Raw genomic sequence first — 72,089 nt, forward strand, 5'->3', positions numbered from 1 at the left:
GTATAGCATAGCTATTCAATTTACCATAGCTATTTAACTTTAGCAATAACTTTGTTCTAAGGAAAACTGTAAAAAGTGAAATCAGATTTTCTGTGTGCTAATTATAAGTTAACATGTTTTGTGTGTAATAGAGGTTGTACATTTTCCAGCACCTATCTGTGGAATTCTTAGGTGGTACCTAACTATAAACAGCAGAAATGTTCCTACTGCCAGGATTTAATAGGTAAGATTTTTGGTACTCGTATTGCTTTTAATAAAGTGGTCAACCTCAAAACATAAAAAGCTGAAGATCTGATCCTTGGAATAGGAGTTTCACATTCTAATGAAGCAAGTGAGCACTTGCTGTGAAATTTAAACAGATCCAAAATAAATAATCCAGCATTATTGCACTCAACTGCTTTGAGTTATTCCTACCAAGTCTCAAGGCAAGACTTCAGTGAGGGAGAGGAGCAGGAAATCTGAAAAGTAACATTCTTCTTGGAACACTAGTTAATTTTTAACTGATGAAAAACAAGATTGTTTCTACAGCAAGCGTGCATTAGATCCCACCTATCAGTGGCAAAACAGAACATTTAAGTCCTTTGGCATATTATTGTCTTTTAATTGTTCTTTTCTTCTCTGCTGTTTTTCTGTGTGCAAGAAGTTAATAGATTAGTATCATTCAAAATAAAATGATACGGTTTGTTTTTTATAGTACTTCCTCAAGAATTTGTAACATGCAGATACATTTTCCCCTAATAAGCATAAAAATGTACAGAAAACAAGCCATGTGAATAACAAAACCAATACTTTTTGTAGAGTTCCATGAGTCTTAAAAATATATACATATAAATTTTATAGTAACTTGAAATTCAAAAATCATTATTACACAAGTTGCATTTTCATTCCTTCACCTTTCTATACAGAATCTGCTCCAACAGAAGCTGCTGTGGTCCTACTGTTCCTCATCCTCATTCTTCATCTACCCCTCTTTCATATCAACACATCAAACAGAAGTCCTATGATAGTGGATGCAATGTGTCAAAATGATAGCCCTTTCCATATTATTTACACTTCTTACATAGTTTCCTAACAAACAAGCAAAAACTTGATTCTTAGTGCAAAAACTGAGATTAGCTTTCCATTTCTTAACAGGCCTCCCTCTAAAATCAGGAGATGAAGTTTACAGTTACAAGTGACATCAGTGCCCTGAAGAGATTTTCCAAGAGGTTGGGCAGACCCAGCCTTTTCCAGGTTTTGAAGGACATGACCCACAGACTTCTTTCAGTTAAGCTGGCTGTGTAAAAACATAGCCCTGATAATCTGCATGTGGTGTTATAACAGAGTATGCTGCAGGAAGAATTAGTTTGTAATTCACTGCCCAATGCAAATATTACACGATTGGAATGAAACATTATTGAAAAGAATTCCTCAGTATTTATTGAAAACAAAACACCTGATGCCTGATGACTAGATAATTGCAATAGTTGTTTCTGAGTATTTCAAACATACATCCAGATCCAACAACCTGGTGAAAAGGACAACTCACAGGTCTGAGAAGTAATGGACTTAAAGTGACACAAATAGCAGACAGCAATTTTCTCAATCTAAATATATATATATATATATATTAATTACCATGTAGAAAACTGGTGTTTATCATCCAGTTTCCATATATGTCACTCCAAGTGCCTTTCTCACATACATTTTATTTTGCTGTGTACCTTGTCAGTATTGCCACAAAGCTTAAACTCCTTTATTGAGTATAACAGAGCCAGCAATACCAAAATCTGTACAGTCCTATTCTTCCTTACATTTCTTAAGCAATGCCAAGTTTGAGTTGACAGCATCCTTCATGACATGTGAATTAGATCATGAGTGGCATCCTTAGATACTTCTGGTAAAATAAATTGCAATACTCTGCCTAAACTCATTTGGATAATTACATGGTTTTTCATTTGAATTTAGCCTGTCAGTTTTTGCTGGAAGCATTTTTGTTGACTTAATCCTGCAAGAATTTTCACCTTTTTTCCCTTGCAGCAGTTACTGAAATTCAATGGTAGTTGAAATGTATCTCTTTGGGAAATCAGGCATTCAGAGAATTGCAACAAAGCAATCTATTGTTTTAAAGTTGCATCAAGCACAATGTCCGTATTTCATTCAGATATGCATCAAAAATTTGTTGTTCTAGTTAGTTCAAGCACATTACATATTTGCTGTTTACAATACAACTTTAACAGGATGGCTGCTTTATGTATTTTCCAGGAGTTCAACATGAATCAAGTATTTATTCTCCCCTCCAAATTACTGAGAAAGATGATTATATTAGCTCATAAATAGCCTGTTGTAAGTTAAAGAATTGCGTGTGTGTGTGTTTTTCCCCTTTGTCTCTCCATACAAGTATTTCACATATTGGTAATGATATCTATATACACTGTACACCCAGTAGGGGCTTATGAAATTTTTTCTTTTAGCTGCTATTTTCCTGCCTCACCACAAGATGTCAGTGTAACACATTTACATGTATGCTAGTACTCTTTTTCTTCTACATAGCTGTTGTCAATGATCTATTTTTTTTTCTTTAAAAACAAAAAAAAGCAAAAAAAAAAAATACTGAAACCATATCAGCAAAAGAAAGCAAGGGTTGGCAATCACAAGGCAACTATAACTAGTTGCGTCACTTCAAACCAATTTTGCACAGAGCAACTCTGCAATACTTCCAAATTATTTGGTGGTTTCCTGTGTGTGCTGTAAATCAGCCATGATGCAGCCTCTGTGTTCAGCACGGTGTGTGACACGGGGCAGATTGTTCGGATGCAATTCTGTGCTGCCTGCCACAACTGGAAAAGAAAACCAGAAAGATTCGGGTTACTGAGATGGCAATTAACTGCTCAATCCATACAACAGCTTGGTGATTTCAGTTTTGTTTGTTTGCTTGCTTTTGTTTTTGTTTGTTTTTCCCCTCACTTTTGTGCACCTACTGTTTCCAAGAGAAGTGTGCTGTAGCCTCCCTGCAGCCCCATTTCATGGCCATCTCCCCAGCCCCAGTGACACTTTAACCCCCCACAGCACGTCCTTGCCCTGCCATGAGCCCTGCAGGCACAGACCCACCTACGGGCCCATGTTGTGGCCTGTCCCTGTCCCCAGCGTGGTGTCTGCTGCCTGGGGGAGCACCGCCAGCCTGGGGAGGCCTCTCGGTGCCCTGTCAGGGAAACGGGATGGGATCCCTCACTGGGGAGCTGAAGGCATTGACAGGTTGAGTGTGCAGTACCCAGCCTCACACACCAGAGGGTAGGAACGTCCTTTTTAGGCTGAAGATTTAAAATCATAAAATCCTAGAATCACAGAAAGGTTTGGGTTGGAATGGGCCTTAAAGACCACCCAGTTCACCCCCCTGCCATGGGCAGGGACACCTCCCACCAGCCCAGGTTGCCCAAAGCCCCATCCAGCCTGGCCTTGAGCACCTCTAGGGATGGGGCATCCAAAGCTTCTCTGGGCAGCCTGTGCCAGGGCCTCACCACTCTCACAGTAAAAAATTTCTTCCTTATATTTAACCTAAATCTACCCTCTTTTAGTTTAAAGCCATTTCCCATTGTCCTGTAAAAAGTCCTTCTCCAAAATCACCTCGGGAGTCACCTGTTACAAAAACGCAGTGCTGGTGTGTGATGTGCATTTGAAGACTGTGGCGTAAACATCAAAAGTCCCTCAGTGTTGCAGCACTGTGTGGATATTTAGATTTGAAATCCTGGAAGTACATTCCAAATTGATGGGATGTTCGTGTTTGGAGAGGATTTTTTTGTTTTGTGGTTGATGTATTCTCCTTGTTAGCAACTAAGAAATGGAGCTAATGCCTGAGTCTTTGGGTGGAAAAGAGAGAGAAAAGGGGACTGGGACCTAGGAGAGACCAGGATGAGAGAGCAGAAAGAGGTGAGACTACGTGGCTGCATTACCAGAATCTTCCCCAGTCTTGTGGTGTAGAAAGGGATCCTATAAACATTTGAAGAGCTCTGCATAATATATGAATTTAAAGGGCTTTCAGAGCATCTTTCATGCTAATTAGACCACACTTAATTCCAAGTGTGTTTAACACAGATATTTGAAATACTAACACAACTCTTCCTGGAACAGTGAGCTATACTGGGGTTGTTTCTGTTTGCATGTAAAGGGTAAGTATACACAAGTTTACCTTTTCTCTCTCTCTCTCTCTTTTTTTTTTTTTTTTTTTTTTTTTTTTTCATTTTTTCCTCCCCCTGGAGAAGATGGGAATAATTAGAGAAGAGAGAAAATGTGGTATTCCTGCATAGTGCATTTATTAATGAAGTGTGAAACTGAAGTAAAATGAATTGAGTCTATCATCAAAGAATTCAGTAGGGAGAGCAATAACTTTCAGCAGTTTCTAAAAACATATCACAACCAGCCATGCACACTGCTGCACTTCAGGGTTAAGTTTTCCTCATCAAGTGAATCACTGGCTTGTGAAACAGAAAACAGCTGCTGAGCAGATAACGGGCATCGTCCCAGGTTATTTTTATCCCTATTCTAGCAAACCATACATTTGGAATTGCATTCTAAAATGATTTCTGGAGGACAGTTTGACAAGAGAAGAGCCAATAGTTAAATAAAGGTTAGCATAATTCTCCTGCCCCACAATACTCAATTAAACAAGAGGCCATTAATCTAAGTTATCTTGAACCTTTGATCTATCTTTGAAAATCTCCTTACCTTGCAACGTAGCCTTCATGAGTCTAAAATAAAATTGCAACCTTAGAACCTTAATTATAGATATGTCCAGCAATCCTGCTCTGTTATCAATTCAATACAGAAGTTCATTTCTGATTACTGTTGAAATTCAGCTACCTCATTCTGTCTGAGTCTACAGTCCATTAACAACCAAAAATGCCATATGAACCGACTTGCCATTTTCAGGATAATGAAAAATGTAAGGGCAAGAGAGAGAGATCAGAAGAACAAAAGCCAAACAAAAAGGAATTAAGGTATCTTGTCTGATTATTTCAAGCATCAGTGTAAAAAAGGAAAACAATTTTCTAGCAAACAGGAAATGCTTTTCCCTTTTCACTGCACTTTCATCTTTGGTCTTGTTAATCAAACTGTTAACACTTCTCAGCATTATTTGCCCTTAGATCACACAGTAGTGAGATTACACCATAGAAAGTCTTTGAGGTCTTCATTCCTGCTCCACAAACGTGGTAGATGGGATCATAGGTTCAAGCTGTTAAACCCCAGAAGATGAAGGCTGCTGGGACAGCAGGATACCATTAAGGATTTGGAGTTTTCTTTACTATTCTAGGGAAAAATAACTCTGTGCTCTGCTGGAAGCTGTGAAACGTGAACTTTCCCTTTAATTTCCCCTGTGCTCTTGAGTCCAACTCCCTGATACACTGCAGAAGACTGCTGTGTTTGTAGACTGCAGGGTCAGCCATTAGCCACCCCCTTTCTAGGCAGGGATGATTATGTTTCCCTCCTGCCTCTGGTAAGGTAGTTCACAAAGCCTGTACTTCACCTATGAACAACCTGAGCAACAACATATAATGCATTTGCTTTTATAATTCACCTAACCTAAAATTTAATCTGTTCCTACTGTCAAGCTACTTAAACTTCTTTCCTTTGTACAGTACAATAACTCTGTATTTCAATTAGAAGAAATACAGTTTGTGTCTGTTGCAATGTATCCCTTGGAAAATTTGAATCATTAAACATCCATTTAAAAAAAAAAAAAAAAAAGTCTTTCATATCATATGTCTGGTCATTATTCACAAGAACAAACAGCACAATATTGCAACAAATAGCGGTGCATTACATTCTTGCTTTTACTACTTAGGTACAGAAGCTGCACATGTGAAAACTGTTACAGCCACTGAAGACCCTAGCACTATAAATAGGGCTCTATTGTTAGCAGATAGGAGATGAAACGAGCCTCACCAAGCATGGTATGTCCGATTAAGCGTTAAGCTCTCCCTGCTAAAAGTGAGGCTACATCAAGTGATCAACGAGCCTGAGGGTAAGGCACACGCCTGGCAAGAGCTCGGTCTGACTCCGTAGCTTCCCCCAGGCAACACGAACACAGCAACTTATCTTTCTGCCTCAGCAATGGCAGAAGCTGTTATAAGACACTGGGTGGAAACTCCTGTACGCTATCAAGAGCAGTTTGCTGCCCAGGACCTGGAAGCACACAAGCTGGATCACTCTCTGTATGCTTTGCCAGGCCCTTCTACAGCAGCAGTGAGCAACAGGAGGCGAAATGTGGAAGGTACAGCCAGGGCCGAGGCCAGTGGCCAGGAGCAGGGAAACACAGGCTTTCAGGTCTTGCTGGATGTTGTGCAGTTCCGCCCTGAAGATATCATCATTCAGACTTTTGAAGGCTGGCTCCTGATCAAAGCTCAGCATGGACCCAGGATGGATGAACATGGTTTCATATCGCGAAGCTTTACCAGACAGTACAAATTGCCTGACGGAGTGGAGAACAAGGATTTGTCTGCGCTCTTCTGCCATGATGGCATTTTGGTTGTTGAAATGAAGAACTCGGTGGGAATGAATTAGAACCTTGTCCATAGTTTATTGGTGAGATAAATTATTCTTAATATAACAAGATGATATCATTCACGTAATGCTGTAGAGTGTAGAAAGCATGTGGCTGTATTTATATTACAGGAAAGGAAAATCTCTGTATATATTTTTCAGTATGCTGAATTTATTGCTTGATGTGAAATGTTAGACTACTTGTCTCAGGCTACATGTATGCTGGAAAGTTAGGCATTTTGAACAGTAGAAAATTTAGACTAATCACAGCAAGAGAAAAAAAATCTATTTGATATTATTGAAAATAAAACACATTTAAGAGTTCGGTGAAGGAGTTGTATTTCTTGCAATAAGCATTTGTAATATATATTCATAATCATTAAAGAAGCAATAGACAGGTTAAGAGTGTTTTTTTGTTTGTTTGTTTGTTTTTTTAATTTAATTTACATACTGAAAATGTTCTTTTCTAGTTTTTTAGATTAAGTTCTCCTTCCTAGGCTCTGGAGAAGCACACAAACTGAAGGATACTATCAAGAAAAAAAAATCACAATTCAAATTTATATACAAAATATCCTTGAAAAAGCACTTCTTAGAGGTGTGTTACATGTTTGAACCTATACAAAACTAGAATATTCACTGGCTATATTTGTTTGAAAACACAGTAAGTAGAAATGAAACTTTCTGTCAAAGACAGATATGAAACACTGTAAGAGATTTAGAAATTTGTTGTTGTTTAACACATTCTGCTATCTATTTGCAACCAAAGAAGAAATATATTGCATACAAATACTCAAAAGGATCAAGTTCTTTGTGAAGCCCTGCTAATAAAAAGGCATTACTCTAGCATGGATGCCTTTATTATTATTCACTGTCTTGTAGATCAATAAGCTGAATATTTAATTCTTCATGTTGCTTGACAGTTTAGGCTGACATCCTCCAACTGCGTCTTAAAGACCAAACTTTTTTATGCTTTTTTTTTTTCTACCACTCTTTCTGTACCAATATGGATCCAATTTTAGTGTGGGGGTTCCTTACTATAGACACAGGTCTAATTTCTCTCTCAGTTTCTCTGATTTAAAAAAGAGTAGTAGAGATGAAAATAACATCTGCCCACTATACCTTGTAATTGATCTTCTCAACATTTTAACAAAAACATGCTCTACATGAGTTTTCAAGTGCTCAAAAATTTGAGATCTGCAGCTGCAAATGAAAGTGCCTCCTTCCATGCACACTGGAGATAAGTTTGACTGCTGTGCTATGAATAGTAGAGGAATGTGGAACGGAAAGTGCCAAGTTAAATACAGACTCTTTACAATAGCCATCTGCCGGTTGGCCAAATTAAAAACATATTCAAATGAAATTGAATACAATTTTAAGACTATTAAAAAAATCTGATGAACAAAACCTGGCACTCACCAGCTGAAGCCAGAGAGTTCTTTTACTCTGAAATGAAAGCCTGAAACTTGCACTTCTGCACATGTCCATTCATCAGAGAGACTTTTGTTGTGATTGTTTAGACTTGAAGGCATTTGAAAGCAATTCACCTTAGAAAACTGGAGAGTCGAATTCTTGCATTCTATTTATTATTTTTACTAACAAGAAATTCGTACAAGAAGTGCAGAATAAGACCTGGATTGAAAATTTCCATAATGTACTAATTATTATTATTATTACTATTTTATTTTTTTATTTTTTGAATAGAGCATAAGTCAAGAAACTGCTATTTTTTAACAAACCAAGCTAAATAAAAAACATATGTCCCTACATTTCCATTTAACTCACACTTCCACCTCATATTGCCTGTGTCTAATTTGTATATTGGTTTAAGGTAATGAGAGATCAAATCACACTAGAAAATTAGGTCTAGATTTTATACGCTTCTAGGTCAAGGAGCTTTCTTAGCCAGGAATCTGATGGAACATGTAGCATGGATTCAAAAATTGTGAAGTCTAGATACAGGTCTAGATTTAAACTTTGCATTCCAACTTTATAAAAACTCACATGTTTAGACCCGTGGTTTCCATATCATTTTATGGCACAACTGCTGGGATATAGCTCAGAGTCACCAGTGAGTAACCTGCTTTGCTGACCTCTGCTGTCTTTCTGTTTACAGAGAATTTTGTACATCTGACCATTTAAAATTACAAGTTCTTATAAAAATGATTTTACTTATGTATGTGGTGATGGTGTTTATAGCCCTAGAGATGAAAAAGCAGATTAATAAATAAATAAATAAATAAAAATCTGACTTAATTATTCTAAATTAGAAGATGATTAAACTACTGGAAACTTGGCAAGGAATTAGATCAGACAGCCAAAATCACATCGTCTGTTCTATATATGTAAATACCACGGTTAGACAGAGCCCTTCCCACGTGTACAGGCCAGCCTCACAAAACTGGATAAGGGATTTGGCATCGCTGTGCCTGATTCTGTACTTGCTGATGACACTGTCTGTCATAAACCAGCAGAATGTACTGACCCAAACATGCCAGGGATGCACCCAGACAGGTTTCTTCTTCCCTAGCACCCAGAGGAACCCAGTACAGAGGCCTGAGCCCATGCCCCTTCATCAATGGCCACGTGCCCCGGCCCCACACCAGTGTGGTGGGTAAGTGAGACCGTGCTGGAATATGGACATGCCACTTGCTCCCCCTCTTCTAGCTCCAGGTACAGCACAGGGAAGTGTTTCTGTCACCTGTTTAGTTGTGGTTTATTGAAAATTTTGGGATAAATGTTTTTTATATGTTTACCAGAGCAGCCTCAAAGTATGTGGCAGAGCACTTCTAAATTTTCTGTAAGGAGCCGTTTTCATTTGTACTTGATGTTTTGCTTATGTAATTCAGTTAGATCTGAATTTGAACATCAAGGAGAGAGCTGTTAATATTGCTCACAAAGAGCAGAATGAGGCATCTGTAAACAGCAAAGAATTTTTGATCAGTTACAGCTTAAGGCAGGTTTAATACACACTGATTTGATTAAATCAAGAACCCTGATATCGGCTGACCACAAAATCCTGGCTCAGAATAAACAATATATGCTGCTGCAAGCACTGCAGAACAAGTTATTGAACCTTCTCAGTATCTGTCAGTGAAGGATTACCTTTGTAATTGATCAGGCTGCTCCTCCAAATTGGGTAAAGATGATTTCATGCATGGCTCTAAGCACTGTAAAAATGCTTTCATAGAAGAAAACGTCTTCAGTATCAGAACAGGTTGACAAAAGCAAGGTCACGAACACATTTCTGTGTGACCCCTGTGGGCAGAAAGCCCACAAATGCCTCAGACTTTGAGACATTGCCTTGTCTTTTTATAGTATCTGCTGTATCCAGGGCATTTGAGATGTCTCAACACAATCCGATACTTGCAGTAAAGGGAACTGAGGCTGACACAGCACTCATCATTCACTGTGTAACCACTCAGCTACAGCTATAGATATTGAAAGAGAGGAAAAGAAACCCCTGTGGTAAACATGACAGCAAAACTCCTGTTAAGAAGGGCAGGTTGTTTATTCCTTATACAGTTCATAGCTAGAAATCAAAATATGCATTTTTATCTGACTAACACTGTGAGAGTTGGCTTCTAATGGGAGTAGGGATATTTTCGAAAATACTGGGTGTGCCTTCTCATTTGAAAGAGATGCAGGCCTTAGACTTGCTGACTGCCAGAGATGACAGCTGGCCCCGATCATCCAGAGGACAGCATCTCCATGGCTGAAGGCAGGAGTTAGGTCAAAGGGATTCGATCTACCTGCACATTGCATCAGAGATACCTGAGGTGGACCCACTCATCCTAGAACCAGAAGTACCATTCCTCTTTGCCACTTCAGGTACAAAAAGCCTGGAGCATCCATTGCTGTGTGCAAGATAAAAAAATCGTCCCTTATTAAAAATACTTTTACGGATAGAGAGACAGGAGAAACAAGGTACTGCAGCTCAGAACCCCCCCATTCCAGTTGGTGCTACCTTGGGGACCTCGGCTCTCTGTTCCACTGTGGGCTATAGCCTCACAAATCCCATCAATCTTTGGAATGTCTTTCTCAGCCCTTAAAAATGCACTTTTTATAAAGAAGTCAAGTACTTCTCACACACTCTTTAACCATGTGGCAATAACTCTGACGACCATATTTTCAGGGGGAAGTAGCTGCTTGCACAAGCAGGACTGATGCAAAGAGAGAATCATTTTCATTTTCCCCCATGTTCTTCTGCTTGTTTCAGTGCTTTCAGCTGGCCCTGACACTGGTGAGTAGCCCTTTTCTGCTGATGAACCATGTCATTCCCCATCCCTGCAAGCTAATACAGAAGCAGCAGCATGCAGAGCTCTGTTCACAAAGAGGAGACAGAAAATTGTAGCACCACAGTGGGCCTGGGCACACAAGGATGTCCACCAGAGGAGGACTCCAGCAAGGATGGGGAGCAGGAAAAACTCTCCAACTGATTTGGAATATATACTTATATATTTTAGTGTTTTGAGGTATAGTACTTAACCTCTTCTGAGAAAGAATTTACTTTTGCATAAGATGGGCATCTTTAAAGGGCTAAGAAAGGCATTTCAAGATTACTTTAACTGACAAATTTAGGTTATTAAAAGGAATGAGAGAATAATTCACATACAATCTTCAGCTACATTTCCTTCCAATTGCACATCCCGTTAATTTTCCCACTCAGTTCTACACTCCCATCAAGTAAGGATGGATACCACCAGACCACCAGAGAATCTCCAAAGTTCACAAACTCCTAGCATAGCTGGGTGGCATAAGGGTTAGAGTGTGAGTGCCCTATCTGAAATAGCCACTCCACAGTTCAAATCCTCATTGCCTCATGCTGGTGTCCTGACTCACAGTAAACTAATCAACACGTGAAGCCATCCCTCAGCTCTGCTTTGATCCTGCAAGACTTACTGATGCAGGTGACACTCTGCAGCCTCCAGGGCCAGCTGGCATCTAGCTGTCTCATACCACAGTATCGATGCAGCATGGAGCTCAGCTGGCTGTTTGTGCAGATAATTGAGATGTCCAAACAGGGCTCCTGCAGACAGAGGAGCTTGGGAAACACAGCATGGAAGCAGCCAGCTGGTGCCACGTGAGACTGGGTGGCACGGTGCGAGGGTTCAGTGTAAGGGGTTCCCTGCTCTTATGTGATGCTTCCTGAACAGCAAGATGGGATCAGAAGATGTTCACAGTGTCCACTGGCAATAATTCCTTTAAAATGTGTTCCAGTCCTCATTTTCTGGGAGATCTTGCTCTCCTCTTAGCCTGAAAGCTAGAACTCAGTGCTCCAAAAATGCTGCAGCAGTGCAGTGGTGCAAGCACTAAAAGCAGGTGAAGCATTTTTGTGTGGAGGAACTGATTTTGAATTTGGATGCTGGGTTTAAATACATGTAAGTCCAAGTCTTAAATAAAAGTGATAGCATTACATCAGAGCTACGATGAAGAATTAATGAAGTGAAATGATTTGCGGTGCATGGTTTGACAATGCTCTGTATTACAAGATTGCTAGAAACCCGTGATCTACCTGCAGTGGTGAAAGCCATATGTATTTTAATAGTGCTTTAAATATATATATTTTTTGTAACTCTGTCATAATTATCCAAGTCCTGATGTCATGATCAAAATACACCCTAAAAATGCACCATAAAGATGGTCCTTGCCTTGATACATATATGAAGACTGAAGGCTTGATACCAGAATGAAACTGTTAAGGACTCAATGCAGATTAGGAGACTTTTGAAGCAAACATAAGCAGAAATGTGAATTTTGAGCCTCATTTTATTATGCTATATATATATCAATATATATCTTGGACATTTCTGCAAGGCAGTCAGCCCAAACATAAAAGGTGTATTTATTTTTCTTATTTTTCAGTGTAATGTGGAACTGAAATACCAAAATCAACAAAGAAGTTTAGCAAATTAACAATATTTTGCAGGAAGTTGGCTAGATGGCTCCCATATAAATAGAGTGCATTCCCATTTTATACTTTATCCACAAATCCATGGTGGTTTTGGTGAATCTCTTAAGATCTTAAGGGTCTCTCAATAAAATATATTAGCAGTAAATAACTTAGCACAGGGGGACAAAGTCAGGCTTTCAAAAAAGTAGTACAGAAAGTGGGAAGAAGTGATCAAGAGGGCTGTAACTATATGCCCCATTCCACCACCATTCTGTGCCTGAAATGCTCACTTTCGGGGTTTCCAACCTCAAAAACAGTGGAGGAGCCAAACTCAAAGGTTAAGGCAAGCTTATTTTGCTGTGATTTAATCCTGCCCCTGCAAAATCACTTTTCTGTGATGTAAGGTGGGGGAAAACAAACAGTGAGAAATGAGAAATGAGCCCAAAGAGAGCCTCCTTCTTCTTTTTACTAGTTTCTGCACTTTGTGACTGTTGCCATGGCAGTGATTATGATTTATGTTAATTAAAATAAAAGGAAAATCAGATTACATTGACAAACGCTGTGATTTCAAGAGACTTTACAGCTGTGTTCAGACTACTCAGTCGCACACCATTCTTCCTTCAACAGGCCACCTCTGATTCCCGGGCATCTCAATTCACACCATTTCATTACCACTTCATTACCATACAGGAACCCCTTTGTGCTTTTCCAGAAGGGTGAAGGGGCTGGGACTGGGACATAGTGCCATGACCCCAGATTTGTGTCCCTGTGGGCACAAAAATATCTGCCACAAGCAATGTTCAGGCTGGATGGGATAAGGAAAAGAAGCAGATTAGAGTATGTAAATGATATTTTACTTCGCTAAATTATATATAGGTGGAATAGGTCCAGTAACCAGCAGTATGCAATACCAACAGTTTCACATGCACCTTTACAGTCTGTTCTTTGTTTGGTTGGTTGGTTTTGGTTTTGGTTTTGTTTTGTTTTGTTTTGTTATAGAACATTTTTAACTACTGGGGAAGCAGAATAATCGTGACAATTGTGGCTAAATGAAGATTTTTGTTACTAGCAGAGAAAGTAGAGACTCAAGTCTGAAATTCTAGAGCAAAAGTACCTACATGAAGATTGTTAATCCAGCCCATGTTTGCAAACCACAGCCTCTGTAAGAATTTGTTGGGGAACTACTGCCTAAATATTTACATTTTCATGTAATTTTAATGTAATGTAATTTTACAAATTACAAGGCCAAGAAAAATACATTTTGGTAAACTAAATCCAATACAGGGTCCAAGGAACACAGCACATAAACTGTTCAACTCCTTACTCGTTCAAGTGAGTTCATTGATCACTGAGGTTATCTTTGTAAATCAAAATGTCACATCTTGCAGTAATGATTTTACTTAAAAGGAAGTATTTTAGGTGGTCACTTTTTTTCTTCTCTGTAATTTTCTTACCATGAGGGAATTCTTCTGAATTCTAATCCCTAAATTACATTTTAGAAGAATGATTTAATCTGGATCAAAAGAGTCTGATCAAGAAATATTTTTACATGATCATGGAGTCATCAAGTCAAAGGGACTGGAGAGATCTGCATTTCAGAAATAAGTTACTCAGTACAGTTCATATGTGCTGGAAAATAACTTTAACAAGAAACTATATTTTCAAATTTTGGAGATTAAAGCTAATGAAAAAAGGGAGTTATGCTTCAATGGAAGACGCTGTCAAAAGAAATGAAACTTCCACCAACACCTCTCAGATAATCAGGTGGAAAAATTGCTCTTGGCATCCTCAACACAGGCACCAGTCATGAAACAATTTATAATTCAAATGTTCAGGAAAGGAGATGCACAAGCTGTATAGCCTAATAAAAGGGGGAAAAGGGAAACAAGCAGGAAAGAAAGAGAAAAACTGTAAGAGGAGAATCAAAAACTTGTATTTGTATGTGTGCCATTTCACTGTACACTGAACTTGCAGAAGCTCACAGCTTATCAAACACCCTGCTGTTGATAGGGCCACTTCTGGTTAGAGTAATGTTGAAATCTCTGACTGAGGTTTCTATAAATACAGCTGCATTTATTTACTTATTTATTTATCTTTCATTAACTGTATCTGACCATCATGAAACACCTCCTAAGCATTAAGCATGTCCAGAAGAGCTAAGATTATTTAACTTTTAGCTGTTAGCTGAATGCATCTAAAGACATCCTTGGCTGCCCATGCTGGTCAAAAGTCAGACAGAGCTCAGCTTAAAGCAAAAATCCCAGTCACTTCCTTTGACACATGGGAAACAATAAAAAATGAACTTTTTCAAAATGACATGTACAGCATGCAGTTCAAGATCTGTGTATAGAGACAGCATAGGGTTTGTAATTTCTAGATGCATGAAGGGAACTGAGGCAAATTTGTTACACGCTTGTAATTTATCAGTGCTTGATGTAACCTGGTAAATGGGAAAGGTAGGAGGGGAACAATTTCTCCCAACCCACAGAAACCTGAGATATCTCTTCTGAATAAGTAAAACATGTAGCCAAAAATCCAAAGATGGAGGAAATCTGTTTTGTTTGATAAGACACGTGATTTCAGTAATTTTAAATATTCAGGATCAGAGATGAATAGTTGTTTTAAACTTTTATTAACTATCTCAAAAACACCTACTTTCTGTAAAACTGAAATTTTCATTTAAAAACATCAAAGTGAAACCGTCTCAGCAACTTAAGTTTTAACCTAAGAAGTGTCTTGATTTCAGTCTAATAGTACTTTCTGACACTGATCACTGGTCCTTCTACCATTTACACCAGTTTCCTTCTGTGTATGTGAATACAGAGTTTTTATATACACACACATGAATCTGTGGAGAGAAAAAAGAAAGAAAAAGAAAAAAAAAAAAAAAAAAAGATTTTTTACCTAATCTTGTTTTCAAAAGGCATTAGCTGAGACATTCTGGAAACTTCAGCCTGAAACGGTTACAGCATGGAGACACTCAAGGTTTCCAGATTCACAGGTCTAAAGGTTAGAAGATCAGTGATGATCTCCACTGTGATCCCCTGGACAAAAGACACCATGTCATCCCACCTGCTAATTTCCTTCTGAAGCCTGTAATATGTTTGAGAAAGAACATGTACTTAAAGACTTCAGTTCATGGAAAACCCATCACAACCCTCCATAAATTGTTCGAGTGCTTTCAATCCATTTTCCACCCAGCCTGTGTTTATGCTTGGGATTGCCATGACTGGTATTAGATTGCGATCCATTAGGTCTGATATTACTCCTCAAAGACTCGTGCAGCTTGGGCTAAAGCACATCTGGCTCATATGTTTGCTTTTGCTAATGTATCTCAGTCTTTAAATTCTGGAGGTAAATTCAGACTGTGTGTATGACAAGGACTGGCAGTTGACCTGTGCCTGCTTCTCTGTGACCATGAAAGACTCTCGGCACCACCTGAATATCTGTCTAGTGCATGCCCCCATTACACAGCATGGAAGGACGGCATACACAGCAGATTTGTCTTAATGGCCATCCTTGCATAGCTGTGAAATGATATCACTTCAGACAGGGAACAGAGACAGACATGCATTCCCAGCAATATTAAATGCAGGGTTGAGAATTTCTAGTAACAGCCACCTATTAAGCAGACGGGCTGAGGTAACTAACATGTATTGCAAAGGTCAAACAAGAACCTCTGTCTTTCTGCTCAGTTATCTCTCATGTTACACAACCCAGTTTCAAAAACGTTACGCAACTTCTGATGAATTTATGTTCCTGATTGGGGAAAAAAAATATATAGATAGATAGATAGATAGATAGATAGATAGATTTCTCCTAAAATCCACTGAATCTTTCCCTAAAAATTCCATAGCACAATATAAAGTATCTCCATTCCTGATGCCTGAAAATAGGTATATATTTTCAAGTATTTCACAGAACACTTAAAAGCTAATATTATTTGATCTTTTTAAAGCTGAAAATGAAAAGGAAACTAGAATTATTTGTCACATTCATTGTATTTACTTCACTGCTTTGCTAGTTTAAAATCTTTAATCTTTCAGGCTGATAACTTGTTTTTAAAATCATTTCGTGCCCTCTAGTGGCAGATTTGTTAGACATGGTAACTGCTGCTCTGGCAAGTCCTCATACCGTTCAGAACTAGACATTACAGTTACAGACAACATAGAAATGGAATAAAGCCACTTCATTTACCTTTAAAGTGAAATTTCTATCTATCTCTACAGTTTAAGAAAATAAATTACATTAGTTTCAACTTATGATGAGATGTCACTGACAACAAAGCAAAACAATCTTGGGTAAAAACATAAATAGCAACAATAAAAAGCATGGATTCAGTCAGTGTTTGGCTGAGTTTGCTCTCAGAAATGGTATTGATGAACACTTCCTTGCACAAAGCACTGTTCTGGTTGTTTCCTACTAAGACACTGTCCAACATCCTGGCTTACAGTTTTTCCAAGTTGGTATCTTCATAATGGTGCCGGTGGAAAGGCTAAATCCCACCAGAGCTTCATCTTCCCTTCTGGAAAAATCACTTTATTTTCTTTACTAAAGAAACAAAGTTATAGCACAGAGGAAAATCCGCAAAAGAAAGAAGGAAATATTTGATGGCTTCAAGGAAAATTAAGTCCGGGTTGATTCACAATTTTATTATTTTTGTTTGCTGGGCCTCTACTAACTCACTTTCTTAGGAAATATCACTCAAAATCCTTACTTTCTCCACCATGTTTCCAAATTTTTTACTATAAGCTTCTGCACCTGAGCAGAAAAATAAATCACAATGCTTTCAAACAACTCTTTCAGCATAGATTCTCAGGAGTCTTGAGATAGCAAACTCCAAATGAAAACAATGAAGCATCCTGTACTTAGGCATCTGCACACTTTTTGCTTTAGTTTGGCTTTCTTTTCCACCCCTGAATTATAGATCTCCAGGAACATATTAAACATTAATCTTTTTCACTGAGTTACAGGTTCTGAGCTTGACAGACTCAGAAGAACATTCACTTTGACTCTGAAAATTTGATTCCCAATGAAGATGGTAGAGATTTGCTACCAAAGGCACTCAGATACATGTTTCATGCAGATAAAATGACAGAAATCAATACGTGCTATTCTGATTTTGAAACCCTTGCCTCTGGTAGTCTGAACAAAAAAGCAAGGCTTAATCAATCCAGCCTTTCCACTTAGCACTATAGATGGTTACAGAGGGCCTGAGAAGTTGGTGTTTTCAAAATCTTCAATTTATTTATTTATTTATTTATTTTGTTTAGGGTGATTTCTAATTTTGCAGGTAAGTTTTCTTGGTTACAATAAATAAATAAATAAATAAATAAATAAATAAATAAATAAATAAATAAATAAATAAATAAGTGTTCATTTTAAAACCCACAACAGAGTCTCTGCACACAATAGTCATCAGAGCTGGCTCACTGATGGGAGACAAATGGAAAACGTAATTTCAAGATAGTTATTGTTCCAAGTTCTCTTTGCAGTTTTGTCCACTAGGGAAATAATATAACATACTTCCTCCCTTCATATGTTTGCCTGATACAGTGCCTGAAAAGCCGTGACTTAATTTCATGTTATTTAATTTTTGTTAAGGTCTCAAAGATGGAACATTTTAGAGAATAAGCACTTAACTAGTTTGCACTTATGTAAATAAACAAACAAATAAATAAATAATGTTTTTATTACTTTTACAGATTTTATGCTTTAAAATCCTAATTGTAACAGTTTTTGCACCTTTTGAAGTCGACACCTTTGCTTGTGTCTTTTTTTAGATACAAATAATGAGCCAGAAATTATTAAGAAAACACTAAGAGGGGGGTAAAGGCAGAAAGTTGGACAGCTGTCCTCTCCAGCACTGGACGCTGTGAAGTAAAGCAGGCCCTCAGCTCAGCTCTGTCCCTCCTTCCTTCCCTTCCCGGGACAGGGGCAGCCTGCCAGGCACTGAAAGCACAACTTCTCACCACTTGGGGCAGCAAAATCCAGTTCTTGAGCTGCTTTCGTAGTTGAGAATGGCATCTCTTGGTCGCTCCTTGGTTTTCAATGAAGAAAAAATGTAAATCATCTGTCTATACAACTCAAGCAGGTCAGCATTATTTACAGTACTGATTACCTCATGAGAAAACAAAACCAAAAACTGTTTCAGAGAAAACAGCAGTTATGATTAAAGGAATTGAAAATTGAGATGAATAGGGACCGAAAAGTTTGGGAAACGAGCAGAATAAGATGCAATAAAACACATATAAAATAATAAATAGTACAGAAAAGGCAGAATGGGAAGTAATTTTCCTATAGTTTAACCTGTGAGGATTCATATGAATGCAAAGCCTGCTCAGATCAAACTATGATCAGTATTAGGAGTAACTTTGAAGGAACAAAAAAACCTTGATCACTTATTTTTGTTTCTTGCAGTAGTGAGAATTAGGGATAAAATCTATGACAGAGGTTAAACTGATCCGTAAGTACCTCTCATTGGGGTTTTAGTCCTCACTCTAAGCTGGCCACATGGTCTGAGGGCAGCATGCTGGAGCCTGGACCATGTACCACAAAGTTCCTGTGTTCAGCAAAATAAAATCCGGTCTGCATGAATGGCAGACACTGATTGCAGTGGCCAAAAGATAACGACCACTAGCCCTAGTGGAAAAAGAGCTGTGGTGGCTCCAAGGGTGCTGACAAATGCTGACGAGGGCCTGAGGAATGCCTCTGGTCCTGCTGGGTGGGTGAGTGATGACGAGGCCAGGTCAGCGTGCTGACCTGGAAAATCCTGAAGCCTTGACAGGGAGCTGCCTGAAGCCAAGGTCTTCAGCTGCACAGTCCTGAGCAGCTGCCAGATGTCCCCTGGAAGGAGAATGATGCTTCTCCCTGTATCACCGATGCAGATACTCAGTACTGCTCTGAGTAAATGGCTGCTCCACATTCTGTGCTCAGCTTCAGAAATGGAGGCACAAGCAATATAATGTGAACATGAGCCCATGGGCTGGCCACACAGGAGCTGCTTGTGCAGTGAACTCTGAGGCTCTTGCACTGTTGGAATTGGCTGATTAAAACAGACCTCCAGAGCTAGGCAGATGCAGAGTGCTGGGGGTGTTAGTCTGGGGTGAACTGATGCATTCAAAAAATGTTAAGCAATGGTACACGAAAGTGCTGGGATAATATGCCAAATGGGAAAATGGAGGTCAGAATTAAAAAGTGGGCAAAAGCAAAACTCAGGTATCAAACAACGTTAATAACAGTGATCATAGAGTCGCAGAATCATTCGGGTTGCAAAAGGCCTCTAAGATCATCTTGTCCAACCTTTAACCTAGCACTGACAAGTCCAGCACTAAACCATGCTGCTCAGTTCTACATCTACACCTAGTGAAAGCAAGGAGAGGGTCTTGTAGCATTCCAACGAACTGCTCCCAAATGCACACAAATTGTTTGACACAAAGACCTTTGAGAAGTGACAGACTTTGAGCTAAGTCAGAGAAATAAGCTAGAGCTTAGCACCCGGCAGGGTGTTGGAGGGAAAACACAAGGAACTGGAAACCAAATGGGCACACACTGCTTTCCCAGCAGGGTTGAGATGGTCAGCGAGGCACGGCGAAGGGAGGAAGATGGCAGGCAGAAAGGAGCATGCAGGCAGCGTGTGCCACCCTGCCTTTCTTCCACCGGGTAGAAGTTGTGAGGGAAATCTGTGTCCTGGGATCCAGGAGAGGTAAAGGGCCATGGGTGGGGTGTGTGTGAGTGGACAACACCAGACCGGGTGCCACGGGAGTTATGAGGGGAAATGGCCAGGGTGGGAGAAGAAGCGTAGGGATGGGATTGAGGCAGAAGGCAAACAAGGACAGGATGGTCTGATTTTTGAAGAGGGATGTAATACACTTTATTCACGACTAAAACACTGGCTGTAGGTGAGGGCAGCCAGCGGATGGAGCGGTGTGGCGGGGTGCACAGCCCCCTCACCCACACCTCGCCCAGCACCTCAGCACCACACACCTCCCCCTGGCCCCCAAAAGGAGCCTCCGGGCGGCCAGGCGGGCCCGCCAAGCCTGCGGCAGCACCCGCACACCGCCACCTCCACCGGGGGCAGCCCCAGCCCCGCGGCCGGCCCGTGGCGGAGGCCGCCAGGGGGCGGGCGGCGAGGGTGGGTGCGGGCCGGGCCCATCGATGGGGGCGGCCGCTCTGCGCTCGGCTCCTCCGCCCTGCCTCTCGGCTCTGGATTAGCGAAACTGGCGACGTGGGACCGGGCCGGCCCCGCCGCGCCCCGCGGGGTGAAGCCGGGACTCGCCGCCCGCCGGCAGCGCCGGGGCTCCGCGGCTCCGCTCCCGCAGCCCCGCTCCGCGCCGCCCCGCACCGCCCCGCACCGCAGCCATGGCGCTGCGGGCCCGGGCGCTGTACGACTTCAGGTCGGAGAACCCCGGCGAGATCTCGCTGCGGGAGCACGAGGTGCTGAGCCTGTGCAGCGAGCAGGACATCGAGGGCTGGCTGGAGGGCGTCAACAGCCGCGGCGACCGCGGCCTCTTCCCGGCCTCCTACGTGCAGGTGATCCGCGCCCCCGCCGCCGAGCCGCCGCCGCCCGCCCGCTACGCCAATGTCCCCGCCGCCGGCTTCGAGCCGCTGCCGCCGCCCGCCGCCTTCAAGCCGGCACAGCAGCAGCAGCACCAGCAGCAGCACCAGCAGCACCAGCAGCAGCAGCCCCCGGCGGCGCAGCAGCCCCCCGAGCCCTTCCCGGTGCCGCCCGCCGCCGGGTACCCCTTCCCTATGGCACCCTACGGCGGCCCCTACCAGCCCAGCCAGGGCAGCGACGACGACTGGGACGATGACTGGGACGACAGCTCGACGGTGGCGGACGAGCCCGGGGCGCTGGGAAGCTCCTACCCCGACTACGAGGCTGCGGGGGGCGGCGGGGCAGCGGGGCGCTACCGCCTGTCCACGCGGTCCGAGCTGTCCCTGGGGTCCCGCGGTGGTGGTGGAGGTGGCGGTGGAGGTGGTGGACACGCAGCCGGACACCCGCACCCGGCTGGTGGAGGAGCCAAGAGCTCGGCCACGGTGAGCCGCAACCTCAACCGGTTCTCCACCTTCGTCAAGTCCGGCGGGGAGGCCTTCGTGCTGGGCGAGGCGTCGGGTTTTGTGAAGGATGGGGATAAGCTGTGCGTGGTGCTGGGGCCGCGCGGCCCCGAGTGGCAGGAGAACCCGTACCCCTTCCAGTGCTCCATCGAGGACCCCACCAAGCAGACCAAGTTCAAGGGGATGAAGAGCTACATCGCCTACAAGCTGGTGCCCAGCCACACCGGGCAGCAGGTGCACCGCCGCTACAAGCACTTCGACTGGCTCTACGGGCGCCTGGCCGAGAAGTTCCCCGTCATCTCCGTGCCCCACTTGCCCGAGAAGCAGGCCACCGGCCGCTTCGAGGAGGACTTCATCTCCAAGCGTCGCAAAGGCTTGGCCTGGTGGATGGACCACATGTGCAGCCACCCCGTGCTGGCACAGTGCGATGCCTTCCAGCACTTCCTCACCTGTCCCAGCACGGACGAGAAGGCCTGGAAGCAGGGCAAGCGCAAGGCTGAGAAAGACGAGATGGTGGGTGCCAACTTCTTCCTGACCATCAGTGTCCCCGCTGGCCCTGGGGCTGGCCTGGACTTGCAGGAGGTGGAGAGCCAGGTGGACGGCTTCAAAGCCTTCACGAAGAAGATGGACGAGAGCGCCCTGCAGCTCAATCACACCGTCAACGAGTTCGCCCGCAAACAAGTCACTGGCTTCAAGAAGGAATACCAGAAGGTGGGGCACTCCTTCAAGTGCCTCAGCCAGGCGTTTGAGCTGGACCAGCAGGCCTTTTCGGCCGGCCTCAACCAAGCCATAGCCTTCACTGCGGAAGCCTACGATGCCATCGGGGACCTCTTTGCAGATCAGCCCCGACAGGACCTAGATCCTGTGATGGATTTGTTAGCGCTGTATCAGGGGCATTTGGCCAACTTTCCGGACATCATCCACGTCCAGAAAGGTAACACCCTTACTTATTTTCTGAAATTATAGTTTAATGTATCAGTGCCATGCAGGCAGAGGTAGGAACCAGGAGCTAAACTTTCTCCACGTATGGCTTGTTGGCCTTGGGTTAAACTTTTCAGTGTTTACTCAGGTAGTCTGTTGCTAAAAATACACAAAACACATCAGTGACAGCTTTCATTCTGTGCCAAAGGTCTAGACTTTGTTGGGATTTCTGTTCGTCAGAGGTTACTGAGCATGACTGTGTGCCTCTGAAAGAAACCACATCTACCTGTGAGGCTGATACATTAAAGATTAATGAGCTTGTTTACAACCATCGGAGATCAACTGGTATGAAAACATCTATTACTCTTTTACGTATGTCAGGTATCTTAAATCTTTGATCTAGCAGGTAATAGATAAGTAATCTGAAGATGCAGATACTCCAGCTGACCTTATTGTTGGAAGTGTTACATGCATTTTGCATGTATGATGGACATTCAGATGAGAAGCTTAAAGCTGTTGGTGTTTGTCAGTTTGGCTGTACATTAAACTCCCTTTGCACCTTTGTGAGGACAGTGGTCTGCTGCAGTGTTCCTAGTTGAGGTTTTTCATCCTTTGCCCTTATTATCCTGAAGAGATGTTGCTCATGTGGTACCCTTTCGGCATCTTTCTACCTGAAACATGCTTCTGAGGTTTGCATTGCTGTTTGTTTGTCACTTTCTGATCCATTAGGGGAAAGAAACTCAGAAAATGAAAGAATCATCTGCTGTATAACTAGGGACACTCATTCAGATAAATACAGGTTTGTAGCATTGAATAAGTGTAGATGATTTCCCTGCTGTGAGGTTAATGCTATTCATGCGTTCATCACTGTTGTGAGAAGAATAGCCCATCATTCATCCTTTTTCCTGTTATATCGCTGACCTATGGCTTTCAACTCAAAGATCAGAAGTAAAGAGACCTAGGAAAACTCCACCTACGCTGTACAGAAATTCGTGTATGTAACAGTTGTACAACAAAATGCAAGAGCTTCTTCACTGGAAATTATTTTCGAGATTTATAAGTGGTGGTCTGTATCCAGAGAGGCAGAGCCTTGTCTGTGACCCACGGTGATTCAGTCTTTCATGCCTTTATCTGCCTTTTTCAAGGCCTTGAACTCTTGAGATTTTTGATGAAATGGTTGGAAGAGTTTTTACAACAGATCAAAAAAGGTAGGCTTTCTGTAGGTGCACACTATTGCTAGGAAAATCTGAGGAGGCAGAGTTGATAAAGTGATAAAGTACACAGCTTGTTTAAGAAAGCAAGAGTTTCATTTCAAGTAGAAGCACCAAGTTCAGATGTTCATTCTCCTCTCGAATCTTGAAAATTGTGGGTGGAAACTTAAATAATTGCAATACTATTTTGAAGAGAAAGCTGAAAAGTGCAGTCTGACCTTTGAGAATTTGCTCTGCTAGCTGGTGTGGCATTGTGTTCTGATAACAACTCTCAAGTACTTTAAATTTGGAGAGAGGCGAGACCCTGGCAACATTTCACACTTGGGAAGGAGAAAGATTTTTTTATCGGGTGCAATAAAACAGCAGATGATATACACTATTTAAATGTAGTCTTAAAACTTTAAGATAGATTATAAAGTTTACTTTGAGGAGAGGATTGGGAATAGTAAGATATGCGCTTGATTCAACCCGTATTGCCTTTAGCTTGCACATCTCTATTTCACTTTCAGTTGTGTTTGAATTTGCACTTTCAAGAAGGCTTACCTTCTTGAACCGGGGAAAATTCATCTAAGCGAGCTTCCACCATAGCAGTGCAGAAGTATAATGACATACATAGAGCTGATGCGATGCCAGAAGACTGTGCTGGAGCTGGTTGGAGAAATGTACAGCCAGCCTGCCTTCACATGCTAATGCTCCAGCACCTCTGAGCTAATAGAATATTTTTCCTGGTGCATATTTGCAATCAGAAAATGGCTTGGGTTTGAGAGTTTGGTCTCCTGAGTGTCTGTATTCATGACAGGAACAGGGTTAGGGCTGGGTTATGCATTTGCTGCTTTTGTTCCCTGTAAAGAAGAGACAAACTAGAAGAGAAAACTGACTATTTCTTTTTTCTTCTCCATTTTATGGCTGTTTTATTGCTCTTAGCAGTTATTTCTAACATGGTATAACTCTTCAATTCCAAATTGTAAACTTCAGATAAAAACATGAACTGTGTGGTGTTCTTACAACATAAGACCTTTCTTTTAAATTTATAGTCCGGGACAGCTGCCAGTATGTGAGGATTATTATTGTCTGTGCAGACCAAACAAAGATCTGTTGGTGATAATAGATCATCTGAAAACAGAGTGGATGTGTCTTTCTTTCAGTGTTTTATTTTCTAGTGTACAACTTTGTGCAGTAAAATAACCCAAAAGTGCCTTTCGAGGTGGCAGAAACAGCAGCCTTTTGATACATTGCCAACATGGGCTTGGCTTTAAGAAGAACTCTAAAGTTATGCTTCCTCCATTTTTCTCTACTTAGTGCAAATGGATTGTCCACTTGGGGTAAAAAGTGAAGCCGTTTCTAGACTCCATCTCTGTATCCCTCTAGACCTGAGAAGGACCAAAAAAATAAAGGCAGCTATGCCCCAAACATGTGTCTGTTGGTAGAACCTTAGACTGCCTTGTCTTGTTAAGGGTTTGATCTACTGCAGATAGTTGAACAGCTGCTTAATGTGACTGGAATCGTGTTTTGTGCAGGAGACTGAGAAGTCAGCGTGTCTGAGGTTTTTCAATAATTTCTGCAAAATTTTTTCTGCAAAAAGAAAGCCAAAGAATCTGAACTAGAGGCAAGAATTTTCTTCCATTTGGCTGTTACCTGTTTGTCTAAAGTTATGAACCAAAGACAGGTAAGCCTGCTGTTGCATTGTCTGTATCAGCAGGGAAATGGGTTAAACATGGTGCTTATTCCTGCTCAGGGGTCCCGGTCTTTCTGCCTCCCATGCTGAGGGCATCATACGTGATCTGGGGGGTGCAGGGAGTGATTGTCATTTTGGTCACTTAGATAAAGACGGAAAGCCACGGGAATATGTTCAACGTGTTTAATAGTACAAGTATGTGATGGAATGGTAATAACTTCGATAAGAGATTTAGAGATTCCTCTCTCTCTGCCTTCTTGATGTTGAGCACTGTTCCAAAAGAGACAGAGGAGGGGTTCGAAGTGCTTTTCTCCCACAGTCTAGTTGAGGACCAACGCTTGGCAGTAGCGTTGTGAGAAACCTTTCTTGGTTTTGTGTGTGCACCCGTCCAGGTCTGAAGCTTCACTGAAACAAACCCTACAGTGAAGAGCACACCGAGCTGGAAATCCCACGTTTCCATTGGGAAGTGCTTGGCATGAGAGTCCCACTGAGACTGGCAACAGAGCATTTCAGTCCCAAGACATGGTTTCCTTACAAATGGTTGCTCTTCTAGACGTTTTCAAAATAAAACTGAGCACTTAGGGGAAAACTGACATTTGTAGGGGTAGGTGATGGCAGAGTAGTGTATCCGAGCCTCTCAGCACCCAGATGCTTTTACAAGTCTAGCCCTCATCCACAGGGAAGTGCACATAACACGCTTACATTAAAGCTTTCCTGTGCATACCTGTGTGTTTTGGAATAGAGGATCCAAGTGTGTTAGACAGCTATACTTGTACTTAGTTTTCTTTAGCCTCTGGCAAAACATTTGTAGAAGAGGAGTGTTTAGTTCATGAGGCTTAAAACCAAAACTGCACCTTTACTTGTCTTCTTCTTTTTGCAGAACTGATGTGCCTTTCAAGAAATGCTAGATTCAGTTGCTTTAAGGTTGAGAGAGAAGAAAAGCACCCTTCCATCTTTGTTTCTGTGCATTTTAAGGTCTAGTTGTGGAAATTCCCTAGGCATTCTTGGCAAAATAATTCCTACGTATTAATTGCTAGAGCTTCACTCAAGTGATGAAATCTTCTGACTTCCATAATCTTCAACCTAAATGTTTGCTGCAGGCCCATGCAAGTTCAGGTTTGGGAAGTTTGTGCACATGTGAGAATTTGAAATAGTGTGTGAGTGTATGCTGGTGCTGCAGTTCATGCTTGTCTGGCTATCTTATCTTGATACTTGCTTAGTGAGAGTACAGAAGTTAAGTGTTTTTTTTTTTTAATTTGTTTCTGTTTTTGAAGTCTTTCTTGAGGAATTACTATAATTAGCATCTTGTTTTCTGAAAGAGGAAGAAACACTGGCTAACTTGTTTCATCTCTGCTTTCCAAAATTATTTCTTTATCTTACCATGATGTTGTTAACTTCTGGTACAATTTTTGCAAAACTGACTCAAGAAAGTGTTTTCTAAATGTTTTCTGAGATGTAGGCAGCAATTAATTTCCTTAGCACACCAAGATCTAAAAGAATTATTTTAAAAAATCTGAGTGACCTTACCCATTTTCTTCTTAATAAGTTTGTTAAAAATCAAATGGGGCAAATGTCCTTACCTGGAGCAAAGGTCATCCTAGACGTTGGCTATAAAAATGCACTGGGTGTGCTTTTAGAATAACAAAATTTTAGGTGAAAAAACATTCCAGATAGTAATGCATTGGAATTTCAAGCATGGAAAAAAAAAACAAATGGAAAATTGGAGGTCTCCATAACATTTTCAGCAGTTCTTGCAGGGAGGGGAGAAGGAAGAAGTCTCTGTGTGTCCTTGAATGAATGAAACTGGTTGGAATTCACACCTAAGATTGTATAACTCAGTGTAAAAGCAGTGCCTTTCTTCCTCGCTTACTTTCTAACCTCTTAAGTTCAGTGCACAGACTTGTATTCTCTTGTAATCCTTGCCAGATGCCTTCTGTAATGATAAAAAGAGATGGGTACCCACCTTCCATCTATTTAAGATGAAAAAGAACAGATTTCCCTAGGAGGATGACTGTTGTCACCCCTCTCAGCTTTTGCACTGCTGTTACAGGAGTGATGTAGTATTTGTCTACTTGCTCCTGAATCACCCAGTCTGAACCTGGTGGTGTTTGAAAGAAGCCCGAGGGAAACAGACTTTTACATGGCTAAACCGTGAAGGAATCCTCACTTTCAGCAACAGTATAAAATCACAGCTTCCTTGGTCTGTGTAAATCACACAGAGGACAACAATAAGCAAGACTACAATGGAGCAATGCCCTTACTTGAAGGGGATTAAACAGAAAGAAAGAAAGAAAAAAGCTTGTGTGTCTTATCTGCCAAAAAGATGCATGGATCTTGCATGCATTGTTCTTTTCTTTTTCCTCCCACTCCCCAATCTCTTCTTATCTTCTCTTTCTAAGTGAGCAAGATTCATGCAGGTTTGATGTTTCTCTTCCCTGGTACCTTTTGGAACCTCTCTTAGCTTGATATCACACAAACTTTATGATGGCAAGACATTTCATAGGTGGTAAAATCCCAGTGACAGTTTTTCAGCAAACAGCTGGTAGCAGAGGAAGAAGATCGCTGTTCCACCTGTGGGAAGGACTGCATGCAGTGCTGCACACCAGCACGCCTGTATCCACCAGGCATTCACTACCAGCAGGCTGGAGAAGTTTTGACCAGAGCTCACACCTGCATTTTTAACCACAGGCGGTAGACTCCAAGCTCTTGTGTTCTTGCTTGCCACAAGAATTAAGGCTCTGCCTACTGGGAAGACCTCCTGAATGGCAGAGAGAAGAGGGTAGCAGGATTTATATGTATATGTATATGTATATGTATATGTATATGTATATTTATATATAAAAAATGCCTGTCACCATCTTGATACACGCTCTTGGGAACCACTCTGATGGCAGGGGTAAGAACAGGAGCTGGCCTTTTAGTATCTCAGCACTTCTGTTTTCAACTAATTTTAAAAAGGGAAGAAAAGCCACAAGACTACAAGATAAGAGTGCAGATATTAAAGAAGTAGAAATTATTTTGTAGAAGGAGGAAGCAGTTTTATTTCAAAGACTATGCAATAGCTTTTCAGGTTGAAGTTTCTGAAGAATCTGTATGCTAAGAAAGGGTTCGTTGTCCTCCTACGGCTGGGGAAGTGTAGGTCATGCTAGAAGGACTTCTATCAAAACAGGGATGACCAGAATTGGTAGACTGAAAACAGAAAGCAACTCCTAGAGCTTTTCCACGTATTTGTAAGCACATTATCAAAACCAAACAAGCTGGCTGAATTTTCTATTTTTGCAAGTCACCTTTGAAACAAGGACACGTTTCAGCCTTTCCAACATCTTTTCCATGACTTCATTGTTAGACTTTGTTTGAACAGTTAAAATGCCAATTTAATGTGTGCAGACTGTATAAACTCATCCAGCTGGTACCTTACTTATTTTGATTTGCCTGATTCAAATAGCACAGAAACTGAAATTTTAATTAAAGAAATGAAATCACATTTGGCTGAGCCCCCAAGATATTAGCTTTATCAACAGATTTGAGCAAATAGCAAATGCTTTCTACAGTCTTGTTTATATCTTTCATGAAGGCCACAAGGATTTAAATAAAACAAAACAAAAAAAAAGTTAAAAATGCATTTAAAACTTTTGAGTTGGTATTTCATGAAATCAGTAACTATATATATATATATATATATATATATGTACATTAAAGGTCTGCTCAGGTCTTGACTATGCTTAGGCCTTGTCTTGGGCTGTTCAGCTTATGCTTTAGATAGGCATGCAGCACATATAAATAACTTCTGTAACAGTGATGAACTGAACCAGCCTTTTTATGCCTGCATGTGATTCTTTCCAAGCAATTTTGAAAGCAGATTAATGCGGTTATTGGGAGTTTACACCGCATTTTCTCCCTGTGATGAAAAACGACTTACTAATCTATTTTTTTCAGAGTTACCATTTTGAATCCTAGGCATGGATAGCTGTTCCAGCCAAGTGACAATATAATGGAGAAAAATCCATTTTACCAAATTTCATGATAATGATGCCATGTTTTCAGTTTGCTTTGAGTTTAGGTAAGTCAAGGTGCTCAGAGGAGTAGATCCCATCCTCCAAAAAGGCAGTCAATTCTCTTCTGCCTCAGTAATTCTATAATTCTTTCTATACATTAGAATATATAAACATATTTATTTACAGTTTTAATTAACAAATAATACAATAGTATCTGTTACAGAATTTTTATATATGATGTGTATATAGCATTATACTATGCTATTGTAAAGCTCTGTTTTTATATTAGATTGCAATCGGTTATATTAGTGTTGGTTTACTTTGGCTGTTTATACTGCAACAAGGAATCTCCTTCCTGTCCTCACAGAGATGCTGCAGCATTCAGGTTTCTAAGGGAGAGCATTTAAGGTGCACTAGGGAAAAAGTGGAGCTGGATCTGCGCTTAATTTGGGTCTCATCTCTTTTCATATGAAGTTATGTGAGGTGGCTCTGCATGTTTTATTGTTTGCTGATCCTAGGACAGTCGTGGAACTATGCAGATGATGGTGAACAATCAAATACCATAAACTGTGCTCACCTTTTGCATCCCTTCAGCCTTTATGGAGAGCAGCATCCAAAAGCAGGACTTGCGTAGGACCGCAATAAAGCAGGGTTATGAGAGGAGGTGAAAACTACGTTTATACTGGCTTTTCTTGACAATGTCATATGGATACTGCTATGCTGTGTAGCCTCTATTCTCCTGTACACCCACATCCCATAAATCTCAAGAAATTTTTGAGGTCACCATTTAGTATTATGACGCCTACATCCATTTTGATAATTACTTGTATTCATCTTCTACAGATCTAGAGGAGACATTTCTGCTCATATGCTGCTAACCAATTGTACTGAAAATTAATTTCTTATGTGTGTACAACATCGTTTCTGATTGAGGTTGTTTTTTTTTTTAATTAGGCATTTTGAACAGGGCATTTATAAAAGCTGTTAAGATTTAGTGGCATTGTTCTGGCAGGAAAGTACCTGTTCTGAACATGCTGAAGGGGAGAATCCCATGTTCAGAAACTACGATGATTAAATTGTAAAAGGCATCTTAAATTTTTGGAAAAACAAACATCTATTTGGAAAGCCTTCTTGGTGCCACTCTTAAATGCAGGCTTGTAAGACATACTTGAAATCACTGTGAGTTTCCATCTCTGCACTCCTGCCAGTTGCAATCACTCACATTTTCAAGTGTCCACCCTGAAATAGTTCAGCATGAACTGCTTTTCGAAGGGCAGATGTACTGCCTTTCTAACAACCAGCCTGATCTGTGGGGTCACTCCTTTCTATAGCCTGCTCTGTAGCATCAGCTGAAGTGCTGTCAAACCTCCTTAACTTGTAGGTAGGAGTGCTGAAAATTACAGGCTGCCTTTGAATTGGGCAAAACCTGTGTCACTGAATGTTTGCCTCTCAGGCTGTGATGCACAATGCTATGTTTGTAATAATGGAAAGCCGTGTACACAGTTCAGCTGGATTTTAAAATTAACTCATTGATTTTATGGGCTTTCTTTCAGACATTGCTACAGGTACTTACACAGTCAGTAGAAATACTTGTAAACATATGCTGCAGTGGCTACAGTAAGGTTGTTCATTTGCAGAAAACATTGTCTGCATACATTACATCTAAAATATATTCCTTTTAAAATGGCTATATTCAGCGTTTAGGAGAAGAAAAAAAAAACACCTTTCAACTGATTTTGCATAATTTTTGCCTTCGGTAGTGTAGCAGTATGGGTTTCCTTTTTTTAATGGTAGGCGTGGCAGGCCTGTTGTTCCGTAGTGTTTCTTCCATTTATTTCACCACCTTGCTCACACCCCCTGTTGTCAACTGTTTTAAGGGCAAAGTGTGGCTTGCAGCTTGTATAGCAGTGCACTGTAGCTTGGCTCAGTGAAACGTTCTTGCTGGAGATGCTGGATTTATCTGGAGGACTCTAGAGCTGAAGTATGCATTGCCAATGTGATAACGGAAGTATTTTTTCAGTAGCATAAACATTTTGGAGATTCTGAACATGCCTAGGAATGATTACAGCCCTTGTTTCTCTGGATAAAAAAATGGGCTGTGTATACTCTTCTTATGTGTGTGAACACCAACTTGCTGTTGTACACAGAGTGATCTACAGCAATTTAATCAGACCATAAATAGGGCATTACTTAAAAAAAAAAAAAAAAAGATAGCAGTTAGACATGTATAGTATCCATTAACAGTACTAATTCTTTAAAATAGAGTGGCATTTGACACTGTGCATTCTATCACCATCATTAATCACTTATATAGGAATTAAATCAATGTCTATGTTTAAAACCACCAGATAAGATCAGCATTTGTCATGTTTCTGAAATCTCTGGCAAAGACTTTTATTTCTGCATTGTGTAGATTAGAAGGTGACTTTATTTTCAAGTCTATTTTATCTCTTGAGTGACAGCTTTTGATGAGCTTTGTAACAGGATAGCTGGAAGAACAAATAATTCTGTCTAATAATGCCACAGTCAGTAAGCGTTAACCTGGATGTTAGCAGAGACCTACAATTTGTGAGCCTAGATTTATAGGATAGTACTATTTTATTCTGACTTTTTTTGAGCAATGGGCAAAGAAATAATGAAAAATCCCTGTTTTTTGTTTTTATTGTTAGGCTGCATATCCTAAAAGCATTATAGCCATGTTCTCATATCTATACAAAAACCTGTAATACTAAAATAGTTGTAATTTTATTTTTGCATTTTTAACTCACTTTCATTATGAAAAGTAGAACTTTCTTAAAATAGTTTAATAGTTTTACATCATCAATAAAAATATCACCATTGAATTAGCTTGGTTTTGAAAATTGTTGATACTTTTAGAAAATACAAGTGACTTCATCCTTTTGCCTTTGATGTTGAAGATTGTTTGCTTTGTTATGTTTGAAACACTAAAATCAGATTTCAAAGTAGGGAGCCATTCCTTCATTAGTTTCAGTAATGCTACATTTTTTCCTGTGACATTCTTTTACACAGTTAAGTCTGCTGGAGAAGCCTTCTGTTTTTAATTTCAGGCAAATTCCCATTATGCTGCACTCCCTTCTAAAACTCAGCCAGAAAATGTAAAGAATTTGCAGAATCTTAACTTAATGTAGGCTTCTTTTGTTAATCTGTGCTCACAGCATTCTTAAGCAAATAATCCATCAGTGTAGTACAACCTCTATTCTGCTACACACATTTCTGTCGTTTCTCTTCGAATGGAGAGAGGGGAAGCTTAGGGGTTTGCTTCAGAGCAGGGTTTCACGTTAGGTGTAATCTTGCGCGGTGCTTCTGATCCTTCCCTTGTGTTGGAGCGAGCAATTGCGTAGCCGTGGGCTGAGCTGGATCGAATTGCTAAGCCATCGGTAAAGCCAAGCCCTCCAGGCCCAGAGCAGTGTTAATTGGGTTAGTCATCTGAGTCATCCTGTAACAACATCTCTGCTAGCTGCGGTGCAAGCGGGACGGCCACGTCGATGGCTTCGCTTGGCAGCAGTCAGCTGGGTTACGGAGACGGCTCTGTCTTCCACCGGGTAAATCAAAACTGTGGCTACGTGCACGTGGGCTGCCCGGGGTTTGCCTTTTCAAATCCTTAGGCAAAGAGCTGTAATTAAACAACAAATAAATGCAATGAATAAACATCATCTGGTCTGTGGTAAGAAAAGTGTAAAATCATTTCTAGTTATTTTTTATGCTTTTATGCATCCTTTATGAAAGCTGCTACAAGCCGTGTGATGTGTATTGTTTTCTCACTTCTTTTTAGAGGTGGTGTCTCAGAATAGAAGTAAAGCAAAGGGAATTGTTTACGTTCAAAGTTCTCCCTTCAGTATCGAGTAGCATACTTTAAAGGAGACATCATTGATGCCTACTGCTGGGCAATTTAATATGAAGGGCAGCTGAATGGCATGGAAACACAAGTTATTTTTCTTTCTAGCAAGTGATGCACCAAATCGGATTTCGTAGTTTGCAGACGGTAGGAAGACAAAATGAATTGTATGCATGTATGTATGTATCACACAGGTAATTTAATTTTCACAGGATCTATCAGGTGAAACTACTGAACAGTTTTCTTTGTCAAACTTCTGAATTTCAGTAAAGAACACAATGTTTTCTGACTAGCTTTCTTCCCTCACGAGAGAGCCGTTTTTCAGAGGAACCTTTGTACTTTGACACAAATTCTTCTGGGAGGCTGGCGCACCGAAGCTTATTGGCCAGGGGACTTCTCAAAGGAGGCATTCAGGAGTCTGCTGCCCTTTGTTTTTGCCACGCTTACCACTGACACAAAGGCCAGAACAATCGTCCTCCCCAGATCTTTTCCGCTCTGCCATCTATTGTCTTTTCAGGTATCGTTTCTGAGCAGAGTGGGTACAGATTTGTGTTCAGGGTGGCTGGTGGCCACATGCCGTGTTCCTGTCCCTTGGAGCATCGCCGCTTCTCACCTGTGGCACCAGCAGCCGTCATCATGCAGGGGCAGAGCAGAGCAGAGTGGGGCGGGCACGAGGCTAATGCCTCCCTCCCACATTAAGGACCTGTTCCAAAAAGTAGCCTTCTGCTTAACGTATCAAGGACAACCACAGGAATAACTTCTTTTTTTTTTGTCTCATGTATCTTCTGCAGTTATTTTGCAATAATTTTGTAACTGGAGGTATAAAGAATAACAAGAATGTGTGTGTTTGAAAGGAAGTCTTGCACTATCATAACAGTTTATGCATGTGTCAGTTATCTCACTACTAGTGGAAGAAGGCTGTTTGCTGCGGTTTAGCGTAATCCATCACTAAAGTGAAGAATGTATTTGAGCATCTGTAGTCAGAAAGGCATTACAAATACAGGATCTAAAAAGCTATGTAAAACTTCTACATGCTAGGTGAGTTTTTCAGTTCAGTATTTCCTGCTGAGGTACTACAGACGGTAATATATGGGTGACTTAGCAGATGATACACGTTCCTGAGAGCAACAGTGAATTGCAGACCTCCAGACCCCCACAGATCCTCGCTGCTGCTGCAAGTGCCATGTGTAAGTGACACCGAGCTGACAGGCCTTTGTGCTTAATACCATATTGCAAGCCTATACATGTATGCAGTAGTTCTGTATGAAGTTAAGTCATTAGCATTACAGCAATTTTTTAGCTCATTTTCTGAAAAGAGGAATACCTTTCTGAACAGCATCAGTAAGGTCTGCTTGTATTTTTTTAAGAACTGAGCAAGCCCAGCCATGGGGCAGGTGTCTGCTGTACCAAGCACTGTACAAAAGCAGAGCATAAGGGGGGCTGCTGCCCCAGAGATTCCCCTTTCTCTCGCTTTGTCTTCATTTGGATTCATAACTTCAGATGCAGCTGAGGTTTCGCTCCTGAGTACTGCATACAGAACTCCAAAGCTGATGTCCAGGTGCTACTTGGAGGAGAAGAGGAGCTGGGCAGTTGGAAGCTGGTCTTCATGAGCTGAGCCCCGAGTCTTCTGCTTTCTGTTCACGTTGCAGGCTGCAGCATAGGCTGGTGTCATGCACCCTCCGCACCAAGAACCCGGGCAGGGCTGGCTGCTGGCAGGATGATCATGTGCAGTCAGGTGCGATCCATTCCCCATGCATGAACGGGAGCTTGGGGACACACATGCATCTGCATGATGGGATCCACTTTTACATCTGTGTATCTGTACTTACAGGGTGAGGGGAAGTGAGTACAAGCTCATGTGGAGGCTCAAACCCACCCTTGGTTCACTGTTCACACATGCTCAAAGCATTTCTGAATGTAATAAAACTGCAGGTGATAGGAAAATACATTGCTTGACCCAAACTTGAGTGCTCTCAGGTTCAGGACTTTTTTATTTTTGTTTTACTTTCCTGAATGTATTTGATTCTTTCTGCCTCATTGCAACCTCATGCTTGCATGGGAGCTTCCTGACTCAACACACTTCATTTTTTCCTGGTAACTCCTCAGCACCTATTTAAGTTGCTGTTTATACAGCATGTTTCACAGCCTGCAAGTATTTGTTTCTAGCAGGAATTTTATGTTGTCCGTATCTTCTTGGCTGCAAGTATTACTATAAATGTCCCTTATTAAATGTGTTCATGTAACCTAGTGTTGTCTAATCTCAGACTTCAAAACAAGTACTGAAAACTGTGAGTTTCTAAAAGCCCTTGACAGCAGTCATTGAGCACCCCTGTCTGTTTAACATCAGGCTTTGAGCAATGAAAAATAGCATTCACATCTGCTTTTCTCCACCTTTAAGGACAGAAATAGATGTAGCACAGCTTTTTGCAGTGTCTGTGACCCAGGCCTTCTTTGTTGATTGAAAGCTATCCCTGACCACTGGAACCTGCTCTCCTAACAGAAGGGCTTTTCATCAGACCAGAAGCTTTAAATGCACGGGCAAGTCGTAAGGGAATCTTTAGAAATGGAACAAAACAGAAAATAAAATAAAATAAAATATATATATATAGAGAGAGAGAGAGAGACAGGTTTTTTTTGTTTGGTTTGTTTTGTTGTTGTTTTTTTTTTTTTTAATATTTCATCCCTGTTGGAACAGTTTATTGGCAAGTATTTCTCCCAGCAGGAGATATTCAGCAGGATATTTCTTTGAGCTAATAGACACTGGGAGGTACCTCTTTCTGTGCCTTCTCCTCCACCCTAAAATGTGTGGTATCCTTTTTTTAGGGCTACCAGAATTCTGTGATGGTTGCTGTCCTTCTGTTTGCTTGTCTTTAAATACACCTTGCTTTTTTGGATTATCCAAACCAGAGCTTGACGTTTGGATCTATGAATCCAGGAGCCGGGGGAATGGAGCAGAGCAGCCCAGGTGGAGGGAGCTGCATCCAGCTGCAGGTGCTTCTCCAGGTGTGCCTGGCCGGAGGGGCTTGCTCAGCCTCTGCAGGGTGCGGGGCAGGAGGGAAGGTGCAGAGGTGCCAGGCAGACAGAGGAGAGGGGTGCAGCAGCAGCTGGGAGGACGTTTTGAGAAAATGGGAGATGAAACATGGTGTGTTGCTGTTAGTGAAGGTGCTTGCAAAGTGGTGTGATTTTTTTTTCCTGAGGTTTACTAAACTAAGGCTTGCAAGCTTCAGTAGATGATGAACAAATTAGAAATGGTGTTTTAGAATAAATGATTGCTTACCTTTTAATGAAAAGCATGTGGGTTGTTTTCTGTTTTTTTTTATTATTATTATTATTATTATTATTTTCTCTGTGTTTGGGGAAGGTTCGTTGATTGTCCTAAAATAACCTAAATATTTCCCCTTGTGAAGGACTTCATTTAGGGTACTTGAAAAAAAATAGTAAGAAATTTGTGTTCAAGTATATGTATAAACTCTTGTTATACATTGCTGACTTCCAGCTGTAGTCTGCCTAGACTTTATAGTGGAATTTCCTTTAGTACCAGCATGAAAACACGTGCATTACAAGAACAGTGTTAATGGTTGGAAGTTTTCCCCTTGGATTCCTCTCCCTAATTATAAATATTTTTTTTACTTTTTTTTCCAGAAAAAAAAAAAAAGTGACAACATATAATATTTATAGTCTCAAGGGGTTTAGTGTGTTTGGTAATGTATGGTTGTATTGATGTAAAATAATTTGAAGATTATGCTCACTCCAGAATCTAGTTATGCATTCAGCTGCTGATGCTGTAAAATTTCAGTATTTTTTCTTCCAGTTTGGTCATTCTAGAAATAACATCTAAAGCTATTTCCACACATCACAACCAAAGAGTTGTCATGTTTATTTAACCAGCTCCATCTGGCTCCCAGTTAAGTCACAAATTTCTTTTTTTTTTTTCACAGCCCTGTACAGATTCCTGCAATGCAAACAGAATGCAGAGGGAAAAAAAAAATGCCGAGTTGGGTTTTGTTTCCTGAAAGCAATGTCCTTTCTGTAGAACAGAGGATTGACTGTTTTTTTACATCGTATCCTGCCTCCCAGATTACTTGGTCTTTGAAGGGGAAAGCACAGATCTTCTGGCGCGGCCTGCTGTTTGCAGCACTGCCTGTGTTTTTTCAGTTTTGTTTTTTTGGGCCAGGCTGGAGATGATGAGGTCAATCGGTTGTAGCAGCCAGTGCCAAGCTTTCGGCCCTCATGCCTGAGGGCTGTGGCATCGGGAAAGGTGTGTATGGGCCAGGCTGCACCAACCACCCCACATTGCCCAATACCTGTGCTTTCTGTGGAGCAGTCTTTGGTCTAATCTTGTCATGCTCATGACTTCCCTGCTGCCCTAGCAGGAATGGTCCATGTGGTTCGTACAGATCAGAGGGGAGTTTTTGAAGCTCCCAATAGAGAACACATACTGGGACTGAAACAAACTCTTTTTCCCCAGGTCCTCTAAATCTTCTGGTATTTAACTTGCCTCTAGTAAGAGCACAGTGACACAGTGGTTAGGCATTGGAACAGGCTGAATGGAGAAGTGGCGGAGTCCCCATCCCTGCAGGTATTTAAGTGATGTATGGTTTAGTGGGGAGGCTCAGCAGCTCATGTGGACAGTTGGACTCGGTCATCCTGAAGGTGTTTTCCAGCCTCGATAGTTCTGTGGCCTTAGAGATGAGACAAGGGACAACCGCACCAGGCTGTGAGAAATGCCAGGGTGATGGGTGTCCAACTAAACAGGTAAGGAAAAGATAGAAGGTGACATGACTGCTGCTGAACACTTTTTGCTGGTGAACGGTGTTCGTTACAGAGATTCAGGCTGACAAGAAGATGAAATTGGAGGTCGTCCTCCTTAAAGACAGAGGTAGAGAGTCTCCTCTGTTAGCTTGGTTCCTCTGTGAGCTTGCTGTAGGGAGTACAGAAATGCATTTCTTAAGGCAACGTAAAGGGAGTCCTGTTCATGAACTGTAGTCGCTTGTATGATGTGAAGCGTAATGTGAAAGGAGAGAATCATTTGAGACATTGCAAGTAGCTGAAGGAACAAGAAACTTGTGTGATCATAAAAGTTTTGACAAGTGTTGTATCACTAGCATTTTTTTGAGAAGATAAAGATGCATTGATCTGACTGTTCTTATGTATATGAATAAGGTACATTCCCAGGGCAGCAGTGGTCATGGCACCAAGCCTGCCAGAGCTCAAGAAACATTTGGGCAATGCTCTCAGACACATGATCTGATTGATCTGGTTTTACTTATTTATTTATTTGTTTGTTTATTTATTTATTGTGTCGTCCTTCGGGGACCCAGGAGTTGGACTCGATGAGACCCTTCCAGCTTGGATATTCTATGAAGATACGTATGTGATATCTAACGCAAAGAAGTTGCTTTTATGGGAAGCCGAGCTCATGAAAATGAACGTTCAAGATGCTTCTTGGTGTTCTGTGTCACTATACGAGTCTGTTCTGGTGATGTTGTGGTTTTGTAGCGTGTGCTTTAATCAGCTGTGTGGAGGAGGAAGGCTACCAACCTTTTTGTGTGTTCTTTTTCAGGCTCTTCAAAAACTGCGTTATCTCTATCTGGAGTCTACAACTTTGAAACAAACTCTTAGATTCTCTAGTACTCAGTGTATTTTGGGGTGTCTGTATTGTAGAAGCAGAATGGTATACTGTTATTTTGTGTATTCAGATCTCCTTTTGATGTTTCACAAATATTGTGAAAGTATATGGTGTTTCACAAAGGTTTCTCAATGATGTTACTTTTCTGATGTTTATGTAAGCTTAAATCTGACTTGTTTTGTAGTGCTTTTCTCCACTGCTGGTGTATTTATCAGTTATTCTCTGAAGGACACCATCTGATTTCTTAAGATTATGAAATAAGCATGTTTTTCTCTTACTGACCTTTGCAAGCTACTGTCATAAAAATTGCTTTATTTTTTAGCAAGATATTTTGTTCTGTGATTTTATTATTTGAAAGAACTTTTCATTCATATAAACACACATATGACTACATTCAGAATGAGCCTTATACAAATCCTTGTTGTTGCTAAATGACCTGTTAAAGTGCAGTAAAGTCTAAATTTTTCCTCACAGTTGTACTCTTGTGCTTTCTTCTTTACACAGGAGCCCTTACCAAAGTGAAGGAGAGTAAGCGGCATGTCGAAGAGGGGAAGATGGAGCTCCAAAAAGCAGAGGGCATTCAAGAACGCTGTAACATTATTTCTTTTGCAACCCTAGCAGAAATTAATCATTTCCACAAAATCCGTGTGAGGGACTTTAAATCACAGATGCAGCATTTCTTGCAACAGCAAATACTCTTTTTTCAAAAAGTGACACAAAAGCTAGAAGAAGCTCTTCACAAGTATGACAGTGTTTAATCTCTGAACATTGATTTGTGGACTTTGCTCGATTTGAACATGACTTAAGCAGCAAAGCAAACATCGCTGCTGTTAAAGAGCTATTGCCAGTGGTAGATGGTGGTACAAGGATGGTTTGTGTTCACCTGGAATCCCGGTTTAATCTCTGATATGTAGGAAGGAAACAGTTATAGGGCTATGTAGTAGAAACAGTACCACACATTGTAACTAAGTTATACTGTGTATGCCTACACTACCATTGTAACTTTTTTGAAATAATGAGTATACTATTTGCCTTATTGCTTTTTGAAATACGGTATTTTAGTGCATACTTTGTAGACCTCAAAACCCTTTGGGTCTTTAAGGAAGTTGGCTAGATAAGCCTGCTTCAGATGCCTTTTTACTTTCCTAGATTTGGATTTCCTAAATTCAAACAATTCTCTGTTTACAGACTCCTACTAGAGCAGCTATGTGATTCTGTGCCTTTAGACTCTATTTTTCCTTTTCTAGTAAGTCACATTTTTATGATTGAATGAATGAAGGGTTGATGCCTATGACAGGAACTGATAATGAAACCTCATATTAACTGGAAAAAAATCAGCTGCCATCCAGTTTGCACAGCAAGTACTGTCTTATGACAAATGTTGGCTCAAAAAGGAGAAATTAAATCTATTCACACTTTCCTTGAAAATGGAGACTACTTGTTACATGTACTAGGATGTTAAGCACATATACAAATATACACCATTGAATTCCCTTTCTGAAATGAATATTACAGTGAGGGTTTTTTTTAGTATAAAGCATTACTGTGAGTGGAAATTTGAAGAACTAGCCTAATGAAAATGATGTTTATCAAGAGGATATGAATGCAGGCTATGTGGTTAGAACATTTTTTTCTTAAACGTAGAAAAAGATCTGCTCATTGCTCAGTTGCTGATTCAGTTTAACTTCAGACTTGCATCTACATTGCCGGTTGTCTGAGTTGAGACTCCACTGTGATTCATTAGTTTACTTGGTTACAAATTTTCAGGGATGTTCAGTAATACAAATGATCTGAAATAAGTCTTGGCTGAACTGACTTGGAAAACAGGTGGCATTTTTATGTTTATAACACTCAAGAATTAACAATTGTCTTAATTTTTGTATAAATATTTTTGACAAGCAGGGTGCATTTATATGTATGTAAACACTATCTTTTAAGGAGTTTTCTGGCTTATTTCCCTTGAATTAAGTCTGAAGTCTGTGTTTATAACCTATTGGTTCCCTTCTTAGAGGTCAGTATGAAAGAGGGTTTTTATTTATCCTAGTCTTTTTCTCTTAAACAAAAATAACAAAACCTTCAAAGGAAGCAAAATGTTTACTTTTTTGTTTTCAATTAAATTAATCAAAGATAGATTAAACAAATTAAAGCCTGGAAAAGGAAGTTAAGCAATAGTTAAGTTTAAGTACAAATCATTCCTCACCTATGCAGCAGAAATGTACAGTTCTTTTACTCAATCATGTGAGATTCTGTAGCTTAATCCCACACCTCTGTTTCAGAGGAATAAATGTAAGAATGTAGTTTTGGGTTTAAGATTTGCCCCCAAATGCTTGGAAGATTGCTATTTTGACCACTTTGCATTCAGCAGTGCTGCTAATACATACCCAAAGAAACGAAATACAGAGTGACGAGGAAGAAAAAACAACAGTGTTTGTAAAAGGACAATCAGTGAGGGAAGAATCCATTTGCAGGCTATTGAAAGAACGCTGCAAACAGCAATGTTGACTGTAAAATAAGGACCATAGTTGTAGGGATGACTTGCTCTTTATCTTCCTCATGGTGTCTTGTTCTACATTCAAAATTCACCACTTCCCATAACAGCTCTTCCCACCAGTGCTCCAACTTCCCACATACTGTTTAATTACCTGAGACAGCAGTGAGCCGGGTTTGAGCTGTTCCGTGGCTTACGTTTGCTTAAGCCAGATAGCATTTTGTTAAATGACTTTGCAGTAATTAAACCAGGCTACAATTGAAGTAATTCTGTATAGAGGTATTAAGACCTGATCAGAAATTGATCTTGGTCCAGTTGAAGTATTTTAGGAGGTTAGTATTAATGAAGTGTACATGCCCAGGGAAAATTAAGCTGTGATATGTATACATAAAACATTATCAGACAGGTACAGTTTTCCCAAATAAACTGTCATGGCCTTCACCTTACTTTCTGATTTGTGAATTTTTGGGGCAGAGGGAGAATAGGGGTGCTAATTTTTTAAACTTGATGTACCAAAATGCTTGACTGCAGTCCTGGATCTGAGGTGTTGCAGAGTTTGAAAAGGTATTAACACATAAGCATCTTGCTTTTATTCTCACTTAGAGAGCATTGGAGTTAGGCAGATGTAGGGAGCCAGAACTCAGTTCATGCTTACTGCACTCTGTGAGATCTACCGTTTTAGTTTTACTTGGAACCAAGTGTCACACTGACCACCCATGCTGATGGACTACTGGATGGTGCGATCTGAGGTCCGAATGTACTCTACAGGAAGGGGAATGTATATTGTGTGGGACTGTGGAGGTATCGAGGGAAATCTAACAAAACCTCTTAAATGAATAAATGTGGAAGAGAGGAAATGAGCTCCATAACATAATGTTAAACGCATTTGTTTTATTCCATTCCTGTAATTTGTGTTTGATGCATTACAATTTTTGTGCTGATAGTAATATGTGTCTGTTATATTTACTGGGAGTTTAGGGGGATTAATTGAAAGCTGCAAAAAGATTCACTGATGTATTGGTTTCTGTGAAAGTGCTGTATCCAATGAAAAATGTAGAATAAACCCATCAGTGGAATATAGCTACTTAAAATCATCAGCAAGTGGTGAGTGAGTAATGTTTCTTTCTAATTAGAGGCTTTACATTTAGAAATTAACAACCTGTGAAAATGATTAGATATGTTTGTGTTGTAGCCCTTATGCTGTGTGATGCTTGCAAAGAAAACGGTTGTCTCTGTATGTGACCTGTGCACATTTTCTAGATATACCCCACCAGTTTCATGATCCCATGGCAGAGTACATTTGTTTTAGGAGCATTGCACAACCCAGCTTAGAGAGATCAACAGTAAAATTGTGATGCTGAAACATTCAAGGCAAGCACCAACAAAATCTGGAAAAAAAAATCAGTGGAAGTATGTCACATAAAATTCATATGCTTTTATAAGATGCTAGTGAACTGTGTACACTGAAAATACCTACATTATTTTGTGAGGCACAGGTATCTTTTTTGTGAATTACAAGACACTGTTTGCACTACTTTATTATTTTGCCAAACTTTCACAATTCCAGCCAATATCTTCCATGCTGGTTGTCTGCTCCAGCTTGAATTCTTCAGGGAAGCTTAAAACTGTTCAGCTATTTCTGAGAAGGAGATCATAAAAATATAAAAAATTTAAATAGGTTTTTCTTCCTCTTAGACCCTTTGGCTGAAAAGCTTTAGTTCTCTCATACTTTGGAACAAGGACTTGAAATTTGGCAGACTTGTTACCTTTTGCCTCCTCAGATACGCCTTGCTGCACAGTGAAAATTTGCCCAAATATTTCAAAGTTAAACTAAGGTTTCTTCAGACTCACTTCTGCTAAAGTTTGACAGATAATTTTTCTGTAGCTCCCATTTGCTTCAAGCCATTCTTGATGGCTTTGTCTAACCTCAGTCAGCAGCAGCTCCATGAGACTTCCTCTGTCATCGTTTTGTCCCTTCATCTAGAAGGGGCTGAGCCTTCGGAGCAGAAGCTGAGCAAAGAAGCTCTCAGTAGGTCCTGGTGTTGCTGTTCTTGGTATCTGGCTCTGGGAGGAGAGAAGCAGCAGCCTGGTGTGCAGGTTCACAGCTACAGCAATGTGGACATTGGAAGTGATGTGGGGAACACATGGGAACAAACATCAGGGAAAGGCTAGGGCAGAAAGCCTGTTCCTCCAGTCCCTCATTATACCTTGGGCTTCCAAAGTGTCCTGGCCTTTTGCTGTCACCAGTGAGCCATAATAAGCAGATGCAAAATGGGTAACTTAAGTTCTTCTGGTGTTGAGGATGGCAACAGCTTGTTTTTCTCATTGTAAATTACATATAGATAACTTCATTTGTGCAGTGGTCAAAGCTCTGATACGATGGTTGAAAAGTTTTGGCTGTTGATAAATTCTGATAATTTGGGGACTGAAGGATTGTGCTGGAATTCTGAGTATCCATACCACTCTTTATGTTCTAACTAGTTTTAGGAGTCTGCACACAACGAAGTTAAATAACAAACAATGCTAAGTTTGACAAATGATTTAAAAAAAAAATAAAAATTACAGTTGCCTGTGTAACTAGTATATCAAGGCACACCTTGATACACCATCACAGGAATGTTTTTCCATCACTTCCCTGCCTGTTTTGAGTGCATAGCATATACAGAGGTCTCCTGGCCAGTGAAGGTCTGTCAGGGAGGGTGTTGTCTGTATCATTCTTAACTTTTTTGCAGCATTAGTTGTACTGTGTGCAGCGAGATAGAAAGGTAAGGGTCTCCTTCAGCCTGCAGAGAGGTGCTCAGAGAGCTAGACTCCATCCCTGCCTGCACCTATTGTATGCAACGTAAGCTGCAAAAATCATATGAAATACCAATTTTTGTGTAAGTTTGAGATTAAAGCTAAAACCTCAAAAAAGTGCTCAGCATTCACAGTTTTCACTGTAGGTTGTGGACATTCTGCTTTGAGTAGAGAAAATGCTACAAAATGCACAGCTCAAGGATTTGTTCTCTAAGCAGAGCACCACAAGTTAGAGGACGCTTCTACTCTACCAGCTGAAAAAGGGAAAAGTAAACCCAGTTCATTTTTCTGGAATGTTGCTAACAAGTTCCTTGAAATAGTTTTTAGACACTGCATTATTAAGTCAAAAAAAAAAAAAAAAATCAAAACCTCATAAGGAAATTAATACTCAGTCTTCAGAATGAGGTGTGAGTATTATTTGGGATTAAATAAACCTCTAGAGGAAGCTCACTCAGTTACTATTCATACAGTGAACTGAAAGGAAGGCTTTAACAGGAAAATCCTGTGTGACTGTGTCATTGCAGCACAATTTTGATGCATATCCACAGGAAAGCTGAATTGAGTGGCATGGGTTACCTTGCTTCTGTCATTGCCTTGTTTTTGAGATACTGCTTTTGTAGCTTCAGTAATTTCTAACACAATGCAGTATAGTAAGTATTATACACAAGAACATAAACTGAGTAATAAGTGTAATAAATACAAGTAGTTTAAGTTCACTGTATTTGGGACATACACAGTTGGCAGCAGAGCTCAGGCATGCATGAAATTAACACAGAAGACTTTTGGATACAGTAAAAAGCTCTGATTTAAAAGTTAAAAGGCATTCTTATCCAGACTGTCTGATAGCTGTGCTGCTTTGCAACCCCATTTAAAACTAAGCATTTAACATGGTTCCATTTTGAAATCCAGGGGAATTGTTTTTTTCTGCTTGACTCCACTGGGAAGAATATCAGGCTCTCCCTGTCGACACAGTGCAGCGTTCCTCTCCTGTGCTAAGGTACAATTCAATCTAAGCCAAAGATTTTAAAGTTCCCCGTTATAAAGCTCTTTCACATAATTTTAATAAAAATCTGTGGCTGTTTTAGGATATATGAAATTATCTTTTGAAATAAGGAATCTGAAGGAACAAGGGTTGTTTTTTTTTTGTCCCCCTTCTCTCCCCCCCCCCACTCCTGTCCCCTTGTAGTTTTAAAAAAGCATTTCCAAGGAGCAGGAAAACATCCTCTGTCAGAAGATAAAATCGGGAATTTTTAATTTGATCTTTTTTCTTTTTCGATCTGTATGATTGACCCTAACAGCTAGGATTTTATTGATAGAATAACTGCAGGTGAGGAGAGTACACACAAAAAGTTAAAGAGGGGAGGTAGTATAAACTTCTATTTGTAGTGAGTACTTCTCACAGTTGGTATTGATTCACTCCATGCTGTTTTTTAAGATTCTTATTTTCAGGAGGGGGAAAAAAAGGCAAGAATAAGTTCTCTTACTAAAAATCTTTGTTTGGGAGGGAGGGAGGAGGGGGATTGGCCACCAGTTCTCAGGTATGAGTTGTAGGAGGTGGTTCTGTTCCTTCTCTGACCTTGAGGAGCTCTCAGCTGTCTCAGGAGGGCGTCTTGGGGATGCAAGCAAAACAGCTTGTTGTTCAGCATCCATAAGGTGAGCTGCACCAGAGGCAACCTGTCTGCTGCCAGTGTGTTGCACCAGTTGGGTAGCTACTGGATTCAGGCAAACAAGACTGAAAGGTGGCTAGACACTAACAAAAGCCTGACTACAAGCTCAAGTGCCTTCTTTAGCAGAGTCTTAAATTTCAAAAATATAGCATATGCCTTATTATTATTATTTATTTATTTATTTATTTATGTCCCCCACTAGTTGAGATGGCACAGGTTGAACCCTGAATAAAGCAGTGGCTTATGCATCCACCTGCACTGTTTGCGCTGGGGCTGTTGCCCTGGCTCTGCCTGTCTCCCCTTCTAGGTGGATGTGGTTTTCCTGGCTTAGCTGTCCATAGTGTAGAGGGATGAAGAAACACACCAGAGTTCACGAATCGATTACTCACACTTTGAAACACAGCTAAAGAATGTGTCTGGCCGACAGGGTTGAGCAACATGCATCCCGTGCCTGGGGGTGGGGAGGGAAGCTCACAGTGGTAACCAGATAAAGGGCAGCCTCTGCATCCGGGAGCATTGCTCTCAGGACTCCGCTGGCCAGAAAAGGCTGGAACTTGTTAGGGCAGGAGGACAGGAAGGAGGAAGCAATTTTCTCTTCCCATGCAGCCCAAGTAGGCAGCAGGCTGGGGAGCAGTGTGCTGATGGCCAGGGAGAGAAGCCGAAGGATGCTGCGGGTTTCCATGTAGGCCGCACTGAGACCACGAGTGCCCACCCAAAGGATGAAGCTTCCTTCAGAAAGCAGTTGTGGCCACTTTCTCGTTAAAATCTATTACTGAATAACCACTTGGTGTAAAATACAAGAGCAGCCCTGGGAGCAGAAACTCCTGGCGGTACATGCTCAGGGCGATGGGCCTCTAGGTCAGGCTCTCAACAACCAGCCTCCCTTTGCACTATTCTCTGCACTGGGAGGCAATGAGGGAAGGAAGAGCCCTGGCCAGCTCTTCAATCACAGATATTGCTGCTGAAGGTGCCCACCTGACAGAGAGGACACCAGACTGCGTCCCAAGGTTATAAAAGCATTCATCTGAAGCCATAAAGGAAGGATGTAGGCTCCCAGAGGGGCAGTGCTGGCCATGACCCCAATGCTCAGTCCTTCATGGGCTGCTTCTAGGTGTCCTTTTGCTTGTCTTCTTTGGGACTGTGAATGTAAAATGTTTTTGGAAGCCAAGTCACCTGACACAGGGGTCCTCTCCTCAAGCTAGGTACCCCAAGTTAGGCTTAAAAATCTGCATTCTTTGTTGGATCTGGCCCTAACGAGTTGTCTACTTGGAGGCTCAGGAAAATTTGTCCATATTAGATCTAAAGTAGATTAGCTAAACCTTATTAAAGCCTTGTGTTCATGTTTTCATTCAGAATTAATGTTATTTCCATTTGGCTTAATTTACTCAGCTAATGAATTAAAGCAAATTAAGTGTAATTCAATTCTGAACAAGAATGTCCACAGCTCCAATAACCTAAATTCACATCCCTAGTTGACAACAGCATACTGAAAATTCCTGCATAGAAAAGCCCCCAGATAGTTCACCATATATTCTGGGATTTTTGCAAAATCTGAGCACCTTTTCTAGACTGGGATTGCAGGCTAACCTCTTTCTAAACACCACTTCCTCACATGAAAGGTATGTCCTGCATTCTGCCCTTCCCACCACCACGCCACGCTTCTGCTAATGCCCTGCTGGACTGCATTCCCACAGAGCTGTCACCATCCCCGCAAAACCTGTGGTCTGTGGCTCTTGGCAAAGTGGGCTATGAGTGTGGGCAGAGATGACTTAAATTTTTCCTAATTATTGGTGCACCGGTGATGTTCTGTCTGTAGCAACTCTGTTTTTGTATAAATTTGCCTTATAAACATCTCTTCTGCATTCACTTTTTTTACTCCAGTTTGGCATGTAACATTCTTAATTGGAATTTACATTAAGTGTTCGTGAAACATTTTTTTCAAGCTTTTACGTGTCGGATACTATTTTGTGTCTTGTGTATAACTGTCATTGAGATGTTGTTTCAGTGGTGAATCTGAAATCTTTCTGAGTTTATTTTTAATTCGTGCTCGGTGATTGGCAATTTGAAAGCATTTTATTTAATTAGCAGAATCTAATTGCATTTTGATTAGCAGAACCTAATTTCTATCAATAATCACAGAATCACAGAATTTTCTAGGTTGGAAGAGACCTCAAGGTCATCGAGTCCAACCTCTGACCTAACGCTAACAGTCCCCACTAAACCATTTCCCTAAGCTCTACATCTAAACGTCTTTTGAAGACTTCCAGGGATGGTGACTCCACCACTTCCCTGGGCAGCCTGTTCCAGTGCCTCACAACCCTTTCAGTGAAGAAGTTCTTCCTAACATCTAACCTAAAACTCCCCTGGCACAACTTAAGCCCATTCCCCCTCGTCCTGTCACCAGGCACGTGGGAGAACAGGCCAACCCCCACCTCGCTACAGCCTCCCTTGAGGTACCTATAGAGAGCGATAAGGTCGCCCCTGAGCCTCCTCTTCTCCAGGCTGAACAAGCCCAGCTCCTTCAGCCGCTCCTCGTAGGACTTGTTCTCCAGGCCCCTCAACAGCTTCGTCGCCCTTCTCTGCACCCGCTCAAGCACCTCCATGTCCTTCTTGTAGCGAGGGGCCCAAAACTGAACACAGTACTCGAGGTGCGGCCTCACCAGAGCTGAGTACAGGGGGACGATCACCTCCCTAGCCCTGCTGGTCACGCTGTTCCTGATACAAGCCAGGATGCCGTTGGCCTTCTTGGCCACCTGAGCACACTGCTGGCTCATATTCAGCCGACTATCCACCATCACTCCCAGGTCCTTCTCTGCCTGGCAGCTCTCCAACCATTCCTCTCCCAGCCTGTAGCTCTGCTTGGGGTTATTGCGCCCCAGGTGCAGGACCCGACACTTGGCCTTGTTAAACTTCATGCAGTTGGCCTCAGCCCATCGGTGCAGCCTATCCAGATCCTCCTGCAGAGCTTTCCTACCCTCAAGCAGATCGACACACGCACCTAACTTGGTGTCATCTGTGAACTTACTGAGGGTGCACTCGATGCCCTCGTCCAGATCATCGATGAAGATATTAAAGAGGACCGGCCCCAGCACCGAGCCCTGGGGGACGCCACTAGTGACTGGCCTCCAACTGGACTTGGCTCCATTCACCACGACTCTTTGGGCCCGGCTCTCCAGCCAGTTTCTAACCCAACGAAGCGTGCGCCAGTCCAAGCCAAGAGCAGCCAGTTTCTTGAGGAGAATGCTGTGGGAGACGGTGTCAAAAGCCTTGCTGAAGTCAAGGTAGACCACATCCACAGCCTTTCCCTCATCCACCCAGCGCGTCACTCTGTCATAGAAGGAGATCAGGTTCGTCAGGCATGACCTGCCTTTCATAAACCCATGCTGACTGGGCCTGATCGCCTGCTTGCACTGCAAGTGCTGCATGATGACTCTCAGGAGGATCTGTTCCATGAGCTTTCCTGGCACTGAGGTCAAACTGACAGGCCTGTAGTTTCCCGGGTCTGCCCTCCGGCCCTTCTTGTAGATGGGCGTCACATTTGCTAGCCGCCAGTCGATTGGGACCTCCCCCAATAGCCAGGACTGCTGATAAATGATGGATAGTGGCTTGGCCAGCTCCTCTGCCAGTTCCCTCAGTACCCTTGGGTGGATCCCATCCGGCCCCATCGACTTGTGCACATCTAAGTGCCGTAGCAGGTCACCAACCAGTTCTTCATGGATAATGAGGGCCACATCCTGCTCCCCATCCCCTTCCACCAGCTCAGGGTACTGAGTATCCAGAGAACATCCGGTATTGCCACTAAAGACTGAGGCAAAGAAGGCATTGAGCACCTCCGCCTTTTCCTCATCTCTTGTAACTAAGTTTCCCCCCGCATCCAGTAAAGGATGGAGATTCTCCTTAGTCCTCCTTTTTGTGTTGATGTATTTATAGAAACGTTTTTTGTTATCTTTAACGGCAGTAGCCAGATTGAGCTCCAGATGAGCTTTGGCCTTCCTAATTTTGTCCCTGCACAGCCTCGCTACTTCTTTAAAGTCCTCCTTAGTGGCCTGCCCACTTTTCCAAAGCTTATAAACCCTCTTTTTCCTCCTAAGATCAAGCCACAATTCTCTGTTGAGCCAGGCCGGTCTTCTTCCCCGCCAGCTCGTCTTTGGGCACGTGGGGACAGACCGTTCCTGTGCCATTAAGACTTCCCTCTTGAAGAGCGCCCAGCCTTCCTGGACCCCTCTGCCCTTCAGAACCGCCTCCCAAGGGACTCCACCAACTAGTGTCCTGAGCAGCTCAAAGTCAGCCCTCTGAAAGTCCAATACAGCGGTTTTACTGGTCCCCTTCCTGGCCTCACCAAGAATAGTGAACTCCACCATTGCGTGGTCACTCTGCCCAAGACAGCTCCCAACAATCACATCCTCCACCAGTCCTTCTCTGTTTGTGAAGAGAAGGTCTAGCGGGGCACCACCCCTGGTAGGTTCACTAACCAGCTGCGTCAGGAAGCTATCTTCCACGCTCTCCAGAAACCTCCTAGACTGCTTTCTCAGGGCTGTGTTGTGCTTCCAGGATATGTCAGGGAAGTTGAAGTCCCCCACGAGTACAAGAGCTGATGATTTTGCAACCTCTGTCAGCTGCCTGTAGAATTCCTCATCCGTCTCCTCATCCTGGTTCGGCGGTCTATAGCAGACCCCGACCAGGACACTAGCCTTGTTGTCCCTGCCGATCCTAACCCAAAGGGACTCGACCGTGTCATTCCCAACCTCGAGTTCTACAACCTCGAAAGACTCTCTAATATAGAGAGCCACACCACCACCCCTTCTATGCTGCCTGTCCCTTCTATAGAGCTTATAGCCAGGCATAAGAAGGGAGATAACCCAGTTTATATATATATATATATTATATATTATATATATATATATATTATATATATATATTATTATTTTATTTTTTTCCCCATCTCAAGGTCCTAATGAACAGCAAGCACCCTAGACCAGAGGTGTGTCCTGGATTGCAGGGCAGTGATGCAGCAAAGCCAACGCACAGGAGTGAGCTGCAGAACTTGAATGTTTGGGACTACATTCAAGGAGGCAATTAGGCACCTAATTCCCAAGTTATGTACTTCAAAAACCTTCATCAGCCAATGCTCAGTCTTGGAAGCACCTAATCCTTAACCATTCACCTTTTCAAGGCTGAAGTACTTTGGGCTGTTGCAGGTGCACTGCGTACCTCCTTGAATGTTGGCTTGCATGGCCAAGCAGCTCATTGCTTAATGTGAGACTCACCTGACATCCATCAGTGCAGGTTAACTGGGTGCTTCTCTGTCAGAGTTCCTTACAGTTATGATGGTTGTGCCTGGTTGTGGCCGTCTAAAAGAAAACAAAGTCTAGATTAAAGGGTACTTAAGTGCTTGCAGTGTGAACTATGCTGCTCCTTTCTTTTTATACATCTGGCTCATAGCATCATAGCAAGCACTTTTATTGATTTTTCACTTCCTTCTCAATTCACCTTCTTCAAGATAGGTCTTAGACTAAAACTTTGTGAAATGATTTCTCAGAGTTTTGGGAGGAAAAAAAAAAATCATGTTTATCAAACTTATTATCAAGTAATTACTAGAACTGCCAAGCACAGTGTGATAACTAGAGTAACACCCATTATTTCACATATGAAATGCGGTGACTTTGCCTCATGCTGACTCAGACAGCAAGTACTTCTGAAACCAGTGACCAAAATTTCAAGTGTTTACAAAAGGGAATTTCCTCTAGAAAGGTTTCCAGTCTGTCTGAGGACAATGCATGTTTGAAATGTTCTTACTGAGTACAATAAAATAAAATAAAATAAAATAAAATAAAATAAAATAAAATAAAATAAAATAAAATAAAATAAAATAAAATAAAATAAAATAAAATAAAATAAAATAAAATAAAATAACTGAAGCAAAACAAATTCAAATTCAGGTATACCTGCTTGGTCACTGACATTACACAGAATGAATGAGGGCCATTGAGCTGTTTTCCATCCAGTTTTCCTTTTGATGCTATCATTCAGAGGGGTGCAAATGAACATCATAGTCTTAACATAGCTATAGACCACCAGAGGTTTTGTTGGCTATCATGTCACAACCATTAGAAAATGGATTAGAGTAAAAGACAGGTTCTAATCTTGTAGGCGTGTATTTATAAGATATTAGAAGGTTAATTATTGGCGTGATTTGAATCGGAGTCTGCCCCTGTGCCAGAGGGGTGTTGATCTGGGGGTCTCTGAGTTCTTGCCGAAGTCCGCTGGTGAAAAGGGCTTACTGTCCCTCAGCAGCAGGTAACACCTCTGTTTTAACACTGGATGAAAACAAATGCGATGGACACACTTGCTTAGCTCCTGTGCACATTTGTTTAGCAACATATGTTACAATCATCTGCCAAAATAAAAATAATCAATCCATGTTGACAGCAAGACCTGCCAGCTTGGTTTGTTGGATATTTATTACCCACACTGCCAGCAGGCAGCAGATGTACAGTATGTTTCTATTACTGACTAATCACTGAATAGGAAGACAAAAAGGCTAAATGAAAAGAAAACTAGATGAAGCATCTCCTCAGTTAGGTGGTAACTCCGTGTCTTAACTAGAATTCCATACATTAACAACACCTCCATACATCTATATCCCTCCCTCAGTGCTGAAATTTTAGGTTGCTTAATTGTTCTTTTCTGTTAATTGCTTCGCGACTGACAGGCTTTGAAGCAAGTGGTGCATTTTTCTCTTATCATACAAGCTGGAAAAGCGCCCAGAGCATTAGCTCATCAGCCAGCCATTTGTACCTGCTGCTCTCTGTCTGCTACTACTAAATATATGCTAATGATGCTATCTGAATCTTGGGAGGATCGGGATGAGTTTGTAAATTGTGCTCATGCCAGGAAAATGAATGCTACTTGCAAAGATGACAAAGAAAGCAGCTGCTTTTAGATGAGATGAATCACCACATTTCATATTACTCTGGGGTAATAAATTATATTTTCTCTCTTGAATTCATTTTTTATGGAAGCATGTGGTTATGTGGCAAGTATAGCATGTGAGAAACCTTTCAAAGCCTTCTGAGATGGAATAAAAATAATCAAATTTATTATTTTTTAATAGACTTGTGTTTAAACACATGCAAGCTTGTTATGTGTTTCTTTTAGAGGTCTTTTCACATATTGCATTCTAATAAGAAAACAAAGGCTTTTAAATATTTTATAAGGTGGGTTTGTTTGTCTCCTGCTCCTTCTTCTAGCTGTTAATTACAGGGGTCTTTTCAGCAACAGAGTTCTGCATGTCTTAAATGCATATGTATAAAATACATCCAAAGCAACTGAATAATATGATAGCAAATCAAACCAATTTGAAATTCTGATGTGATGTAAAGTAATGCAGACTATGTTGTGTGTTTGTTAGGAAAGAACAATTTAAGTTAATTGCAATTAAGACAGAGTTTGTTTTTTGAAAGACAATTAAGACGTGCAAACAACAGGCTGAAAATATGGGTGCTGCATTTGACAAAAATGCAGAAAAGACTTGGACTGATGAGTAGAAGTGGGGATTATTTTGGGAAACACTGTAATTACACTTTCTGTGGTATTTCTGGGATGCCAGGACAGGCCATGCCCTTCCACAGCGCATTTCCCTTCCCTCACAAGTAAATCTGGGATGGAAAAGGTGAAGAGAAATGCTCAGAGAGGCAGAGCAGGTTTCCGGTCCTTGCTCTGGTCGGTGAGTGGTGGGTAGGCAGATCTGGTGGACCAGCTCCACCTGCCTGGAGCTGGGTGGCACAGGGCACCGGGCTGCCCTCCCACATGATATCCAGCAATTTCAGCTCTAGACTTCAAGTCCTGTTCCTGTGAAGAGTCCAAAACGTGCTGGGCCAGGCAAGCTGATTGTGTGATCTCACAGTAACACTTTTCTCCAAAGTCTTAATGCTTTCTGAGTAAGTCATATGATTTCTTTCATGTGATAAACCACTGGAATTAGAAGCTTTATTTATTTATTTATTTATCCTTGCTAAGGATGGAACAACATGAAAGGGTTTTGAAATATTTATATTTAACCACATGAGACTTCTTCAAAAACAGTGGCCTAGACTATACGCTGAAGGGGTGACTAAAAAAAGCAAGGAACATCCAGAGGGGAAAACTGAGTATGCCAGTTTCTGCAGGGCATATTGCTGCTCCCAGAACTTCCCAGGCCACGCAAGTACCACCACAGCTTATGGCCATCTTAGACCACAGTCATTTTTTGCAAAAATAGCTAAGCTTTACCTCTTAGAGACACAGCACCGCATGGATTTTTTGAGCAACCCATCTGCTTAAAGAAATTAAGAAAAGAAACCAGATATTGGAAAACATGTTTTTGGATTAGAAAATCTGAGCAGAGGACATTCAATTTCATGAAAGTATCACAAATAAGTAATGCAGGTCTTCATTGGAGATGGCTTTGCTCAGCACCATGAATCCCATTGCTCCACTTCCCTCTCAGCTGTGTCTCCCCCTGTTTTCAGGACATCCGTGCCACCTTGGTGGTCATTGCTCCTGGATGTAGGGTACTCCATCTGCACAGGGCTCTTCCCAAACCAGCATTTCAGAGGGTGATTTCTGCTTCTGTGTTGCAGGATTTGGGTCCTGGCCACCTCTAAGTGAGCTTTCCCAGTTCCTGCACACACTTCACAGCTGGATGATGACACTCAGAAATGTTTCACAAACTGAGTAAAAGTATTGCTATTGGAGAATTGTTATGGAAACACAAGTACCTCCAGAGACGACCACATTTTGTCTATTTTTTGTGTAGCTACATTTTGTGTAGCCTTGCACTGTAGCACTGCCTTCTAGTAAGAGGCTGTAAGCTTTGCAGTGAATTTGCAAGACCTTCAGGCTGAGGCTTGCCGGGCTTGTTCTGTCTGAACTTCTCTTGACCTGCCCCAACTTGAAGGTCCAGAGGAGCACAGGAAGGGTGACCACACCTCTAAGAAATGGGACAGAAACTGAGAAATATATGTGTTGCAATTTTAATTCTATTACTGCTGTTATTGAGACATTTTCTGTACAGAAATGCTCTAACTGCATTATTAGTCTCCCTGTTTCTGCCATAACTTATTGACTAATAATGATTCATGAATTAGACTGATAAGATTTACATTAAAAAACAATACATTATTCCCATTATTTATATATATGTCATGCTTCCTCTTCGCCCACAAACAAGACTTCAAATGTAGCAGTTTGTTATTTCACACCCACAACATGAAAATTTTATTGGCATTTTGGGAGTGCCTAAGCCGAGACGGACAAGCCCTCTGAGTTCATTGTCCCAGTACCTACAAAGTCTGCATGGCTACACAGAACAATTGTCCTCTAAAAGCTATTTGCCGGGTCCTTTTTTGTTGTTGTTGTTGTGTTTTTTGTTGTTGCTGTTTGTTTGTTTTTGTTTTGTTTTGTTTTTGTATGTGTGTTAATTCATTTGTAGACCCTGTTTCCCAAAGAAGCAAAATATTTCCTGTCTTGAACCACCGCAGAAAACCACAGCTATTGGTGAGTATGGGGGCTGCAGGTGGAGAAAAAGAGAGATTTGACTTCAGTCTTTTGGGCTGGGGATTCGTAGGCAAGCAAAAACATGAAAATAATCACATTGATCCTTGTCTGCAGTAATGGGAGGATATGAACTGAACATCCCTGGGAGTTGCCTGGCCATGACCTTTGAAGACAAAGTATTTTGTCTCTTCCCTGTTTCTGCCCCAGGAGTTGTCATCCACAGGAATACCTCAAGGTCAAAGTACAACTTTCTTACCAGTAAAAACAAGATGCTGAAGTCACAGTGGGGTGACCAACAGGAAATTTTGGCCACGTCTGAAAGAGCTGCACTTCCATTTGGGAAAAGATGTGTTTATATGTTAAACTGAGTTCAACTGCAAGAAATACTGCTGTGCAGCTGGAAACATCAGAGGACCAGAGGTCTGTTTGAAATGTCAGGGAAGAGTGGAAAATTCATTACAGCTTTGGCAGAAGGAGATGGATGTGGGAAGAGAGGGTTTTCATTACAGATACCGTCTGATGGTAGCCTTACCAGGAAATAACTGTATATTTGTATTTTTGAAGGCAGGTTTCCAGCCTAATAATGCTACTATTGCTGTCCTTTGAGAGCTGCTATGCCTCTGAGAATGCCACGCGCTGCGCCGCTTGCCATAAAGGCACAATTGTGCTGTCATGCAGAGTGAGGGCTTTGCTCAAACAGCTCACATCACCACGCAGCATGTACGTGGATACAGACACGCATGCAGGGTGTGCAGGCAGAGTGCAGAGCAAGCTTACGGGGAAATGAACCTCTATTTCATATTGCCTTTTATGTTGCATAAAATATCAGGGCCACAGTTTCGAGTTATGAATGCCTACACTGTTATATCCACATGTTCACTTCCATTTGGTGCACTTTGAAAATAGCTACATGTGCAAAATAAATTCTTATGCATAATAATTGTCACCAGCAGATGTTTCATGCACCATTCTGACTATTGAGCAACATCTCCCAACAAATGCAGAATCCTACTGCACATCCACCCACTGCACAAGTGCAGGGTTTTTTTCTTTCTTTTTTCCTCCAAGTATGCGTATAATTTATATTTAGTCCTAATTTGTAGTTTCCTAGATTCGAAGTTAATTACTTCATTCCATACATATGCCAGAAGTCCTATACACAGCACTTTGAGAAAGCACCAGATTTGAATACAGTACCTTCAGGATCAGTATTGAATGTGGTGGGTTTAGACGTTTTTCTCAAAAAAAAAAAAAAAAAAAAAAAAAAAAAAAAATCTGCTTGTATTATGATCTGAAGCAAACATCTAGAATGAATACATGCCATCTAGCCTGAAACACATATTTTCCATCTATATCAACTTTTGAAAGATTGGAAGATTTTGACATACTCACTAAATTATCATTATCTTTCTCTAAAGCTGAAACTGAGATGTATGCAGGTACAATGAATGGTATGAAGAAAACAGAGTATGCCTTGCCATTGCACTTAGTTGCACTGCTGAGTTAAATGAGGTTTTTATTTCATAAAGTTGTGCACTAGTCAGATATCTGAGTTAATTTCAAAGAGAGCAAGTTTCAATGGTGACAGATGCAAATATGCATAAACAAAGCATATCTTTAAAAAACAAACAAACAAACACATACACACACAAGTTTTCCAGGCCTGGATCCACAGCTGAGGATTTTTTGGATTGGAAGAAGTCCAAAAAATATTGGGATGCTCCTTCAACAATGCAGAAAACTCAGGCTCTGCTCAGTGAGTCTGACTTTGCTCTACCTATGAACCACTGTAAGAAGGTAGCAAGTCTGCTCCTGGTAAGGGAATGGAGCTTGGCATCAGACACAGGTGAGCCACTTCTAGCTCCAGCAACTCAGCAGTTGGGGATGAAGCACAGCACTACAACTGCTAGGAAAATACAAACAACAATTTGTAATTTGTAGTAAATGGATCTACCTGCTCTGCATTTCACAGGCCTCATTCCTCACAGCATAATTAAAATTATCAGCAGGTATCTTACTGCACTAAGTGGAGGGCGGCATGCAGGGAAGAAGAAGGAGGTTCTGCTGAAGGCCTACTCATGCTCACTGCAGCACCCACACGGACCTCACCAAAGGTAGTGTAAGAAATCTGCAAGATGCATTTAATGACTAATTTACTAAGTGAAATTTTTGCTTATTGATACTTCTGTCGAGAATATCCATTCTGAATATTTGGTCTCCCCAAAACAGATGTTCCGTGAAGACATCAGTGGCTGCTGTAAGAGGAGCACACCAGGACAAGCAGATATAGCAAGCCAGGACAGAACCTGAGTCATGTGATGCTTTTAGTGTAATCTGTGCTGACAATTAAAATGTGTTCTTTTTCATGGCTACATAAAGAAAAATGTGAGTGTTTTCTCTGGTATTGCAGTTAATGTATGGGGAGTGTTTTAGAGGAGCATGAATATTGCAGGGACTAGCAAATATTAGGTACCAGCTGACCAGTTTCCTGCATTAATGGATTAGCTGCTCTCCAAACTGAACCTCCTGTATGAAAATAGACACATTTGTAAAGAGGTTACTCAGCAAATTCTACATTTTCAACAATGAAATAAACTGTATGGGCAAGAAACACCTTCACAAATCTTTGCAGTGTTTGTGTTGCAATAGCAGACAAATATATGAGGGAAAATTGCATCTACAGACATTGCTAATTCCTAAACTGAGTTCTTGGAAAACTTCAAGGTTATTTCAGATGGCTATATATTTTGCTTTTTGGATGCTCTAACTTTTGGCCTCAAATAAAGGGGAAAGCCTAAATTGCTTTGTTGTTCATGGAGCATGGATTTAACCTTATATCTTAAAGTGACAATCTGTGCAACTTTGGGGAAAGAACTGCATGGATGGAGGAGGAAAGAGAGAAAAGAACCAGGAGAGAAAAATATTCAGGGGCATGCACTGTTCAAAACCACATTCAAGGACATGGCCATTGCCTATGACGAGGTATTAACAGGCTGATGAATACATTCATTGCTCTGTAGTGCCTGTTCAGAAATCATATTTTGTTCCTGACAGAAGTTTTTTACTTCCCCAAATATATTTTTCCTTGAAGTTTTTCCTCACTTCATAATTACTGAAATAAGACAGGATGGGAAACAGAAGTAGGAACCTTGCCTGGTTGAGGTGGCTGGCAATATCTCTGAAACCACAGAAGTTAAATGCTCAGAAACCTTGGAGGAACAGAGGACTTGAACCCGTTTTTTTCACTTGGGAGTTCACTAATTAGAACACAAATCTAAACACTTCTCAAACTTTGTACACTTGAAATCTTTCTTTGAATGTCCATAACAAGTTTGGGGATTATTTCAAATTAGAAGTGCCAGACTATCATAGTGCTCAGCTGTGCTGTGTGTTAAACAAGATGGTAGAGGGATTAGCACAAGCAAATGCAACCACAACTGTTATAGGTTTCAAACCCTTATATTTGCTCAATAAGGTCACTGTGCCAGTGCTGAAGTTACCAACAGAAAATTTTATACTTTGGCAAGAATAGACATAACTAAATAGAAACAACTCCAACCAAACAAACTCTGCATTAAACAACATTTTGATGAGCTCAAGTTGTCATAAGAAGATATTTTTTGGCTGTTTCCTACGTTAGCTGAGGAAAATGAAAAACTCACTCTGTGCTAAATGAAAAAATCTTTGCCTACAGGCAGAGATGCTCTTGGCTCTTCTTTACCCTGGAGGGAGCACAAGCTGCCCTCCCCTTGGCCCTCCATTGACAGGGAAGAAGGAATAACTTCATGATGAGCTAAAACTTGTTGCATCATGGAGCAGAGGGCGTCATTGTGCAGGTGGGGCAGAGGTGGTCAGGGGACAGTAGAGCTCACAGCAAGAAGCAGATCCTCCTGCCTGGGCTGTAGAAGGTCTTTAGTCCTGTAAATTACGTCAGCCTGGTCCTCTGGCCCACTGGGGAAAACCTCATCTTGTATCGGCCAATCTGAAGCTGAGGAGTTTTATAGACCTGACTTATAGGCATATGGCATGTGTATTGTATGGCATGTAATGTGAGAGATAGGTATGGTTAGATTTCCAGCTGTAGATGGGAGCATTTTCAAGCTTAAAGATGAGTAAACAAACAGGAAAAACAAACAAACAAATAAACACACCAAAAACCACACCAAAGGTCAAGCAAATCAGCTACACAATAAATTCAAATAGGGCCTTTTACAGGAGCACAAGAATGGGAGCTCACCTGGGCAGAGGAATGAAGGGAAAGAGGCTCTAACACCTGCAGGACAATCTGGCTGCCTTCAGGAGCCAGAGCACTTCTGCTCCATCTTGTGCTACAGATGCAATCACATCTCCCCTTACATGCAAGTGCTTGTTTCATGTCAATTAACACATACCTCACTACTTAAACTGTGCCTGGCTGACATGTATACAGTCAGACACTGCAGAGCATGGGGGGGTTGTGCCTCAATCTCTCTTCTGCTTCTTGTGATTTCCTTTTGTCCCTGTATCCTTCCTGCAGTATCTGCAGCTGGAAGGCTCCTCTGCTTGGAGCAGCATTTCCCCAGCACTAGAGAAGGAAAAGGAAACCAAAATCAGGATTCAGCTTTTTTTTTTTTTTCTCTTGCTTGTTGTGTCCCCGTGACCATCTCAAGTGACCTCAAACTTTGAGGTTGCAATTTCTTATCCTTTATCCAGAACACCTCATTTGGCAGTAACAGAGAGGATGTTTCCAGACTTGTATACAGAGCTAAGCCAGCTCACTGATGGGTCATAGAAACCCCATCACTGCCTGTGAAGAGCTGCACACAGGCAGAAATATCTCCTAGGAACAGCTCTCCTTAGCAAATTACAGCTTCTTTGCAGCCCCAAGAAGTTAGCAGGTCTTTGTTCTGCTCTCTCTGAATGGCTTCTTCCATTTCGGCTCACTGCTGCATGGGAGCACTCTGCCAAGCACCTGAAATTCCTGCCATAACCAGCCCTCTTTGAGATTACCATTATTTTACAAATTCTGGTTTCTATGTCAATATCTTATCACCAGAGCCCTGTCCAGTACCTACAGAAAATGGTGACATGACAAGACTTAAGTAGAACTGAGAAAACATTAACTCATTACTTCCATGCAAATCCACCATATTCAGGACTCGTGTAAGTCCATCATATCTAAACACCTTGCCTAGGTGAAGTACATGCAGAAGACTTCAATAAATACATAAATAAGACACCAGCCATTCCAAAATATTTTATTCCTTGAAAATATGAATGCAGCACTGAGAGCACACTGCAAATGTGTGCTCTCTTACTAAGAGCACTCTTAGTAATGTATATAGCAAGGGTGGGACTATACATATTCACAATGACTATTTCAAAAAAGCTTTAGTATGTTAAGGACATCTGTGGCTGAACACAAGAAAAATGTCAGGAAAGTCTTGACACTAACACTTCTGCCAGGATGAATGAGGGAAGAAGCGAGGCAGTGTAATGGAAGGAGTTAATTTCTTTCCAGGTTCACAGAACTTGACCTTTTTATGTGTAGTTGGCTGTTGGCACGCAATATAAAGTTGGCATATGAAGAGAACCCTAGGATCCAATCTGAAATTTGATGTTACCTCAACTTAACCTTATTAAAGCAGCTAAATTCACCTAAAGCATATCAGATTTTACCTATAAAGCCAAAACTGCCGTATTTCCTGTGCTCTTCTTTAGTACCTTTGACACTGATTAAATTCTGCATGGTAGACAAGCAGAGCCAGCTGACGGAAGAGTTATCACACTCCCTATGAAACCACGAGAATTTTTCTGGCTGGCCAGCCCAGCTAACAAAACATCTGGCACCAGAACAGATCCAACATCTCAGCAAAGACCAGGCGTGTCGCTGCTCAGAGGCAGATGGGATCCATCCCCCTACAGACTGTGAAAGCCCTTTTTCAACAACAATTGGTGGAGATGAGCTCACTTCGCTGACAGAGCACTGGTCCAGACGAACAAGGACCCAACAGCTGGCTTCCATGCCACCCCTGTTGCCAGCTCAGCAGGTGCAAAAGTGGCAGGACCACTCTACGGAGGTGAGGGGCACATCTGGAGAACATGGGTCCAAATGCAAAGCTGTGGAGGAGCTTGTTGGCAGGCTGCAGAGCTGCTTGCTCTCTGGAAGCAGGGATGCTGTTGGATCAGAGATCCACAGGCAGCTCTGGACAGCTGAGCTGGGGTTTGTAGTCTAAATCTTGCTGCATTTGTTTTGCCCACACAATGAGGCTACAGTAAGTACCATCTGTAAAAATGGTGAGGCTTTACTACACCCTATTTCTGAATCCTGCCTAACGAGAGGGGGGGTACAGAGACCAAACCCCCACCAGTGTGCACTGAGGCTTCCCCATGGTGGGAAGAGTCAGCTGGTAACACCACTGCTAACACAGGATGCCAAGCTCGTCAAGGACCAAGCCAAAGCCCAACATTCAACTAATTCACACTTCTTTAAAGAATGTTCCATTGTGGTTTTGTCAATGAAGGGAATGAGCTGAGTTTTGAGGAAAGATACTTTAAAAGGAGCCTATTAAGATACTCCTTTTGGATGGGTTTCTATGACAATTCCCTGAAAAAAAATATTAAATATGGATACATATTTAAATATAACTTTACATACAGATTATTCAAAGAAAGAGTGGCCTATGAACAATAAGGGTTATCAGTTAATGTTAAACAAAGGATAATTCATGTAATTGCTTTTATGGTGTGTGTAATACTTCAGGCAACTGACTAGGAGTCATGATACAGCTGTCTTTTAAATCCATGCTCTAGATAGGAGACGGACACAGGGGATTTGTGATTTGGTCATGCTGTAGAACAGTCAGCTTTTGGCAATTGGATGATATGTTGTTGATTATGTGCATGATTTGTCAAATGTTTGAGGCATCCAGGGAGGGGAGAGCTTCCAAGTCATTCAGAATATATATTGGGTTGAAAATAGAGAAAAAGTCAGAGGAGAAGCAATACCAGCAAAACCAGCACAAAAAAGAAGACAGTCTACTGAGGAATATGTTTTTTCTGAACATGTTGAAAAACAAGGTGAATGTGTCCTATTGAAAGGGAGTCTACAGAGAGTAATTTCAAAAGATGTGGGAGAAGTTCATTTCAGTGGAGCCGCCTCTAGCAAGCAGAAGGCTTACAAGCATGTTCAGGATGTAACCAGGCATAAACTCAATCAGACAGAGTACCCCATCACATAAACTTGGCTGTGCAGCACTGTGGTAACCTTACTCTGGCACACAGAGATGAACGTTAAAGATTTAGCTGTTTTTTGGGGCTACTATAAGCTACAGCTGCTGCCAGAGGCACCCATGGAGTTGGGATCTCTCCAAGGCACGTAGTCTGGGTTGATTAGTGCAAGGAGTGAGGATGTTGCACATCTTCCTTTTGCATTTGGTTTTGATTGCAATGGTTGATAATAAGCAATAAAAAATAATAGCAATAATAAGCAATTAAAACAATCAGTAAGCTTGCAGTTGAGGTGAATATAGGCGTGTTTTGAAGCATATCTTATCACACAGTGCAATTTGATAAGAGAGCCAGAGGAATTTTTGTTTCCAATAACTTCAGTTAAGAAGGATTTGCATACAGACCCTTTACAAGGAATATTTCTGAATGGGAGAAAAGTGGTGCTGTATGGAATATTTTTGCATATCATCAAGACTGTAACACAAGGCTAGGACCATATAATGGACAAAACCAACGGATTTCATACAGAAAAAAAGATCTGTCAAATTTGTTTTGTCCTTTGAAATACCATGTGGAAACTCTCATAACTGTGGAAGAACAGAGTTTGACATGGCATCTGTGATAGACTTGCTGCTTAAAAAGAATTATGCTCCTTTCTTGCCACATATGTAATACTGACAAAACATTTTTTTCTTTAAACTGACACTGGCTTCCCATTCTGATTTTCCTTCTTTCCACATTCAAGTGGAATTTCCTTGCCAATAGGAAATCAGTACAAAATCTCTCAGCAGCTGGAAAAAGTAATTAGAGAACAGAATTAGGCAATTTTAATGTATGGAAGAACAAACTCTCCTGGAATCTGCCTGCTAAAATCTTAGCTTGCAACTGCTTTCATGTACTGTTCTTGCAGTGTAAGTAGGACACGGAAAATACGACAGTCATATGAAGAACGGAAATTCTAGCTAGAAAAGTTTTTCACATTTTGAAGTTTAACTTCATCTTAAGCTGGATAAAAGCCCAAAAATTCAGGTTTCTTCCTAGCGAAATGCCAAAGCATTTTCCAAGCTGCTAGGTTTCAATATATTTTACTTTTTAAAAAGCTGTTCCAAAAAGACAATGAAAACAACTACGTTTTTTCCATTTTTAAACAATTCCAGTGTACTTCGTTTCCTTTATAAAGGACTTTGTTGCAATTGCACATTTCAGAGCAATGCTATTCCACAAAGTCCCTCCAGTGAGCTCTAAGCAGATCTTTTATGTCTCATTGCTCCGGATTTCCCCAAACTGTTGCTCACTACAACTGGGGCAGGGGGGAGGGGAAAAAAAAATGAAAAGAAAAAAGTGGATCCTTACAATGATTTTAGTATGTGCTTAAGAAGGGTCTTTTCTTAGTGAATACCCGTGTGGTATTTTGAACATTCTGGTTGGCTGAAATATAAATACTCACATAATTCATGTTCCTGCCATACGAAGAAGCTGCCGCCTTGGCAGCCCTGGAGGCAGGAAAAAGAGAGACGGTGCCATTGAATGCTCTCAGCTGGGCTGCAGCCAGTCTGGTCCTCAGCCAGGCACAAAGGAACAACTCCCACTACGGCTGTGAGAGCCCCGCACGGAGCAGAGACCCTGTCCACATTGCAGCCTGCAGCAGCACCATAGATACTGAGGTGTGGTGTTGAGCAATGTGCAGCTGGTAGGCATTATTTATGGACGATTTAGCAAATTAGGCTAACGATGCACATGAATGTTGGTGCAGCAGGAGGGCTTTCCCATCAGAGCTGTAGCCAGTGGCACAGGATAGATGGAGACTTGCAGGGGCCTCCACTGACCTCAGAGGGCTCACAGGGGCAAACAGGGATACCGGAGTACCTGGTTTGGCAGCACTAGCTTCCATGAGTACAACACTCTTTGCTAATAAAACGTTGACAGCAACAATTTCTCTGTTTGCTTTGCATCTGCCACTGGCATTTGATTAGTGGGTATTTGGTCATATGCATCTTTGAGATTTGCCTTGTGTTGATGGAAAAATAGGAAACAGGTCAATCTTTTAAAATACTTCAATATAATAAAACATACATCCATAAAACTGAAACAGCAATATCCCATTGCCATCAGATGGGGGACACTCTAAACGCCTCAGGCAGGCACAGTCTGACAGCACCAGCAGGAGCAGGGCTGCCGAGGGTGAGAACAGCCAACCTTCTGTTCCTAGATGCAAACCTTTTGCTCCTGACACATTCCCCCATGTTGCAATGGTAAGTGTGTAATCTGCTTAGTGACTATGGTGATCTCACACAGGATTTTAAATGGACTGGGTTGCAGGAAGACTATGACCCAGCAGAGTTTTTACTTTATCCTGTCTGATGGATTGCATGTCCCTGTGAAGTAATCCAGTTTGAGTGAAATCCAGCTGGCTCAGATCTCTTCTCGATTAATGAGTTCAGTTAATATGTCAAATGAGTAAGGTGATATGGAGTTATGCTAGAAAACAAAAGAAAGAGAGGTTTGACACCAGTGGTAACAGAATTAGCTAAATAGCATTGGCCCAGTAAACAGGTTTTGTGATGTTTGTAAAAGTCATTGAAGGAAGCATTTGCTTTCATCACATGCTTTTACAAAACAGCCTAAGTGGTTAACAAATATTTTTCCTGAGGACTTGGGCTTTGGCAGAAGAGGACACCATCTTGTTACTGGTCACAGGCTTCTTCCCGCAGCATGGGAAATGAATTAGAATCAGGCAGTTTGCAGACAGGCAGCAGTGGGATTGGTCTGGGCTGGCAGCACTGGCATGGCACAAGAGGTGCCCACCCACGTTTGCTTTGCATGCTTGCTTTTGCCCACCTGTCCTGGTGGACACGCAGTGCCCCATACCATTGTGCTGCTAGTTGACCCCAAATAACTTCCTATTCCCTGCATTAGTCTCCAAATAAAACATAAGAATCTTTTCATATCATTTCACTGCCTCAAACAATCCCAAAATACTACATGCTGATCTGGGAGATGCCTAAAATTAATGCATTAAAATTGCTGAGGATAAGAATAGACCTAAGCTTCCAGCGCTCCTCCAGATTTTAGACGTTTGCTCCAGGAATAATTTCTAATGCTGCTGTATCTGAAGAAACCCGATCTCTAACGATGTAGAGAATATAAAGCAGAACTAATATTTCAAGTGGGAAGATTTTTTTTTTTCCCAAGAAGTGTACAGGCTGAGAAACAATCCTTGTCTAGGGAAGTTTGGACTTCCAAAAAAGAACACAGTTAGAGATTAAACAAACTGTGTCGGTATTCTTATTCTTGAGTTTATTGAAGATTTTATTCTTTGAAATAAAGTAACTTGCAAAGAGTAGATTAAATGTTTGCCAGTATGTATACACATTACACTGAATGTGAAATAAAGACTACACAGTCATCTGCTACATTTAGCTGACAACTGCTGCTTATCTACTCCCAGTTTGCCCCAGTTCAGTCAGTTCTCCTACTGGCTATCCCAAGATATCGAGCTGGACCTGCTGATGGTTCATGCACCCACCAGCAGGAGACATGGCTAAATCAGGCTGGTCAGAAGCCAAGGCAGATATCAGCCTGGGACAGGCACATCCTTACACACAGCTTTCGGTATCCACAGAAAAGTTGAGGTTTCCAGGAAAGATGAGTTTTATCATCAAGTAGAAGTTACAGTATTTGTCCAATGTGTAAGAAAGAGTATCTTCTACTACTAATTCTTTTTAGAGAAGTGTACTTTCAAGATTTCATTCTTAGTTATGCCAGTTAGTTGCAGGATATAGGATATATATATATATATATATATATATATATATATATATATATATATATATATATATACTATTTTGGCCAGCAGGAATGCTGGAAACATTTAAGACTAGTCTGACTGCCAAAATAAAATGTCTGTTAGTGTTATGAATCACAAAAAGATGCTACACAATCACTGAAGTATGATAGGTTAGCACAAGATTTGATTAGAATGAATCTTACATACGATCTCCCAATAATAATTATTCGGATTGCGTTTGCTAAAGGTAAGATGATCTGAGCTCACGATTTCTTACTTACAGGCCCCACATTTTTTGTCATTTCCACAAGAATCCTCCCCCCCAAAACAAAACAAAACAAAACAAAACAAAACAAAAAACTTACTCTATTTCAGAAAACTATTTTACTTGTATTAAGGTCAGCTTGGACTCAAGTTGTGCTTTGTAAAGCAGCTATTGAAGCCCAACAATTCCCCAAAATTGTCAGATTTAGGAAAGAACATTCAACAGAACATAAGTTTTATCAGAGAACTTTTTTTTTTTTTTAAATGCTTACATAATCTAGTTACTTTAATTAAGGAGGACTCTCTCACAAATTCCTCATTATTAAACTATTTACTCTTTAATCCCTTTGTAAGTTACTAGAAATCTTCTGTTCTGCTTTAAATGGCAAAAAGCACCTTTCAACACCAAGGCAGTAAATAAGTCAAGCTCTCAGCCTAAATCAATAAATTGTTCTTTATGGATGTGCAGGACAAACCATACAGCTGCAACAATATCATCAGCTCAACACCCCAGCCACCCCAGCCTTAGGCTGTTGAACACAGCCAGTGGTGGAGGGAAAATAAAAACGATTAAAGTCAAGTCATCACTCTCTTCATCCTCCCTCACTTTCCTCCTTCAGCTGCTTCTGCATTAAAGCTGACAAAACATTGAGTCATTAGACAGCTGGCATGCAGAGGCCTGTCAGCTTATTACTCGGTGTTATATATGTCTACAAGACAAATATGAGGATAAAGCCATATCATCTGCTAAAATTGTCTTCATCTAGCTCCTGTGAAGTCACAGTGACCCATGTTTTAGCTCTTAATAACTACAGGGGCCAAAGGGTTATTTTATTTTCATTGCCAGTACATGTTGAACTGTGTTACCACCTCTCCACTGCCACGGTTACCCACAAAAATGGGCTCAAACTTGCCCATACATTAAATATATATACATTATACATTGTCCATGTATTGCCTACTATCCCTTGTACCTATTCCATTTGTTGGAGCTGTTCACTTAGTGTCATTTGAGAGGAGGAAAGACCTCTAGCCCTTTGTTACGGGCTTGCTCAGTGCCATGTATGACGCTGGAGCATGTCAGTGCTGCTGCAGTATGAGCAAAGGGGGATTAATTAAGAACCTTAGAAAATGACCATGAACAAAACAGCAGCATTGGTTTGGAAACACTCTCAATAGGAAAAACAGAAACTACTAAACAAGACCTTTTCCTGCTGTGAAGCATCTATTGTGTTTCATTTACATCTCTCAAATACTCCAGGGTCTTGGATTTGCTATATAGGATATTTACGCTTGCCAACTGAGCTGAGAAGACTGAGTTTTCAATTTAATGATCATGGGAGAGGGGGTAGTAGAAGGTTTCAGTTCTCCACTCACTCTCATTTAGTGTTTGTGTTTTAAGAAGAGACAGGTTGTGATCAAAATACAACTCAGGGGATCATGCTGATCTCTACTGGTCTACAGAGGACCAAGGTAACAAAGTCTGTAGCAGCAAAGACATCACACTTGCTGTGTAAGTTCATATATCACCACATTTTTTCTGCTTTCTAAATTCCCGTGTTGTAATATAAGTTTCACACTAAGAATTTTAGCAAGGGCATATCAGATGCCCTAATGGCAGAAAATAAATCTGTACACTCTATGTGAATATAACTCAAACTCTGGATCATATTTTTAATGCAGTACAGATAAAACAGGTTTGAAGCTCAAATTTTACAGCCCTCGAGCCTAGTTGTTTTTGTAGTAGGAATACAGAATTAGATACCTCTAAACATACTGATCTGGAAACAGTCCTCATAACAATTCCTTTTACTAGGATATAGGGTTGCTACTAACAGTATGGAATTCCTAAAAAGAACAGTGAGCAGAGACCCAAGAAGCCTGAACTAAATAAATCACTCCTACATAGGAACTAAATCCATGAGGTGTCTTTGCCAAGACATAGTCTAATGTAAAATTTTACTGCTTTGTCCTGTAATAAATTTTAAATGCCTTAACCGTGAGAATAGTGCTACTTACTCACAAGGTTATTTTTTTAAACAGCATAATAATTTTCAGTGTTATGGAAGATGTGCATCTGGTAAGACTTTCGTTTATTGAAATAGTTGCTAAAACTTCTCAAGACACAACATAACTCAGTCACTTCAGTATGCTCATGAGAAAAAGATCTTTATGGAGCTTCACAGATTTGAAAAACTTCAGAAGAAAATTTGAAGTTTAAAAAAGTTAATTTAAAGATGAGAAAAAAAATAAAGTGAGATCTATCATTAAATATAAAAATTCATTCATATAATAACAGAATGTTACAGAAAGATTAAAAGACTAATTTGAAATGAGATAAAACTGGTATTGAAGTCATATTGCTAAAATGGCTGGCATCCTAAGTAGATTCACATTCAGCCTGGTAATACCAGCACATTAGATCAGTTCTGTTTAGTCATAGCTTCACTGTTATCTTCACCAGTTAATTACACAGAGTAATACTCAGCTTCACTTCATTCAAAAGAAACCCCTCCCATCTTCTGTAATGTTTGTGTGGAAGAAGCCAAGTCTTTCAGGATAGGCATTTTGTTTGTGAAAACATAGTTTATTTTCTGCCCTAGTTCTGGGTAGGTTTTGACTTACCACATTAAGAATACGATCATTGCTGTTACAGAAAGAAGTATTAATTCCTTCTTTATCTCCCCAAATGTACTTATTAGCCTTTCATGAATAATAGACTGTTTAGTAAAGAAAAAATATGCTCATGTGTGTGACTAACTTGGCTGAAAGCACACATTTAGTACTCTTTCTAAAAATACTAAAGTGTTTAGCTAATTGAAGAGTTGGCTTGAAATCGAGAACTTGAAAATTAGTTGTAGATCTATGAAAATACTCCACTGCCCTTGGGAAAAATGCAGAAAAAGCATATGACTGTCATTAAAATTTTTTCTATCCCTGCCCTTTTCCTACAAATGACCACACTGTTTTAATATCAGAACTAGTCTTCCTAATTCCTACACCTTACTTTTTTTGTGTGAATATCATTCATTATTTTCCCTGTGACTGTCTCTCTGTGTCTGTCAGCTCCTGTTTTTGTTTGGTCCATTACTCCTGGGCACATCATATCCACAGCAGTTCTTTGGTTTACGACCTTCCATGATGACCTTGCAGGCAGCCTGTAAGCTTGTAGTCAGCTTTGGTCCCTAGGCTATTAACTTTTTAAAATGTATGCTCACATGTTAAATCTTTCAAAAGTTTCTAGCTGGAGGAAATTCAAGGAAGAGTAGCAGCAGTACATCTTGTTGCTGCTTCCAGCTTTTGTGAAAAAGCTGCCCCTAATGTTGCCCCTTTCACTTGTGAGCACAACTTTTTGCTGCAGGCATCAGTCAGAGCACAAGCTTGGGAAAGGAAGCCCTGCAGGGCTGGTTGCAACACACAACATATCAGAGGAGATGTGGCTTCTCTTCATCCCTCCTTAAAGGATCCTGTGTTCTCCTATGAAGAAAGGCTGAGAGAGCTAGGGCTGTTCAGTCTAAAAAAGAGTATGCTCTGGGGTGGCATTATTGCTTTTCAGCATTTAAATGGAGCTCATAAAATAGATGGAGAGCAACTTTTTTGTTCAGTCAGATAATAACAGGACAAGGAGGGATGGTTTTAATCTAAAGAAGGTGAGATTTAGATTAGATGTTATGAGGAAATTCTTCACTCAGAAGGTGGTGAGGTTGTTGAGAGGCTGTGGATGCCCCATCCCTGGAGGTGTTCAAGACCAGGTTGGATGAGGCCCTGGGCAACCTGATCTAGTGGGTGGCATCCCTGCCTCTAGCAGGGGGGGTTGGAACTAGATGATCTTTAAGGTCCCTTCCAACCCAAGCCATTTTGTAATTCTATGAAAATTACTTCCTCAACCCAGTGTGGTTGAAAATGCTGTCTGTGGAGAGCAATTCTATCAAAAGGAGAGGGAGGAAGAAAAAAAATCTGCAGAATATATACCTAACACCTATTTACAAAACAAAAATACTGAAGTATTATATCCAGAGTATGTGTATGTAAATAATCTGGATGAGCTCAGCAATACTGGATGTTTCTCTATTTAAGTATCTAACAGGCTTGTGAACACACTTCCACACGTGTGACAAATAAGTTAACAAAACTGTAGACTTGTCAGCTCTGTCATCCTCTCCTTGTACATCAGATGCTCTGATTCATTCATCATCTTCATTGCCCCTTGCTGGCCTCACACTGGTAGAGGTCTGCTTTTCTTGTGCTTAGGAGCCCTGAGCTGGACACAGCACTCCAGGTGTGGCCTCTTGCAATACTCTGGCCTATAGCCACTATTCATTTACAATTCAAGGACTTGTGAAGAGTTCAGTCTGAATGAAGTACACAGACTTAATCTTATTAACCTAGTTTTAAGTGTTGGAGCTGTAGAAACAATAAATATAAGCCCTAGGGCATCATTAGAAGATGAGTCAAAGGCTATGCCTATCTGCCAAATAAAAGAGGGCCAGGAGTGAGTCTGAATGCTGGCAGCCTAATTGTCTACACTGATTAACATCTGGCTCAGCTCAGGGTTCCTCCAGCCAAGTGCCTCCAAAGCAAGATTTGGTCACAGGCAGGGAGATGACTGACTCCAAGGACCAATCCCAAAAGACAAGTCAAATGAAGTGGTACCTCAGAGGCACCAAACAACAGTGTTTGCTCTTCAGTAGGAGACTCTCAAGTACAAGCACCACTGGCATCTCAACTCACAGTGCGGTTGGGATATTTGTTGGCATCAAATCTGCTACAGGCTGTCAAGAACACCTGACAGGAAAGGAGTGAAGAAGCTCGTACTTCTGAGTCTATCCTAGACATGACTAGCGTGACTCATTCCTTGTTTCTTACCACCTGTTCAATCAGATTACATTTTAAATAATTACCAATTACTAATTACTCTTTTGTAACCAATCATGTTTGTTCTGAGCAGAAATTGGAAATGACCAGAAATTTAATCATTTTTATAGGCCTGTACCCAGATGTTAAGAGTAAAATGATCTAGACACAAATCCCCAGGTATTTGTAGTATGTCTTAAGAAGGTATGACAGGCACAGCAATTAGTTCCTAAAATATCCTTCAGCCAGTTCTTCGTTTTCAAGCTATAGTGTAATACTGAAGTGAGAAGTTAGAATCAAAATAATGTAGCTGTAACTCCAGCCACAACATCTACAACTTCTATTTTCTAAATATGTTTTCAGACTGCAGTGCAGTTCTGGTTATCACAATGCCACACCCCAAAGGCAATCACTGTTTTCTAGCACTTGCAAAGTCTGGTAGAAATGCTAACAAGCTTTGAACTCTGAAAAAGCAGCAAGCGTAAACTAAATTAAACATGAAATTTCCCCAAGAACATGAATATTGGTGGGAAAAGGTTGAGAAAGGGAGAGTAAACTCTTTCATTCTGATCCCTGCAGGGAAGGAGGTGATATTTTCCTAACCAGAAAGCACACATTCACAGAACTGCCATTTCTTTTAAGCCAACTGCTGTTTGAGTCAGGAATTGAAAACTGAAGTTTCAAAGAGCACCAGTATCTACAAGCTCCTTATCCAAAGGAGCAGTGATTTTGAATTC

The 72,089-nt window shown here is 41.1% G+C and overlaps 2 protein-coding genes across 2 annotated transcripts; both read left to right on the plus strand.

The window, feature by feature from the left end:
- The first annotated feature begins 5,939 nt into the window (after nt 1–5,939).
- Nucleotides 5,940–6,841, plus strand: HSPB3 (heat shock protein family B (small) member 3). The gene has a single exon (XM_082782782.1). The coding sequence runs from the start codon at nt 6,088–6,090 to the stop codon at nt 6,535–6,537; it is 450 nt and encodes a 149-aa protein (XP_082638908.1). The 5' UTR covers nt 5,940–6,087; the 3' UTR covers nt 6,538–6,841.
- Nucleotides 6,842–20,658: 13,817 nt separating this feature from the next.
- Nucleotides 20,659–42,356, plus strand: SNX18 (sorting nexin 18). The gene is made up of 2 exons (XM_082782657.1): nt 20,659–22,397; nt 39,255–42,356. Exons 1-2 carry the CDS (start codon nt 20,768–20,770, stop codon nt 39,506–39,508), a joined length of 1,884 nt encoding a protein of 627 aa, XP_082638783.1. The 5' UTR covers nt 20,659–20,767; the 3' UTR covers nt 39,509–42,356.
- The last annotated feature ends 29,733 nt before the right edge of the window (nt 42,357–72,089 follow it).

This window comes from Aythya marila (genome assembly GCF_965140915.1).
Source record: "Aythya marila genome assembly, chromosome: Z".
NCBI lineage: Eukaryota > Metazoa > Chordata > Aves > Anseriformes > Anatidae > Aythya > Aythya marila.

Coding starts and splice junctions, on each gene's coding strand:
- HSPB3 (XM_082782782.1), top strand. CDS start 6,088: ATGGCAGAAGCTGTTATAAGACACTGGGTGGAAACTCCTGTACGCTAT.
- SNX18 (XM_082782657.1), top strand. CDS start 20,768: ATGGCGCTGCGGGCCCGGGCGCTGTACGACTTCAGGTCGGAGAACCCC. Junction 22,398..39,254: donor CATCATCCACGTCCAGAAAG/GTAACACCCTTA, acceptor TTCTTTACACAG/GAGCCCTTACCAAAGTGAAG.